General features: G+C 43.8%; 1 protein-coding gene across 2 annotated transcripts; it reads right to left on the bottom strand.

The window, feature by feature from the left end:
- Window positions 1-2,782: 2,782 nt before the first annotated feature.
- On the bottom strand, window positions 2,783-29,071 carry LOC130358050 (uveal autoantigen with coiled-coil domains and ankyrin repeats protein-like). 2 transcript variants are annotated; one of them, XM_056560851.1, is made up of 9 exons: window positions 28,978-29,071; window positions 23,326-23,895; window positions 20,952-21,027; window positions 18,799-18,917; window positions 11,713-11,814; window positions 11,213-11,445; window positions 9,689-9,761; window positions 7,519-7,581; window positions 2,783-3,300 (listed from the first exon to the last, which is right to left on the bottom strand). In XM_056560851.1, exons 2-9 carry the CDS (start codon window positions 23,893-23,895, stop codon window positions 3,118-3,120), a joined length of 1,419 nt encoding a protein of 472 aa, XP_056416826.1. In that variant the 5' UTR covers window positions 28,978-29,071; the 3' UTR covers window positions 2,783-3,117. The 2 variants fall into 2 exon arrangements, with proteins under 2 accessions (XP_056416826.1, XP_056416825.1); XM_056560850.1 differs by having other exon boundaries at window positions 28,967-29,054.
- Between the last annotated feature and the right edge of the window lie 31,877 nt (window positions 29,072-60,948).

Genomic DNA, 60,948 nt, shown 5'->3' with positions numbered 1-60,948 from the left:
TCACCATTTTCCCACATGACCAGCAAAAAAAAACAAAAAAAAAAACATAACTTATTTGGGGATGTTGCAGTAATAAAAAAAATTAATGATTTTGACACATTGGTGTACTGTTTTTTTTTTTTATTTTATTTTCCCCCAAATTCACAGCAAATCCCGAGTGCAGTTCAATGTATTCTTCCAGATACACTTCTGTCGCTAAATAACTGAACTATCAATATTTTCTAAGGCAGAAATAACATCACCTGCAGATACAAGGTGTAACAGAACATCTTGCAGCTATTGCTTTTTGTCACATTTAAAGAAAACCGGTCATCACTTTCATGGTGCCTAAACCACAAGTCCCCAGAGTGGTCCCTATTGGCTTTTTATCTTTTTATAAGAAGATTGGTTGCACTAAAAACCTACACCAGCCCAGACAGGCTGTAGACAGTACAGTAGTCTCGGTCACACGAAAGTTGCATGAGTGAAAAAAAGTCATAAAAGTGGCACAAAAAGAATCCTACAAAGTAGTGTTCTGAAGTGAAGTTTCACAATAACGTATTAGCTCCATATTTATCACAGGCCCTGCACTATTTCATACATTTGGTGCATGTACGCTCCACTACACCATCAGAACCTGTGTATAAGATCAGTGCCCCTACAGTGACTTTAATAGATGTCCCCCAGTGAGTAACAGTGTATTATAGTGACCTCTAGTGGCATAAAGTTAGTACTGGCTGAAATAGTGTAATGTCAGAAGAGTATTAGCAACCAAGATAAAGTGCAATGAAAAGGCCCCAAATGCAGAAATGTATCTAAGTCGTCTTAGTAACACTGGCCATTCACTTTATGGGAATATACTGGCTTCTGTCTACATGCTATTTGGGACACTCTCTGATTATAAATGTGTATTTAAAGGGGTACTCCGCCCCTAGACATCTTATCCCCTATTGAAAGGATAGGGGATAAGATGTCAGATCGTGGGGTTCCTGCTGCTAGGGACCCTCGGGATCTCTGCTGCAGCACCCACCTGTTACGGCTTCCGGCAGCCCTGGAGGTTCTCATCCTAATGCCTCATGGTAACGGGAGATCGTGATGTCACGTCTCTGCCCCATGTGATGTCACCCCACCCCCTCATGCAATTCTATGGGAGGGGGTGGGGTGGGGTGGGGTATGTCCTGCCCCCTCCCATAGACTTGCATTGAGGGGCAGGGCATCACGATCTCAAGTCACCGTGGTAGGGAGCCTAAGCCTCCAGCATTTCTGGAAGCCGCAACAGGTGGGTGCTGCAGCCGAGATCCCGGGGGTCCTCAGCGGCGGGACCCCTAGGATCTGACATCTTATCCCCTATCCTTTTGATAGGGGATAAGATGTCTAGCAGCAGAGTACCCTTTTAATCAATAAAGGAGCTAAAGGAATCCCTTACCACAATAAGACCCAGGGTGGATGCCCCCCAGCGTTCTGTACCAATGGCGGAGGAGGGGTCTTCAACCGCTGACAAGGCTTGCTCTTCATCTTCTGATCAGGAGGAGGATGTCTCCTCTTATGCTCTTCCTGTAGAGAAAGTTCAGTGAGGGACCAGGATGTTGATCCAGGGGAAACTTTGGATTCCTTCTCTATGGGGCCTAGAGCCTTTAACCCCTTAAGGACAGCCCTTTTTCACCTTAAGGATCGTCGCTTTACGAATTAATAACAAACGCTTTTTCCGAATATTCTGATTTTGTTTTTTCGTGACATATTCTTTATTTTGGTGGTAAATTTTCTGCGTTACTTGCATCCTTTTTTGGTGAAAAAATCCCAAAATTTCATGAAAATTTTCAATTTTTCTAACTTTGAAGCTCTCTGCTTGTAAAGGAAAATGGATATTCACAATAAATTTTATTCACAAATACAATATGTCCACTTTATGTTGGCATCATAAAATGGACATATTTTTGCTTTTTGAAAAAATTAGAGGGCTTCAAAGTAGAGCAGCAATTTTCAAAAATTTCATGAAAATTGCTAAATCTGAAGGGACAGACGTTACAGAACTACAACTCCCAGCATGCCTGGGCAGTCTAGGCATGCCTGGGAGTTGTAGTTTGGCAACATCTGGAGGGCTACCATTTGGTAACAGTGTAACTGTAACAGTGGTCCTCGAGATGTTGCAAACCTACAACTCCCAGGCATGCCCAGACAGCATTTGGCTTTCTGGGAGTTGCAGTTTGGCCTTCCTAGTGGTTGCCACAGTAAAGATCACTTTACTTTCATTCTCTCTCTCCTCTCCCCTCTTTAAATAAAAATAAGTAGATAAAAAAAGTCCTTAAATATAAAAAGTAAGAAAGATCTGCTGGAAGCTGTAAATCACTGTCTATGAAGAAGCTCCTGTTCTCTACAGAGTCTTGTATGGTACATGCAGTGTCCTAAAAAAAGTAAAATGGAGCCGCCCTCACCTGGTGTCCAAAGGAGCAGGTAACCCTGGCACAAGTAAAGAGTACAGAACATGTAATGCCTCCCTGTACTGTAGGGGGCGCTACCAGACAGCCAGTCATTGTATACACTTCAGTAATATAGGCGTTTTACCAGTGAAATGTCCATTCTGATTGGTCAGATCTTCCAGCCAGTGACACGTTTCACAGATCTGGACTGTCTGTAGTATTGTATGTTGACTGTGGTTTCAAGTTGCAGTGGTCCAGAAAAGACCATTGTATGTTGAAAATATTGTAAGTTGAAGGATCACTGTATAGCGTCACTTTTTTTTTGTAGACCTGTCTAATGACTACAGAGACGGAGTGTGGACAGCAGCACAGGCTTAGTGTGGAGCTCCGTGGCCAGAGTGAACTGTAAGATTTTAGGATTTTAAACAGAAGCTTCAGATTTATTTAAAACCTAATGACATCAGTAATGTAGAGAGTGGTTAAACATCCGTGCACAGCAGGAAGTTATAGACGTGTGGACAAAATGGAGAATCCAGGAGCCAGACAAGAGGCGGTCACTAAATGTATGAACTGTAGGAGAACATGGTAATGCTGGTTCCTGGGATCTGGCCACACTTCTGATGAATACTGTAATCTTATATACAGTTCTACCGTCCTTTACAGTCCGCACAATATTATTAGGGCACCTCCTTGTATAAGGCTACGCCGCTCTATTCCGGAGTCACTTGAGCTCTTCTTTCAGCCTCTGAAGGATCCTCTCTCGCTCTAGATAGTTGTCTTTCCTACGGAGGATCCTTTGTAATCTGCGCTTCATCTTCTCTCTTTCCTCCTCAGACATCTCATTGTTCTGCTTCAAATGTTTCTGACAGTAACTTATTTGCCGTCTCATTTTTTGTGTTCTTGCCTGGAATTAAACGAATACAGGGTTAACAGACATTTAGTTTAGTGATATTGACAATTTTTTTTATAGGAAATATGACGAGTGGATATATCAACTGAAGATTTACCGTATTTTTCGCCGTATAAGACGCACTTTTTCTTCCCCAAAACTGGGGGAGAAAAGTTGGTGCATCTAATACGGCGACTATCGCGGCGGTCCCTGCGGCCGTCAACGGCCGGACCTGCGGCTAATACAGGACATCACCGATCGCGGTGATGCCCTGTATTAACCCTTCAGACGCGGCAATCAAAGCTGACCGCCGCGTCTGAAGGGAAAGTGACACTAACCCGGCTGCTCAGTCGGGCTGTTTGGGACCGCTGCGGTGAAATCGCGGCATCCCAAACAGCTTACAGGACACTGGGAGGTACCTTACCTGCCTCCTCGGTGTCTGCTCCGTGCCAGGATCCCCTGCATGGTGCTTGGGTGCACGTGGCTGCATACAGGGGTGTGTGTTGCTGCCTGGTATTAATATGGGTCCCTAACACCCCATACAGTGAAAAGTATACAAGTATAAACAAAAATTAATACTGGAGCAACTAAAAGTAAAATATATTAATTTATATATAATAAAAAAAATGAATAAATAAATGGATAGATGAATTGCTCCGCAAGTCATCTATCCATTTATTTATTCATTTTTTTAAAAATTATATATAAATAAATATCTTAATTTTACTTTTAGTTGTGCCAGTATTTATTTATTTGTTTATACTTTATTAAAAAAAAAAAAAAAAAAAGTGTCCCTCTTACTTAAAGGGGTACTCCGCCCCTAGACATCTTATCCCCTATCCAAAGGATAGGGGATAAGATGTCAGATCGCCAGGGTCCCACTGCTGGGGACCCCGCTTTCATTACTGCACAGAGCACGCTCGCTCTGTGCGTAATGACCGGTGATACAACACCGGAGCATTGTGACGTAAGGGCTCCGCCCCTCATGACGTTACGGCCTGCCCCCTTAATGCAAGTCTATGGGAGTCCTTAACGCCCCTCCCATAGACTAGTATTGAGGGGGCAGGCCGTAACGTCATGAGGGGGCGGAGCCGTGACGCAACAACGCTTCGGTCCCTGTATTGCCCATCATTACGCGCAGAGCGAGTTTGCTCTGTGCAGTAATGATAGGGCAGTGCCACAGTGGAGAACCCGGGGTCCCCAGCAGTGAGACCCCACCGATCTGACATCTTATCCCCTATCCTTTGAATAGGGGATAAGATGCTAGGGGCGGAGTACCCATTTAAACTAAAACACGCAACACACTTGGCATGTCCTAGAGACATGTCAAAAGTTTTGATCTGTGTGGGTCTGAGTGTTCAGACCCAGACCGATTGCTAGACTGAGCAGGGATACAAGCTGACCGCTGAGCGCTTCTCTCTGTGTATGGAGACTGAGACAGTTCCATAGACTTGCATTAGGAGACTGTCTTGGTCATGTGGTTTAGATCTCGGAAAGAACGCAGTTAGCACACATTTCTCCTGGCTCTATCTAGCAAGTGGTCTGAGCACTCAGATCAAAACTTTTAAATATCAAAATTAGTTATAAAAAAAAATTCATGGCCCTGTAGATGAAAAATTGAGTTATGGTTCTTAGAATGAAAGGAGGAAAAAAAATTAATAAATTGGCCTTTCCTGAATGGGCTATAATGGGATAACAAAAACAGTTACCATAACCATTGCAGCCTTTAAGGCAAGACCATCCTGTTCTGGGGTCTAAGTAGAGTATTTAAAGCAAGTCTTCATACAGCCTGAAATAAGGGCATAAGAGGGTAAGGATAGAGCGATAGAAAGTTCTCATATATAGGTTTGTGATATTTGGAGAGGGATCTGAGTAAAAGCGGAGTAAATCCTGGCAGGACTCCTGTCACTGTGTGTGGACGGGGTAAGAAAGACTCTCCCTGTCTCTTCTAGGAGTCCTGTCTGGATTTACTCAGAAATCCTGCTCCAAATTATATAAACCTATAAATTACAGAGCTCATTTTTTTTCTCCTTCTACTTTATGTTGTTCTCAAATTTCAAATGACCGTTTTTTTTCTGAATAAAGATCAAGCAAAATTATAGCAATTTTGCAGAATCTGGAACAAGATGGAGCTAAAAGTAATTCATTAACATTATACAGTGTTCCCCTGACATACGATCATTTCAACATACGATGGCCTCAGAGGTAGCATCAACATATGATGCTTCTGTATGTCGGGGCCATCTCAAAAAAGGCTATTCAACAGTGCTGACTGCTTCAGCTGCCGGCGGATAGCCATTTAACCCCTTAATGACGCAGGACGTATATTTACGTCCTGCACCGTCTCCCGCAATATGAAGCGGGATCGCGCCGCGATCCCGCATCATATCGCATCGGTCCCGGCGCTCATCAACGGCCGGAACCCGCGGCTAATACCACACATCGCCGATCGCGGCGATGTGCGGTATTAACCCTTTAGAAGCGGTGGTCAAAGTTGACCGCCGCTTCTAAAGTGAAAGTGACCCAGCTGCTCAGTTGGGCTGTTCGGGACCGCCGCGGTGAAATCGCGGCATCCCGAACAGCTTGCAGGACACCGGGAGGGCCCTTACCTGCCTCCTCGGTGTCCGATCGGCAAATGACTGCTCTGTGCCTGAGATCCAGGCAGGAGCAGTCAAGCGTCGATAACACCGATCACAGGCGTGTTAATACACGCCAGTGATCAGCATAGGAGATCAGTGTGTGCAGTGTTATAGGTCCCTATGGGACCTATAACACTGCAAAAAAAAAAAAAGTAGAAAAAAAGTGTTAATAAAGGTCATTTAACCCCTTCCCTAATAAAAGTTTGAATCACCCCCCTTTTCCCATAAAAAAAAAAAAAAATGTGTAAAAAAAAAAAACATATGTGGTATCGCCGCGTGCGTAAATGTCCGAACTATAAAAATATATCATTAATTAAACTGCACGGTCAATGGCGTACGCGCAAAAAAATTCCAAAGTAAAAAAAAGCGCATTTTTGGTCACTTTTTATACCATTAAAAAATGAATAAAAAGTGATCAAAAAGTCCAATCAAAACAAAAATCATACTGATAAAAACTTCAGATCACGGCGCAAAAAAATGAGTCCTCATACCGCCCTGTACGTGGAAAAATAAAAAAATTATAGGGGTCAGAAGAGGACATTTTTAAACATAAATTTTCATGCATGTAGTTATGATTTTTTCCAGAAGTGCGACAAAATCAAACCTATATAAGTAGGGTATCATTTTAACCGTATGGACCTACAGAATAATGATAAGGTGTAATTTTTACTGAAATATGCACTGCGTAGAAACGGAAGCCCCCAAAAGTTACAAAATTGTGTTTTTTCTTCGATTTTGTCGCACAATGATTTGACTAATGTCACTGCAAAGTAGAATTGGTGACGCAAAAAATAAGCCATAATATGGATTTTTAGGTGGAAAATTGAAAGGGTTATGATTTTTAAAACGTAAGGAGGAAAAAAATGAAAGTGCAAAAACTGAAAACCCCCGAGTCCTTAAGGGGTTAAAGGGGTATTCCAGGCAAAAAAAAAAATGTTATATATCAACTGGCTCCGGAAAGTTAAACAGATTTGTAAATTACTTCTATTAAAAAATCTTAATCCTTCCAATAGTTATTAGCTTCTGAAGTTTTCTGTCTAACTGCTCAATGATGATGTCACGTCTCGGGAGCTGTGCATGATGGGAGAATATCCCCATAGGAGCTGCACAGCTCCTGGGACGTGAGTCATCATTGAGCAGTTAGACAGAAAACTTCAGAAGCTAATAACTATTGGAAGGATTAAGATTTTTTAATAGAAGTAATTTACAAATCTGTTTAACTTTCTGGAGCCAGTTGATATATATAAAAAAGTTTTTGCCTGGAATACCCCTTTAATGTGCCCTGCTGATTTATACTTACATGTCCCTGCCGCTCCTGCGGCGAAGTGATGACGGTGAACGACGGCGCAGGGCAGCGGCAACGCAGTGATGCGGCATCGGAGGAGCAGCGAAGACACGCGAGTATAATGATTGCATCCCGAATCCCTCAACATACAATGGTTTCAACAAATGATGGTTCGTCTGGAATTAATTACGATTGTATATTGAGGGCCCACTGTTATATCTATATTACACGTGCAGGACAACGGATCTCCCGGACATGGTTGCTCCGTGGACCAAAGATGTATCACAGACATACTAATATTGTATTTACCTCTAGCTCAGATTTATTTTCTTCTGTCTGTCTGATCTGGGTTGTCAATGTGACCACTTCTTCCTGTTAAAGCAACAGATAAATTGCTCTGGTAAATTACTGTCATTATCTGCAAGCCATTCAGAAAACCCATAGAAGATAGAGGACTATGAAATGAAAAAAAAAAAAATAATAATAATAATAAAACACACAATAGTTAAAAGTCCCTCCCCACCACCCCTCCTCCTCCCTAGTGTGAACAAGGCCAAACCATTACCCAGGAGAGAAGAGCACAGCCGTCTCTGGCAATATCTATAGATCTGTGGGGTTCTCAGGACTGAGACCCTAACCAATCAAAAAAATAATTTTTTTTTTTTTTTAAATGACTATAATGCTTTAAAAAAAACAAAAAAAAAAAGGGAGCTGTCACCAGTTTCGTGGTGCCTAAACTATACAGGGTATACAGCCCCCAAATTCTGAGTATGGGAGCCATGGAATATGAGCTTTCAGCACCCACTAGTTATCTTATATATCTTACTGATTGCTCTTTCTCTAAGCCAGTGTTTCCTAACCAGGATGCCTCCAGCTGTTTCAAAATCTACAACTCCCAGCATGCCCGGACAGCCAAAGGCTGTCCGGGCATGCTGGGAGTTGCAGACTTTGAAACAGCTGGGGGCACCCTGGTTGGGAAACACAGCTCTAAACAGACGTATTTGCCGATGGATCACACATTTTATGACTGTACGTCGCTACAGGAGGTTCTCTCTACTAGTACATATTAGTTAATGGGAATTTCCTTTTTTTTTTTTTTCAAGGCCCAGCTTCAAATAGGCCAGCAGTATGCCATTGCCAGCATCCCGCAACACACCTGCTCACCATATCCGTGGTGCCTGCATATACAGAACAGATCCCAAAGTAGACAGCGCCATACCCTGTGTAGTGCCCATGGTGAATAACCCAGCACAGCCACTACACAATGTATTGAGCCGTCTGCTTCTGACTCTGTTCACTGTATATGTAGGTGCTGCTGATCATCAGGGGTGTCTTGTCAAGCCCCCACACATCAGATATTGTCATCAACTGAAAAAGTCCTGGAAACCAAACTTTAAACGCAGTTGTCCCATCTCCTCATTTGGCAATTTCTGGCCACATCCAGCTGGAGGTGGCCACAAAAAGCCAAAAGCAGCAGAAGCGGCAAAAATATGCAATTCGCGTAAATCCCATTGATTTTAAATAGAGTTGCGCAAATGGTGTAGCCCTGCAGTCTACTCCATTTACTTAGCCAATGTAGCTGTCTTATTTGCGTAACTCCCATTAAAGTGAATAGGAGTTATGCAAACTGCATATCTTCTGCACTTTGGCTGCTTTTGGCTTTTCAGACCACCTCTGGAGGTACTGACCAGGACCCGTGCAGAGGCTGTGCCCAGGTATGGTGCACCCTGGCCAATACCACTCCTGACACTACCCACTGCCAAACACTCAAAGGGGTACTCCGCCCCTAGACATCTTATCCCCTATCCAAAGGATAGGGGATAAGATGTCAGATCGCCGGGGTCCCGCTGCTGGGGACCCCGGGGATCGTTGCTGCAGCACCCCGCTATCATTACTGCACAGAGCGAGATCGCTCTGCACGTAATGACCGGCAATACAGGGGCCGGAGCATTGTTACGTAACAGCTCCGCCCCTTGTGACGTCACGGCCCGCCCCCGTCAATACAAGTCTATGGGAGGGGGCGTGGCGGTCGTCACGCCCCCTGCCATAGACTTGCATTAAGGGGACGGGCTGTAATGTCATGAGGGGCGGAGCCATGACATCACACTGCTCCGGCCCCTGTATCGCCAGTCATTACGCACAGAGCGAACTCGCTCTGTGCAGTAATGATAGCGGGGTGCCGCAGCGGTGATCCCTGGGGTCCCCAGCAGCGGGACCACGGCGATCTAACATCTTATCCCCTATCCTTTGGATAGGGAATAAGATGCCAGGGGCGGAGTACCCCTTTAATGGTTAATTTCTCTACCCCTGGTGGTGGACAAAAAAAAAAAAAGGGCAAAATGAGGAAGTGGGACAACCCCTTTAAATTTCATATAATCAGTAGACAGACTTCCATATGTAGAACTAGTTTTATGGCTTGTGGTTAAATGTAATGAATAAACATGTAAGAATGTATGGGAAGAACCATAACACATCTTACCTTTAGCTGCTGGATTCTATATTGTGTCTCCTTGACATGCTGCATATTGGACTCCACCTTCAAAGTCAAGGATCTGGCAGAAAGGACACAGAACCAAACAAGGATACTAAATTACCACGTGGGGCATTGTTAAAGGGGTATTCCGGTGGAAAACTTTTTTTTTTTCTTAAATGAACTGGTGCCAGAAAGTTAAACAGATTTATAAATGACTTCTATTAAAAAATCTTTAACCTTCCAGTACGTTTTAGCAGCTGTATGCTAGAGGAAATTCTTCTTTTCTTTTTGAATTTCTTTTTTGTCTTGTCCACGGTGCTCTCTGCTGACACCTGATGCCCGTATCAGGAACTGTCCAGAGGAGGAGAAAAACCTATGCTGCTCTGGACAGTTAAGCCACGGACAGAGGTGTCAGCAGAGAGAACTGTGGACAAGACAAAAAAAGAAATTGAAAAAGAAAAGAATTTCCTCTGTAGCATACAGCTGCTAAAACGTACTGGAAGGGTAAAGATTTTTTTTTTAATTAGAAGTCCTTTACAAATCTGTTTAACTTTATGGCAACAGTTGATTTAAAAAAATATATATATATGTTTTCCACCCGTGCACCCCTTTAACTTACATAATAAATCACAGTGAAGAAAGACAACCTTATCTGGAAAAGGTAGTCAAGATATATATTAGAGCAGAGTTTCCCAACCAGTGTGCCTCCAGCTTTTGCAAAACTACAACTCCCACCATGCCCGGACAGCCAAAGGCTGTCCGGGCATGCTGTGAGTTGTAGTGTTGCAACAGCTGGAGGCACACTGGTTAAGAAACATTGTATTACAGGGTCTGCCCCATGCTATGCTTCTCTCTGAAGATACTGTGGTTCTCCTTGTGGAAAAGTAGTCAAGAGAGATAGAGAGATATATCTCTATCTTGACTACAGCAACAGAAGAATACAGCAGCACACTGCTAGCACAAAGATACAGATAAAACATGAAATGCTATAAAGCTATAGTGCAAAAAATGAAAAAGTGAGCTACTTAGCTCACAATTTGGCAGCCAAATAGCTTGGACCATCCCACCACGGTAAGGTGGCCTTATTGGGACGGACCATACACTGTGAATATGCCTCTGTGTAATCAGTTTAACAGGAATTGCAAGGTCTGAGACATCCAGCACCTTATACACACCTAATAGAGGTGGGTGGGGTGCAGGAGCCAACATGGAGGCAGCCACTCCCCCTGTATGTATAACACAAACAAGGATAAGTTAGCCAGCACTACTGATACTAAACTACTATATGGACCTGGCATACAGGTGCACGCTGCTGGGCTAAATATACAGCAACAGAAGAATACAGCAGCACACTGCTAGCACAGAGATACAGATAAAACATGAAATGCTATACAGCTATAGTGCAAAGAAAAAAATAAATAAATAAGTTTTAATTTTTTGCACTATAGCTGTACAGCATTTCTATTTGCACAGATCCGCTCCACACCACCACACAAGGAATATCACATCGCTAATATGATACTACTTTACCTCTTTTGGTTGTCAGTCAGACTCCTCCTGTCGGCAGCTTCCTGACGTCTTCTGGCCAGTTCTTTCTCAGCTGCCGCAAGCTGTAGCCTAGTCTGCTGATGCACAGTGTGAATGGTCATGGAGTTTAACTGCATGAGTACATGATCCGGTGACAGATCTCCAGCCTTGGATGGATCCTGCGTCCTGCTCAGCAGCGCTCTTCCCAGCTGCACGGTCCTCTCATATGAAAGTTTCTACAAATCCAGAACAGATGTATCAAAACCCCTCCAGAGGAAAAGTTGCTGAGTTGCCCAAAACAACCAATCAGATCGCTTCTTTCATTTTTGAAAAGGCCTCTGAAAAATGAAAGAAGCGATCTGATTGGTTGCTATGGGCAACTCAGCAACTTTTCCTTGATAAATCTCCAATATTGTATTTTGTTGGCACAAACCCCGCCTGTGAGGAACATGAACATCCTAATAGTGACACAAGACATAATGATAGAAAATAAAATACGTTACCATCTTCTCAATGTCATCCTCAATCTTTTCTTTTTTGGCCAAGGTCAATTCTCTTTCTTGGTTTGTGGCAGTGAGATTTTTTCTTATACACAGTAATTTTTTCTAAAGAAAAGTGAAAGGGAATTATTGTAAGGGTGGTACCCATAGGTCTGCGCAATGTGGTGGTGTTAAACTCCGCCACCCCTGAACTCCAACACACACACAACCATACCACCTGGGGTTCCAGAACGGGACCAGGCATCTGCAGCAGCAGATGCCTTATCACTACAGACAGAAGAGTCCACCTCCTGACCAGCACTTGCTTCAGCCCTGAAGCAGATTCAATGTGCCGCGTCTAAGGTTTGTGTTTTTATTTAGTTCACTGTCTGGTAAAATTGGACATGATTAAAGGGGTTATCCACCATAAGGCGATTTTAGTACGTACCTGGCAAACAGTAATGGACATGCTTAGGAAGGCTCTACGCTTGTCTTGGGGCTAAATGGTTATGTTGTGAGATTACCATAACACTGTGGCTAGCTTTTTGTGAACTTGTATTTCCTGTTTGACTTTTCTTGACTACAAATCCCACAATTCCATCTTCCTCCCTCCTACACGTCAGCCACCCCACTCATTGAAACATAAATGAGCTGCATCCATTCAAACCAGTATGGTTTTCAATCAGGGTGCCTACAGCTGTTGTATTTGTTGCAGATTGATCCCTCCACCCATTGAAGCAGACAGGCACCCTGTCATCAGCTGACTAGTGAGTCAGGTCTCGGCCGCATTGCAAGCTGGGAGAAATCTGAGACAGCAGTAATTTTGTATGCTGATAAAAATAAATATTGGGGTGAAAATCACAGAAGAATTGTGAGAAAACCGTCACATACAGGTAGAGACACTATATTGTGAACTACCCTAACTTTACAGCCCCTGCAGCATAGTCAAATAAAAAAAATACCTGGAATACCACTTTAAGGGTGTCTAGGCACCAGAAATGCATAGACATACAATGCTACAGACAGCCCAGATCTGTGAAAAATGTAAATGATCTGACCAATCAGAATGGGCATTTCACATTTCATTTCAGTGCAAGCAGAAGTGCCTGCACTGACTGGTGTCTGGTAGCGCCCCCTACAGTATAGGAAGGTACTGCATGTTCTCTATCACTCTTCCTGTGCCAGGGTTATCTGCTCCTTTAAGCACCAGGTGAGGGCAGCTCCATGTTACTTTACTGTACTGTAGTGGATTCTGAAGAAGCTCCTGTCCTCTACATAGACAGTGATTACAGCTCCCAGCTGATCTTTCTTACTTTTATATATAAGGACTCGATTTATCTATATTAGTTATCTACTACTTCTTTAACCCCTTAAGGACTGAGCCCTTTTTTTGCAATTCTGACCACTGTCACTTTATGCATTAATAACTCTGAGATGCTTTTACTGTTTTTTTTTCTGATTCAGAGAATGTTTTTTCGTGACATATTCTACTATAACAAAGTGGTAAAATTTTCATGAAAATTTTGAAACTGGTGCATTTCTCTAACTTTGAAGCTCTGCTTTTAAGGAAAATGGACATCCCAAATAAATGATATATTGATTCACATATACAATATGTCTACTTTATGTTGGCATCATAAAGTTGACCTGTTTTTACTTTTGGAAGACATCAGAGGGCTTCAAAGTATAGCAGCAATTTTCAAATTCGGAATTTTAGGGACCAGTTCAGTTTGAAGTGGATTTGAAGGGCCTTCATATTAGAAATACCCTATAAATGACCCCATTATAAAAACTGCACCCCCAAAAAGTATTCAAAATGACATTCAGAAATTGTGTAAACCCTCTTTTAGGCATTTTACTGGAATAGCAGCAAAGTGAAGGAGAAAATTCAAAATCTTCATTTTTTACACTCGCATGTTCTTGTAGACCCAGTTTTTGAATTTTTACAAGGGGTAATAGGAGAGAAATCCCCCCAAAACTTGTAACCCCATTTCTCTCAAGTAAGGAAATACCTCATATGTGTATGTGAAGTGTTCGGCGGACGCAGTAGAGGGCTCAGAAGGGAAGGAACGACAATGGGATTTTGGAGAGTGAATTTTGCTGAAATGGTTTTTTGGGGGGCAGGTCACATTTAGGAAGCCCCTATGGTGCCAGAACAGCAAAAAAAAAAAAACGGAAAAAAAAAAAAAACGGGAAAAAAAAAAAAACACACACATGGCATACTCTTTTGGAAACTACACCCCCCCAAGGAATGTAAAAAAGGGGTCCAGTGAGCCTTAACACCCCACACTGGTGTTTGACTTCATTAAAGTTGGATGTGTAAATGAAAAAAAATAAAAATTCTTCACTAAAATGCTGTTTTCCCCCAAAATTTTACAAGGGGTAATAGGAGAAAATGCCCCCCAAAATTTGTAACCCCATTTCTTCTGAGTATGAGAATACCATGAGTGGACATCAAGTGCTCTGCTGCCGCACTACAATGCTCAGAAGAGAAGGAGCGCCACTGGGCTTTTGGAGAGAGAATTTGTTTAGAATGGAAGCCGGGGCCCATGAGCATTTACAAAGCCCCCCGTGGTGCCAGAACAGTGGACCCCCTCGTGACCCCATTTTTAAACTAAACCCCTCTCAGAATTTAATAAAGGAAGCAGTGAGCATTTACACCCCACTGGTGTTTGACAGATCTTTGGAACAGTGGGCTGTGCAAATGAAAAATTACATCTGTCAGACACCTGTGGTGCGTAAATGCTCACTGTACCCCTTATAACATTCCGTGAGCGGTGTAGTTTCCAAAATACATATGGGGGGGGGGGGGTCATTTGCTCTGGCACCATGGGGGCTCCAAAAGCCCAATGGTGATCCTTCTCTTCTGAGCATTGTAGTGCACCCGCAGAGCACTTTACATCCACATATGGGGTATGTTCTTACTTAGAAGAAATGGGGTTACAAATTTTGGGGGCTTTTTTTTCCCTATTTTCCCTTGTAAAAAATAAAAAATTTAGGTTAACACCAGCATTTAAGTAAAAAAAAAAAAAATTAAAAATTCTTCATTTTCCCATCCAAATTTAAACGAAAATTCGTCAAACACCTGTGGGGTGTTAAGGCTCACTTTACCCTTTGTTACGTTTTGTTAAGGGTGAAGTTTCCAAAATGGGGTCACATGTCGGTATTTATTTTATTGCGTTTATGTCAGAACTGCTGTAAAATCAGCCACCCCTGTGCAAATCACCAATTTAGGCCTCAAATGTACATGGTGTGCTCTCACTCCTGAGCCTTGTTGTGCGCCCGCAGAGCATTTTACGTCCACATATGGGGTATTTCCGTATTTGAGTTACAAATTTTGGGGGTCTTTTTTCCCTTTTAACTCTTGTGAAAATAAAAAAAGTATGGGGCAACACCAGCAGCATGTTAGTGTAGTGTAAACATTTTACTTTTACACTAATAGGCTGGTGTAGACCCCAACTTCTCCTTTTCATAAGGGGGTAAAAGGAGAAAAAGCCCCCCCAAAATTTGTAACTCAATTACTCCCGAGTACGGAAATACCCCATATGTGGCACTAAACTGTATCCTTGAAATTCAACAGGGCTTCGAAGGGAGAGAGCGCCATGCGCATTTGAGGACTAGATTAGGGATTGTATAGGGGTATTCTATGCCAGTGATTCCCAAACAGGGTGCCTCCAGCTGTTGCTAAACTCCCAGCATGCCTGGACAGTCAGTGGCGGTCCGGAAAGGCTGAGTGGTGGTGTTTTGCAACATACAATACGTTTTTCATTTTTATTGGGGGGGGGGGGTTGTTTGGCGTACAGTGTATATGTAGTGTTTTACCCTTTATTATTATGTGTTAGTGTAGTGTTTTTAGGGTACATTCGCACTGGCAGGGGTTTGAGGCTAGTTTCCCGTTAGGAGCTAGAGCTGAGGTGGAAAATCTGCCGCAGCTCAAGCTTGAAGTAGGAAAGTCACTGTAAACCCGCCCGTGTACCCTGTACATTCACATGAGGGGGGGGGGGGGGCAAAACTTCAGCTGTTGCAAAACTGCTGGGAGTTGTACTTTTGCAACAGCTGGAGGCACACTGGTTGGAAAAACTTCAGTTAGGTTCTATTACCTAACTAAGTATTTTCCAACCAGTGTGCCTCCAGCTGTTGCAAAACTACAGCTCCCAGCATGTACTGATCGCCGAGTGGCATACTGGGAGATGTAGTTATACAACAGCTGGAGGTACGCAACTACAACTCCCAGCATGCAGAGACAGACGTTTGCTGTTCGTGCATACTGGGAGTAGTAGTTTTTCAAGATTTAGAGGGCCACGGTTTAGAAACCACTGCACAGTGATCTCCAAACTGTGGCCCTCCAGATGCTGCAAAACTACAAATCCCAGCATGCCCAGACAGCAAATTGCTGTCTGGGCAAGCTGGAAGTTGTAGTTTAGCAAAATGTGGAGGGCTACAGTTTAGAGACCACTGTATAGTGGTCTCCAAACTGTAGCCCTCCAGATGTTGCTAGGCAACTCACCGTCTTCCAAAGTCTGCACCAGGGAGCCAGCCGCATGTCATCGCCGACCGCTGCCGCCGATGGTAAGTGACCTCTGGCGCCGGTCACAGGACAGTTCCCCCATTCTGCCCGGACTACTGTGGGTGGGCAGAACGGGGGAACCGAACTTTAACCCCCCCCCCCCCCCAACCTGCTATTGGTCGGTCGCTTCTGACCGACCAATAGCAGGGATAGGAGGGGTGGCACCCCTGCCACCTCACTCCTATCCCTTCAGGGGGATTGTGGGTGTCTTGGACAGCCCACATCCCCCTTATTTTCGGGGTCACCGGAGACCCGTAATCGCCGCAGATCAACAGTCTGATTTGACCGATGATCGCCAACATGGGGGGAGGGTCTTTGCACGGGGTGCCTGCTGAATGATTTCAGTAGGTATCCCAGTCCAGTCCGTGACCGGCGGGGACCGGAATTCCCACAGGCGTACCCATACACCCTCAGTCCGTAAGGGGTTAATCCTCACTTTTTCCTATTTTTGGAGGACATTTTGGTGGCTTCAGAACCAATTATTACCAGGTTTCCATAGAGTTATGGTCTCAACATACAATGGTCGTCTTGGAACCAATTAATATTGTAACTTGAGGGACCACTGTATACCAAGTTTATGCAGTTTTTTTTTGTTTCAAAAATTGATTTATGTTGCCCTATTGTGTGATCTCTATTTTATCTTTTCCCCCTGAAGAGCTTCTTTCTTTTACACAATCATCTGTATTTTTTATTTTTTTTTTAAATACCATTATGGGGTAGATGAGACTTTTCCATCACTCTATATTTAGTGTTTTTTCTGGAATGTGCCCACCAAAAAAAAAAAAAAAAACTCTGGCATAGGTTTTTTTTTGGGTTTGTGGCATTTACCATTTGGAACCAATAAAGTCTTATTTCAATATTTCTGCATGCAGCGAACCAATTATATTCAATTTATATTTTCCAAAAGGATTTCTTATAATTTTCTTTAGTCCTCTTTACTTTGCCATTGCAATACTAAAGGTATTGCAGTGTACGCTCATTTTCCTACTACTATTACACCCTATTGCATAAAGCTAACCTACGACATCTCAAGGAGTCTAATCCCACCCCCATTGGCAACATCAAAAATCAAGCAACCTAATGGTATTAATTCTTCATCTATAGGCTGGGATCACTCAGTTATTTTGTTCAGCATTTTTATCCAAAACCAGGGGTGGCTTCTAAACACAGAAATCTTTCTTTTGTAGTTTTTCTGTGTAATTTTGGCTAAAAATTTTGACCAATATTCTATATGTGAATCTGAGCTAATGTAAATTGAAAACCATTACAATCAGAAGAACCTGCAGCCAAACATCGTATAGGTCAGGATTTCTCAATGTTTTTTAAATACTTCATACACACATTAATGACACTTACCATATATACTCAAGGGGGGGGGGGACTCTTCTCCACGCTTTGGGCCCGGACTAGTGACGTTGCCTTGACCACGACGAACAGGGACGTTGCACATGAACGTCCCTGTACGTTGTCGTCAAGGCAACGTCACTAGTCCGGGGCCGAAACACGGAGAAGAGGCCCCCCCGGTGAAAATGGACAGCCCACAACGACTAACCATCCCCACCGGACGGTCCCTGCAGCACAGATGGCCCGGACCAGCTCACCCTAACTTCCCGCTGAGGGGAGGTGAGTACAAAACAAAAAAAGGGGGGGGGGGGGGCTGGATGATGACGAAGGCTGCAGTGGTCTTCAACCTGCGGACCTCCAGAGGTTTCAAAACTACAACACCCAGCATGGCTGTCCGGGCATGCTGGGAGTTTTAGTTTTGCAACCTCTGGAGGTCCGCAGGTTGAAGACCACTGATGAAGGGATTGACAGGCGGAGAGTTCACTCTAGTATAAGCCAAGGGGGATGTTTTCAGCATGAAAAATCGTGCTGAAAAACTTGGCTTATACTCGAGTATATAAGGTAAGTACCCCCAGCCTTAGGCTGCATTCACACCTTGTTTTTTACATACGGGTGCCGGATCCGGCTGGGGGAGGGGGAAAACTGGGCACTCCCGTACCCCAGCCGGATCAGCCCGTGACTCCATTTACTTTAATGAGCCGACCGGAGTCAAACGGTGACTCCGGTCGGCTCAGTTTTGACCCGTATGCGGTTTCTTGACCGGACCTAAAACCGTAGTATACCACGGTTTTAGGTCCGGTCCAAAACCGGATACGGGTCAAAACTGAGCCGACCGGAGTCACCGTTTGACTCCGGTCGGCTCATTAAAGTAAATGGAGTCACGGGCTGATCCGGCTGGGGTACAGGAGTGCCCAGTTTTCCCCCTCCCCCAGCCGGATCCGGCACCCGTATGTAAAAAACGAGGTGGGAATGCAGCCTAAGGCTGGGTTCGCACTGAGGAATTCAAAATCTTCAGCGTGAGTGGGTTTCATTCACCTGCATGTTAACCTTCTTTCAGCAGAATTTCCGGTCTGAATTCAGGTCAGAAATTCTGTAGTGTGAACACGGCCTAAATCTCCATCCTGCTGGATCATTGCTGTTTTGTAACCCAGAGAGCCTGCCAGTAACAAGAACCTATGGCCCAGCTTCAGCATCGATACCTTTAACACTTTAGCTTTCTCTTGGTTTGCCACATGCTTGAGAAACTCTAGGTCTTCATTTCGACACTCGTATCCAGACAACTTTTTCAGCACACCAGATATACGCATCTGATTTAATCCTATAGTACACAAAAGGATATTGTAAGAATTGAGAGAAAAAAAAAAAAACTCCAAGCATTAAAAAGTGTCTGCAGATTAGATCAACTGGTGCTGGAAAGCTAAACAGATTTGTAAATTACTTCTATTTTAAAATTTTAGTCCTTCCAGTACATATCAGCTGTTGTGTACTACAGAGGAAGTTGTGTAGTTCTTTCCAGTCTGACCACAGTGCTCTCTGCTGACACCTCTGTCCATGTCAGGAACTGTCCAGAGTAGGAGCAAATCCCCATAGCAAACCCCTCCTGCTCTGGACAGTTCCTGACATGGACAGAGGTGTCAGCAGAGAGAACTGTGGTCAGACTGAAAAGAGCTACACAACTTCCTCTGGAGCTGATAAATACTGGAAGGATTAAGATTTTCTAATAGAAGTCTGTTTAACTTTCTGGCACAAATTGATTTAAAAGGAAAACTGTCCATAAAGTCCCCCCCGCACTAACCAGAGGTACTGACTGGTAGTGTGGGGGATGCTGATCAATATGCTGCCTACCGTGCCTGGATTCGCCCGTTAGATTCATTCTTCTGGATATGCAAATGAGCTGCTAACTGGCACAGGCGGGGTTACAAGGCTCCTTCTGGGCACTCTGACGTCATTTGCATATCCAGAAGAATGTAGATAATGGGTGAACGGCAAGGCAGATCCAGGTATGGTAGGCAGCATATTTATCAGCGTCCCCCCCACTACCAGCCAGTACCTCTGGTTAGTGCGGGGGGAGTTTACTGACAGTTTTCCATAAAAAAAAATAAAAAAAAAATGATATATATTTTTCTTTTTTGCCTGGAATATCACAATGCATTCAGAAAGTTTAGACCCTTTCACTTTTTCCACATTTTGTTATGTTGCGACCCTGTGCTAACATAATTATTTAATAAAATTAGCAAACATTATGAGGGAAATATTATATTTTATATATATATATATATATATATATATATATATTAATATTAATTTCCCTCATAATTCCCCTCATAATATATATACTAATATAATTTCCCTCATCATTCAGGACTCAATACCCCAGAATGAGAATGTCAAAACAGAGTTTTACAAATGTTTGCTAATTTATTTAAAAAGTAAAACTAAACTATTCCATTGACATAAGTATTCGGACCCTTTACTCGGTATTTAGCTGAAGCCCCTTGGGCAGTGATTTATACACCTGGATTTGGAGATTTCCTGCCATACTTCTTGGCAGACCCTCTCAAGCTCTGTCAGGTTGGATGGGGACCGTGGGTGGAGGTCCTTTTCAGGTCTCTCTAGAAATGTTCCACTGGGTTCAAAGTTGTCCCTAAGCCGCTCCTGTGTAGTCTTGGCTACTTACAGTCATTGTCTTGTTGTGAGGTGAACCTTTAGCCCTGTCTGAGGTCTAGAGTCATGGACTGCAATGGGATTTGGATCCCGCAGTACCATATATGAAATTTGAAGGAGCGGGCGATCTTTAGCAAGCGGTCCCAGAACATACAGCCTGCAAAATCCCACAAACCTCTAAAATGCCAAACAGAGGTAACAGCTCTAAAAGCTGTGACAATGTTTACAGGAGCAGGCAGTAATGGTCAGAAGTCCAGTAGGTTTAAGAAACCAGAGCAGGTCTGGATCAGGTTTTCTATATCTCTGCTCAGGGTTGAGGGAAAGATGAATGGAACAGTACAGTCTCCCTGTCCCAGACGCTGAAAAACAACCCCACAGCACGATGTTGCCACCACCCACCATGCCTCACTGTAGGGGTGGTATTTGGCAGGTGATGAGCAGGGCCTGGTCACCTCCAGAAATTATGCTTTAAAAAATAAATAAAAAATTAAATAAATAAAAAAATTAAATCCTGGTTTTAATCAGACCAAAGAATCTTGATTCTCATATAGTCTTAGTCCTTTAGATGCTCAGTTTCTCCACATGGTTCAGCATAGTTTAGTATAATCTCATAGCATGCTTCCTGTGGATAGTGTAGGGTGAGTACTGACAGCGGATACAGGGCACATCTCCTGATGCACACACTTACCTGTAACCGGCATTTCACTTATCCTCCTATTTTGCATCAGGGGCTGGCTGCAAGCTTCTGTACCTTCATTTAGCTCCTGCAAAATAAAAATAAAAAAAAAAAAAGTATAATTTATATATATATATATATATATATATATATATATATATATAAAAAATATATAATCTCACATCATCACCACCACAGCTTCTGTATTTTCCTAGATGTCGTGCCTACATTACTTTTTGTGAGAAGAAATGGTCCGTTTAACTTCCTAATATATTATTAGGAATTAAAACTTGGACCCCAAACACCGGGTCTTGTTTACTGGTGTATAAGGTTGTGTAATACAGTGGTCCCTCAAGTTACAATATTAATTGGTTCCAGGACGACCATTGTATGTTGAGACTAGAGAGGAGCGAACTTACAGTAAATTCGATTCGTCACGAACTTCTCGGCTCAGCAGTTGATGACTTTTCCTGCATAAATTAGTTCAGCTTTCCGGTGCTCCGGTGGGCTGGAAAAGGTGGATACAGTCCTAGGAGACTCTTTCCACCGGAGCACCTGAAGGCTGAACTAATTTACGCAGGAAAAGTCATCAACTGCCGAGCCGAGAAGTTCGTGATGAATCGAATTTACTGTAAGTTCGCTCATCTCTAGTTGAGACCATAACTCTATGGAAACCTGGCAATTTGTTCTGAAGCCACCAAAATGTCATCCAAGAATAGGAAAAAGTGAGAATTAAAGAAAAATCAGTAGATAATTAATATAGATAAAGCAAATCCTTACATATAAACGTAAGAAAGATCTGCTGGAAGCTGTAATCACTGTATATGTCAGTGTTTCCCAAGCAGGGTGCCCCCAGCTGTTGCAAAACTACAACTCCCAGCATGCCCGGACAGCCAAAGGCTGTCCGGGCATGCTGGGAGTTGTAGTTTTGCAACAGCTGGGGGCACCCTGCTTGGGAAGCACTGATCTATGTAGAGGACAGGAGCTTCTTCAGGGTCCTGTACAGAACACGCAATGTCCTAAAAAAAAGGAATGGACCCTCACCTGGTGTCAAAAGGAGCAGCTAACCCTGGCCCAAAGAGTAGTACAGAACATGTAGTACCACCCTGTACTGTAGGGGGCGCTACCAGACACCAGTCAGTGCATACGCTTCAGTAATACAGGGGTTTTACAAGTGAATGCCCATTCTGATTGGTCGGTTCATTGACAGGTTTCACAGATCTAGACTGTCCATAACATTGTATGTCGAGTCTGGTTTCAACTTACAATGGTCCAGAAAAGACCATTGTATGTTGAAACTATTGTATGTTGAGGCCATTGTAAGTTGAGGGATCACTATACATATATCTGTGTACATCCCTGACATGGATTAACCTTTTCAGTTACATAAACTATAGAGGATGAATTGTTGGATAAGTCTCTGCCCGGCAGCTCCGGAGAACTTCTACAACCACCACTGTTCCGGCATTTGGTAATAATGCTTCAGACCGTTCTCATTTTGTACTGAACAGGATTTAGAAAATATCCATCACATATTAGCACTTGTATGCTAGTTCTCTATTTCATTTGGGGATTGGTGGGAGTCCAAATAGTCAGACCCCCCCATGATCAGCTTGTTATATTCAATCCTGTGGATAGGGGTTACATTTGCAAGTTGGGAATACCTCATTAAATCCCTAAATAAACCTGTGCACAATATTGTATGGACAAGTCATGTTTTCTTTGAACTTTTTTTTATTTTATTTCCCCTCCATGTAAAGCTTTGTGCCATGTGCTTGCTGATCCTTAGTTCAGCTTTCCGATGCTCCGGTGGGCTGGAAAAGGTGGATACAGTCCTAGGAAAGAGTCTCTTAGGACTGTATCCACCTTTTCCAGCCCACCGGAGCACCGGAAAGCTGAACTAATTTATGCAGGAAAAGTCATCAACTGCCGAGCCGAGAAGTTCGTGACGAATCAAATTTACTGTAAGTTCGCTCATCTGTAATATATATATATATATATATATATATATATATATATATATATATATATATATATATATATATATATATATATATATTTTTTTTTTTTTTTTTTTTTTTTTTTTGTGGTATTCTGACCCCCACCCTGTGATCTCCAGATATCCAGGGTATAAGTATATTTAGGTTGGAGTACCCCTTTAATGAAGTGCAATTATATCGGGAAACCAATGCAATTATAATTATGGCCCTTTGTCGCAATGATGATTGTATATGATAAGACTTTCCCTTTATGGACATTTCAAATCCAACAGCCTGATCTTTTTGCCACTTGGAGAAAGTCAGGAGACCCCCATATGTTTCGACCCCACTAAAACTGGTAGGTTATAATTCATGTTGAATAATAGTACTTTATAGAAGTTACTTACCTTCTGGGCAGTCAAAACCCCATTCTCTAGGTCGGCCATTACTTCAGTAGTCACACAGCTTTCCTCATGGCGCTTACTTCTTGTCATTTCCCCTTCCGATGCTTTGCACATTATTAAGCTCTTCCCATCCTGTTCACTTTTATTTAGGCTTCTGAAAGTTTCCCCTTCTTTAGTATTAACCTGAATTTCTCTCAGAGCGTTCACACGTGTCGGAGTGCGTTCCAGCTGACGGCCACACGGCACCATGTTGTCTGTAGCTTTAATGGCAAATAAACTGAATGACTCCTCAGCTCTTCTTGGCTCAAACTGCTGAGAGGGCAGAAGGGGCAAAATGCCAGGACCGGGTGTACGTAGAAGTTGTTTGCCTGTATGGAGGACATTACCAGGAGACGGGTAAGTCGGGGCTTTTAAACTGTACTTGTTCTTCACACGTTTTACTTCTGGGTCCTTTTCACGTGCTTTGCGTCTCTGCTCAGCAAATTCCTGCAGGAGACTTATTGCTTCCTCCTCATTTAAGGCAGTTTTTGAGCACTTCCATGCCGATAATCTCCTCTCTGGGTCCTGCATCATCTGCAAGGAAAGAGATACAGGCACTGTAAATAGCATGTTTTTAATAAAATATATATAAGTGTGTGCCTCCAGTTGTTTCCCCACTACAACTCCCAGCATGCCCTGACAGCCAGTAGATGTCAGGGCATGCTGGGAGTTGTAGTGGTGAAACAGCTGGAGGCACCCTGTTAGGAGAACTAAGGGCGGAAGTTGGCCCCCAGCAGGCATCAGTGACGTGGTGCCTGCTGGGGAAGTCTGCCTGGTAGTGAGCACACTACCAGGCAGACTAAATGCCATTTTTAAAATAGTAAAAAAATAAAAATAAATAAAGGCAGGGAGAGTGTTAGGGATAGAAGAGCAATAGGCAGGGACAGAAGAAAAAAAACACATGATGGTGGGAGCTACCCTTTAACACTATGAAATGGGATAATGTCCTCAAAAACAAGAATACTGACACTAAATGGGAGACTTAAGAATATTTTAAATTTTCACTGTAAGATGCATATACCTTATGGGAATAAAAGGGTCAGAAATAAAAGAAAACCAATGAAGATGAATAAAAATGTTAAGGGGGCAATAAATAAAATAAAGCATTAAACTATTAAAACAGGACAGCAGTGAAGAAGCATTAAAAAGCTATAGAGAAAAATGTAAAAAATCCGATCTCATAGCGGTTCTCAGTTTCGAGATAGCCGCAAAAATAGAGACAGAAAGACTCCTTGCCCAAGAGAGTAAAACTAACCCCAAAATGTTCTTTAACTACTGTATTTATTGGCGTATAACACGCACTTTTTAGGCTAAAATTTTTAGCCTAAAGTCTATGTGCGTGTTATACGCCGATACACTCCCAGGAAAGGCAGGGGGAGAGAGGCCGTCGCTGCCCGCTTCTCTCCCCCTGCCTTTCCTGGGGTCTAGAGCCCTGCTGCCGGCCCTTCTCTCCCCCCTGGCTATCGGCGCCGCTGCCCGTTCTGTCCCTCTGACTATCGGTGCCGGCGCCCAACTACCGGCACCGATAGCCAGGGGGAGAGAAGCGGCGCCGACAGCCAGGGGGAGAGAAGGGGCAGCGGCACCCATTGCCGGCGCCGCTGCCCCGTTGCCTCCCCCCATCCCCGGTGGCATAATTACCTGGGTCGGGTCCGCGCTGCTGCAGGCCTCCGGCGTGCGTCCCCTGCGTTGTTGCTATGCACGGTGCGGCGCACTGACGTCATGCGCCGTGCCGTGCATAGCAACGACGCCGGGGACGCACGCCGGAGGCCTGCAGCAGCGCGGACCCGACTCAGGTAATTATGCCACCGGGGATGGGGGGAGGCAACGGGGCAGGGGCGCCGGCAATGGGTGCCGCTGCCCCTTCTCTCCCCCTGGCTATCGGTGCCGGCAATGGGGCGCCGACACCGATAGTCAGGGGGACAGAACGGGCAGCGCCGCCGATAGCCAGGGGGAGAGAAGGGCCGGCAGCAGCGCTCTAGACCCCAGGAAAGGCAGGGGGAGAGAAGCGGGCAGCGACGGCCTCTCTCCCCCTGCCTTTCCTGGGGGTATATCGGGGTATACACGCGCACACACAAACTTTTTTTTACCCAAATATCCTTGGTAAAATGAGGGTGCGTGTTATAGGTCGGTGCGTGGTATACCCCGATAAATACGGTATATAAATAGCAAAAAAAATAAAAAATAAATAAAAAGGTTAAAAATGAAAGTGTTGGCCCTTTAAAAAATGATGAGGAAGGAATTTTAAAACTGGGATCAGGAAAAAGAAAATATATTAAACAAATTCTTCTCCACTGTGTTCACTGAGGAAAATGAAATGCCAGGTGAAATACAGCGAGATAAGGTAAACTCCCCAGTACAGGTCACCTGCCTAACCCAGGAAGAAGTACAGTGCCGCCTACAAAAAATCTAAATAGACAAATCACGAGGTCCAGATGGCATTCACCCCCGTGTTCTAAAGGAATTAAGTAATGTAATAGATAGACCCCTATTTTTAATATTCAGGGACTCTATAGTAACAGGGACTGTTCCCCAGGACTGGCGCATGGCAAATGTGGTGCCAATATTTAAAAAGGGGTCAAAAAGTGACCCCAGGAATTGTAGGCCTGTTAGTTTAACCTCCGTTGTATGTAAATTGTTTGAGGGTTTTCTAAGAGATACTATTTTGCATTATCTTGCATAATATGTTGGATTTTTGTGAAAATGTCTGGGGGACACCCCCTTTTCGCAGGCCACAACTAACCCCGCCAGCCACGCCCCTTTTTTGTGTTCCCTCAGTAAAATGGAGCGTTAGTTGTGTTTTTGGCACACAATCCGGTAAAACATGTCGGGTTTACAATAGTAAATCAGGGCCATGGTGTCACACATAGGGGTAGGTTCACATTGCCAATTGCAGCTTTTTTTTTTTTTTTTTTTTTTAAACCTAAAACAGATGAGATGAAAACGGCTACTATCAGGTCCCGACGAACCCCATTCACTTGCATGGGATCCTTCTGTGATCCACTAATTTTACAGGAATTTAGCGGAGAAAAAAAAAATAGTGCTTGCACTATTTTTTCTCCGCTAAACTCCTGTCCTTTTGGCCAGATTGCCGACAGAACTCTGAATAGAGTCTGACTGCAATGTGAACGAGGCCTTAGTACACCCCTTACATTTTTGGAAATATTTTATTCTATCTTTTCAGGTGACAACACTGAAGGAATAACCCTCTGCTACAATGTAAAGTAGTGAGTGCACAGTTTGTCCTGGAAAAAAAAAAAGATTGGGAACTCACTCAAGGGCTGGTCCTGCAGGACTCCTGATAATGGGAATGTGTTCCTGCTGTGAAAAAAGTGCCGGAACTCAGTTCCCATGCGTTCCTGCAGGACGATCAGACACGTATCCCCTATCCTGATAGGGGGATAAGTTGTTTCTCACCACAGTTCCCCAGAAGAAATGAATAAAGCAGAACATTGTTTAAAATCAAATCAATCAACTCGGGTGAGTGCTACCTTTAGGCTAGGTTCAGACTAGCTTTGAAATTGCAGGCAGAAATTCTGCTTGCTAAAATGTATAGTGTAGGGAATGGTTTTCCGTTCACAAACTCACACTTTGGAATTTGTGAAGCGGAATTTGTGAACAGAAAATACGCTTGGAAATTTGCGCCTGAAGAATGGCGTTGCTCTTTCTTCAGGCGGAAATCCGCGCGGAACACATTGCAGTCTATGGGAGAATGCAGTGTCCACACGGTCCTAGCACCGACTGATTCAGTCAGCGCCGACCGCACTCGGAACTCCGGGCGGAAATTTTCTGCCCGGAGATTCCGTAGTCTGAACCTAGCCTTATTCCTTCTTCATACCATTAGTGGTGGGAAAAATGTACACAAATAATAAATTGCCCTATAGCATAGAAGTAGGAAGTGAGAGCCTGGAACACTATGGATTACTGCGATATGCTCAGGCTCTGAATAGCACAAGCGTATGAGTAAATCATAGTGTCCAGACATCATGCTGCCTGCACAAATTTTATGCTGCCCGCAATATGGGCAGCGTCAAACTGGTGACAGGTTCCGTTTAAAATGAGCACCAACACTGTGCCCTACCAGGGGCTTCATGGTAGAGCTGGGCAGTATGACCAAATATGTGTATCACAGTATTTTTGTAACTTATGGCGGTTCCACGGTATATAACGGTATCCCCCCCCCCAAATCATGTGACCCGCGAGCGCTGTTCTGTCCCCCCCCCCCCAATTAATTATCAGCCCAGTGCTGCGCTGTCCCCATCGGGGTACTAGTCACATGTCACCCGCATGCGCTGCCCTCCTCATCCTCCTGTTTGTTGTGGCCGCCGGCGCTGGAAATCTGTACTGTACGCTGTATCCCTATGCCCGGGCTGCAAAAGATAAACAAAATAAACTTTAACTCATCTTCCTACGTCGGCCTCACGCTCTTCCTTGGGACGGGAACGTTGGAGAGCGGTCAGCCTATCAGCAGCCGCAGCGATGTTCCGCCTCAGCCGGTGATAGGTTGAGCGCACTGTCATGTAAGAAGCCGGCTTCTTACATGACAGTGCGCTCAACCTATCACTGGCCGAGGCGGAACATCGCTGCGGCTGCTGATAGGCTGACCGTTGTCCGACGTTCCCATCCCCAGGAAGCAGGTCCGGACCAACGGGGGGGGGGGGGGAAGGTGTGTTAAAGTTTATTTTGTTTATCTTTTGCAGCACGGGCATAGGGATACAGCGTACAGAGTTCCAGCACCAGCGGCCCGCAACAAACAGGAGGACGAGGAGGGCAGCGCTTGCAGGTGATATGTGATTAATACCTCGATGGGGACAGCGCAGCGCAGCGCTGGGCTGATAATTGGGGGGAGGCAGAACAGCACTTCCGGGTCACATATGATTAGTTCCCCAATATGGGGACAGCGTGCTGCGGCTGATAATTCATTCATTCCCGAGGGGGAGGGGCCCAACCGGTATTGCGGTATGGGAAAAATTCATATCGAGCAGGACAAAAATGTCGGTATTCGGTATGACCGGTATACCGCCCAGCACTACTTCATGGCATAGGTGTCTATGGCCGAGCAGCTACATGCCAGTCTCAAATCAGTAGGCACAATGCCAAGCGTTGGAGAGGTGTAGTTCTAGTGAAAACATTGTGGACAACTGTGTGGTATCATTTTGGGCTCCAGCGGCCTGTTCTGTTCCCCAGTGCCCAAAGTCAGGTCAATGAGGGGGACTCTGGTATGGGATCACATGACCACACAGAGCCCGGACCTCATCCCCATCCAGCACCTTTGGGATGACTTACAATAAAGGGCTCTGTCTCTAATTTATTAGGTTTACTTTGGTGCTGCCCAGTCTGGCTGTTGCAAAACTACAACTCCCAGCATGCCCTGACAGCCTTAGGCTGTCAGGGCATGCTGGGAGTTGTAGTTTTGCAACAGATGGAGGCACACTGGTTAGGAAATCCTATGGAAAAACACAGAATACAGGAAGTTCGGTCAGGTTCAGAACCAATTGAGCTCTGCTACATTTGCACTCGTAGACACCCATCAATACACACGATACAGGATCACATAATGGTAAAATAACACAGACACATAACAGGGGGCGCTATAGTCCCGGGTCACCTTATTATTACCGTCCGATCGTCACCGCCGCCGCCTCACCCGGTCACCGTTCTCTAGAGAGAGATTTAAATGTCGCGCTACTTCCGTTTAGAAGAGAACGATCCGATTGGATGGTGAAGTAGAAACGAGCGCAGTGATTGGCTCTTCAGCAAGAGCCAATCAGCAAGCTATTTCAGTGCTTCCTCAAGGCCCTTTGGTGCCATCTGCTGGAGAGAAGTGGCTGTGTAACTGCAAAACTACAACTCCCGTTATGCTCTCCACACTTGTGGCCTAATTATTTGTATTTATTTTATTTTATTTTTTTCGAGTAAACATTTTGAAGTCTGTTTAGGCTATGTTCTCACATTGGGGAATTAAAAGGCTTTATTTTATTTTTTTTGCACTTTTGTTTTTTCCTTCAAATAGTTTTTCTCCACCTACAGATCTATATGAGGGCTTCTTTTTGTGCCACCAATTGTACTTTGTAAAGACATCAAAATGACTCGTTATCTATACTCTGTAAGTCCATAAAATTACAACAATACACAATTTATATAGCTGTTATTGTATTTTACTTCTTTCAAAAAAAATTTGTAAGGAAATTAGTATGCTTAACCCCTTAAGGACCGGGGGGGTTTCCGTTTTTGCATTTTCGTTTTTTGCTCCTTGCCTTTAAAAAATCATAACTCTTTCAATTTTGCACCTAAAAATCCAAATGATGGCTTATTTTTTGCGCCACCAATTCTACTTTGTAATGACGTCAGTCATTTTGCCCAAAAATCTACGGTGAAACGGAAAAAAAAATCATTGTGCGATAAAATTGAAAAAAAAAAACGCCGTTTTATAAATTTTGGGGGCTTCCGTTTCTACGTAGTACATTTTTCGGTAAAAATTACACCTTATCTTTATTCTGTACGTTCATACGATTAAAATGATACCCTACTTATATAGATTTGATTTTGTCGGACTTCCTACATGCAGGAAAATTAATACGTTTAAAATTGTCATCTTCTGACATTATAACTTTTTTATTTTTCCGTGTATGGGGCGGTATGAGCGCTCATTTTTTGCGCCGTGATCTGAAGTTTTTAACGGTACCATTTTTGCATTGATAGAACTTATTGATTGCTTTTTATTCATTTTTAAATGATATACAAAGTGACCAAAAATGCACTATTTTGGACTTTGGAATTTTTTTGCGCGCACGCCATTGACCGAGCGGTTTAATTAATGATATATTTTTATAAATCGGACATTTCCGCACGCGGTGATACCATATATGTTTATTTTTATTTACACTGTGTTTTTTTTATGGGAAAAGGGGGGTGATTCAAACTTTTAATAGGGGAGGGGTTAAATGATATTCACTTTTTTTCCCCACTTTTTTTTGCAGTGTTATAGCTCCCATAGGGACCTATAACACTGCACACACTGATCTTCATCATTGATCACTGGTTTCTCATAGGAAACCAGTGATCGTTGATTCTGCCGCTTGACTGCTCATGCCTGGATCTCAGGCACTGAGCAGTCATTCGGCGATCGGACAGCGAGGAGGCAGGTAGGGCCCTCCCGCTGTCCTGTAAGCTGTTCGGGATGCCGCGATTTCGCCGCGGCTATCCCGAACAGCCCACTGAGCTAGCCAGCAACTATCGCTTTTAGCCGCGCGGCTAAAGGATTAATAGCGCGCGGCGCCGCGATCGGCGCTGCGCGCTATTAGAGACGGGTCCCGGCTTCACTATGACGCCGGGCCCGCCGTGATATGATGCGGGGTTACTGTGTAACCCCGCTTTATATCAGGAGAGCAGGACCAAGGACGTACCGGTACGTCCTTGGTCCTTAAGAGGTTAAAGGAGATTTACAGTATTGGAAAATGTATCCCCTATCATGAGGACAGGGGAGAAGTTTCAGATCCTCGCAATCTCCTGCATGGGGCTCCGGCAGTCTGCGGGAAGGGGGTGTATCGACCACCACACGAAGTGGCCGCCAACACGCCCCCTCAATACAACTCCATGGGAGAGCCGGAGCACTGCCTTTGGTTATCTCCGGCTCTGCCATAGCCTTGTATTGAGAGGGCGTGTCAGACGCCACTTCGTGCTATCTGGCCGGAGAGCCGGGGCCCGGTACGGGAAATCCGGGGTGGGGGTTACTAACGGTCTGACCCCCCACGGTCTAAAACTTATCTCTGTCCATTTTAGGAACTTTCCAGAGCAGCATATGTTTGCTATGGGGATTTTCTCCTACTCTGGACAGTTCTTAAAATGGACAGAGATGTCAGCAGAGAGCACTGTGCTCGTGATGTAAGCAGAGAGCTCTGTGTTTCAAAAAGAAAATAATTTCCTCTGTAGTATTCAGCAGCTAATAAGTACTGGAAGGATTAAGATTTTTTTTATAGAAGTAATTTTACAAATCTGTTTAACTTTCTGGCACCAGTCGATTTAAAAAAAAAAAAAAAAAAGTTTTCCACCGGAGTACCCCTTTAACTCCTTACAATGCAGGACGTATATTTATGTCCTGCGCAAGCTCCCGCGTCATATCATGTCGGTCCCGGCGGCCATCAACGGCTGGGACCCGCAGCTAATACAGGACATCATTGATCGCGGTGATGCCCTGTGATTAACCATTCAGATGCGGCGATCAAAGTTGACCGCCGCGTCTGTAGTGAAACTGAAAGTATCCCAGCAGCTCAGTCCGGCTGTTCGGGACCGCCGTGATGAAATCGCGGTGTCTTGAACAGTTTACAGGACACCAGGAGGATCCCTACTTGGCTCCTCGTTGTCCGATCAGCGAATGACTGCTCCAGGCAGGAGCAGTCAAGCACCAATAACATTAATCAATGGCGTGTTAATACATGCCAGTGAACAGTGTAAAAGATCAGTGCGTGAATTGTTATAGTCCCCTATGGGAGATATAATACTGCAAGAAAAGAAAGTGTGGTGCCTTGGGGGGGGGAGGTGTATGGCAGTTGGGGTGTTGCTGTGAGGTATATCACGGTTATAATTAACTCTTGTCAGTCGTGACGCCAGGGTGAGGGTTAATACTGTGATGCTTGGCCTATCGCCACCCTTCCCAAAATCGATAGGGAGATGTAGCATAAAGTATTGTCCACAACCAGAGCTTTGCTGAAAATTTGCGTAAACTTTACTGAAGATTTTCTGTAACGTGCGAATACAGGAATAGTCTTTATAACAGAGTCCATGCACAGCTTAGCTGAGATTGACGTATGAGTTCTTTAGCTTAGTAGGATTTAGTATGCGCAGATTCGCTGGATTTAGGGTTATGTTTAGGTCCAGAGGTCTCGCTAGCATAGGAAGTTGTAAGAACTCACTGTTTCGTTTCAGGTCAAGGCTGGCAGGCTTGGGCCCAGTATTTGTCTTTGCAAGTTGGGGAGGTCCTACCTCATGAAGTGTTAGCAACCCAAGAGCAAAGAGATGCTGCTTGCTTTGCAGCGCAGGAACAAGAAGAACGATCATTGGCTGCAGCTCCCTTATATGGATAGGGGCTGGCCATTTTAGGATTGGTCCACACCATCTGTCAATCAGCTTTACAAGGCATTGTAGGTATCACACGACGCAGAACCTCCAAAAAGGTCCTTTTACCTACCATAGAGACTAAACCACAGTCACATGACCCGCAGGCCCTGCGACGCCATGCAATGTAAGTATATACTTTCTATACAGTATTTACATTTATTTTAGCCATATTTTAACTATTTGAGGGGTGACTAGGGGATGACTAAAGAAGCGGAACCCCACGGTTACTAGGAACTCTGACTTTGGGGACCCCTAACCAAAGTACGGTATGCAATACGGTACCGGGACACCAAAAAGTGTTAATGTGATTTAACCCTTTCCCTAATAAAAGTTTGAAACACCCCCCTTTTCCCATAAAAAAACAAAACAGTGTAAATAAAAATAAACATGTGGTATCACCGCGTGCGTAAATGTCCGAACTATAAAAATATATAGTTAATTAAACCGCACGGTCAATGGCGTACACGTAAAAAAAAATTCCAAAGTCCAAAATAGCGTATTTTTGGTCACTTTTTATACTATTAAAAAATTTATAAAAAGCGATCAAAAAGTCCGATCCAAACAAAAATTGTACCGATAAAAACTTCTGATCACGACGCAAGAAATGAGCCCTCAAACCACCCCGTACGCAGAAAAATAAAAGTTATAGGGGTCAGAAGATTACATTTTTAAATGTATAAATTTTCCTGCATGTAGTTATGATTTTTTTCCAGATGTATGACAAAATCAAACCTATATAAGTAGGGTACCATTTTAACCGTATGGACCTACAGAATAAAGATAGTGTCATTTTTACCAAAAAATACAGTGCGTAAAAATGGACGCCCCCAAAAGCTACAAAATAGCATTATTTCTTCAATTTTGTTGCACAAAGAATTTTTTTTCCGTTTCGCTGTAGACTTTTGGGTAAAATGACTAATGTCACTGCAAAGTAGAATTGGTGGTACAAAAAATAAGCCATAATATGGATTTTTAGGGAAAAAATTGAAAGTGTTATGATTTTTAAAAGGTAATGGGGAAAAAACAAAAATGCAAAAACTGAAAAACGCTAAGTCCTTAAAGGGGTAGTCCAGTGGTGAAAAACTTATCCCCTTTCCTAAGGATAGGGGATAAGTTTGAGATCGCGGGGGGGTCCAACCGCTGGGGCCCCCTGCGATCTCTCTGTACGGGGGCCAGGCTCTCCGGCCAGATAGCGGGTGTCAACCCCCGCACGCAGCGGCCAACACGCCCCCTCAATACATCTCTATGGCAGAGCCGGAGATTGCAGAAGGCAGCGCTTCGGCTCTGCCATAGAGTTGTATTGAGGGGGCGTGTCGGCCACCGCTTCGTGCGGAGGTCGACACGCCCCCTTCCCGCAGGCTGTCGGGGCTCCGTACAGGAGATCGCAGGGGGCCCCAGCGGTTGGACCCCCCGCGATCTGCAACTTATCCTTAGGATAGGGGATAAGTTGTTCACCACTGGGTCACCACTGGACTACTCCTTCAAGGGGTTAAGGACACAGCTTTGTTTTTTTTTTTTGTTTTTTTCCCCCCCATTTTAGTTTATCCTCTTCACCTTCTAAAAATCATAACCCTTTTATATTTCCATTCACAGAAGCATATGAAGGCTTTTTTTTATTATTATTATTATTATTGGGGAGGGGCTTTTTCACATCTTTTTTTTAACACTTTCTGTCCCTATAGGGGATTATCAATAGCAGCCCTTAGATTGCCAATACTGTTCAATGCAATGCATATGCATAGACCCCGGGATGACGGCTGAAGCAGATGAATGGACCTCTGTCTGCCATCTTGGATGATCAGATCCCCATGGCATGCCGTGGACGATCTGAACATCCATTACAAGTGCCGCATTGCAGATGGCGCACAAAAGAAGGGGTGAGGGGGACTTAACCTATCCAATGTAATAACCGGGGTACTACTGACAGCTAAAAAATACCATATAAATAAAGAAGAAGAAGGATTGCTGCATAAAAAGGTGTACATACACCCAAAGCAAATTGAGTAATCAAATTATCTTTATTATACAAAAAATGCAAGAAAAAATACAAACATACCATCACTATATAGGATGGCAAAGGACATCTAAAACCAATTAAAATCGCTCATGAAAGAGCAAAAGCACAACATGGGGAGGGGCCATGAACCCCCTCCAAGTCCCCAACTCCTGTCCTGCAAAAGTGATAAATATAACAATGCTGCTACTCCAAAGTGCACAGTGCTGACATAAACTTAAAGATCAGTCAGTGCAGTCATACCCAAAATACATGAATAAATAACCAAACATAGGTAATGGAGGGTAGCAAACCACAGATGGAGGAGCAACTGAATTAGGTGTAGCAGGACAGGACAGCAGGCCCCCAATTATATAAAGTGCATATGAAAAATAATAATTTTGTTAAATACTGCATAAGATATGGGGGAGCATATTTAGTATTGGGTCACATATACCAAACAGATGATCATAATGTATTGCATAAAATGAGGGAAAAGAAAAATGATAATGGGACAAGTAAAAAGTTAAAGTACAATACATATATATATACACAGAATATAGTGATGAGGTGCATGAATGCAAAAGTATGTAACATATGTGTATAGTTGTGCTGGTAAAGTTTAATGAATCAATTTAATAAATATTGAGAAGATAAGTGTGAAAAAAAATGTGAAAAATCATATATTAATGATCAATAAATAATGATGATATGTTGAATAGTAATCAGATAAAAAGGAAATGTGGTGTCCCGATACTGGACTGGGTCCCGTACCTTTTTTGTAAGTCCCCACACTCAGAGTTCCTCCATGCTGGTGGAGCTTTCCTGATGGGTTAACCCCTAGTCACCTCATTGTGTTATTTATATATTTAATATATTTTATTATAATGTAATTTATGTACAGGACCGTTGGTCACGTGATTTATGGAGAATTGTGTTATGCTAATGTTCAAGGACCTTTAGGTCATGTGATGTAACCATAATGCCCTGGTTTAGGACTGACAGGTTTGGGGACCAACAAGCTTTGATCCTGCCCCTTCTGTATATAAGGGCGCTTCATCCAATAATCTCTCTCTTAGTTCCAGACTACCAAACTGAGCAGATCTGTGATCACAGCTACAAGACAAGCTAGGCCTGAAGCCTTCCACTTCAGCACATTCTAAACTGTGAGGGTTAATCCGACTCAAATCCCATCAATCCTACGTGACTACGGAACCTAAACATACCCCTAAATTCAGTGGAACAGCATACAGCAAAAATCAAAGCTTATTTTACCTCAAAGCCCCAGCCAACCTGTGAGGAGCCTAAGTCCCGGTCCTCTTGCAAAAGACTGTTTGTTATCATCATCTGCATAAAATCTGCAGTAAAGTTATTTCCAGTTTATTACTACTCCTGCTGTGGACAATCCTTTATTCCTCCCTATCGTTCTTGGGACGGGTGGTGGTAGAACATTTATATAAATAGAGAAAGTCCGCACCATGGCATCACGACAATCAAGGGTTAATGCTACACACTGCAACACTACTCTGCATCACCCCTGTTCACCCTACATTCCCCCAAGCTCACCACAGAAATTAATAATATAGTGTGGGGCATGCAAAAAATGTATTAGTAAAAAGTTGATAATAATAAGGGAATAGCATGAATAATGAAGTTGTCACAAGAGATATGATCGCATATACCCTATGAAAAAATAAATATGTAAGAATGTAAATGTAATTATTAAATATAATTATAAGCCATCAAGGATAATAAAGGTATAGAGAATAATATATCACTTGTAGTTCTAGGGCTTACAAAATTGTGGGCATGTCATATCTATGGGCCCCTGGCCATAATGTAGGTAGATTAATGTATTCAAGATGTATTACAAGTATACCCTATCCGCAGGCCCCTGATCACGAAACAAAAATTATAGATTATATTCACTAAAGAACAGCAAGTTTGTAGCTAGCACTGTCGTTAACACAGGTTCAGCCAGGTACTGGGTAGGTGAAGACACCTGGGTGGCGCTGCACGCTCCAAACAGATAGACTTCAATATATGTTCACATAGAAAAGCAAATAGCGGAGGGCTCACCGTATCAGATAACAGGCAAGTTACTTTGGACACATCCGTCCACGGGAACTAGTTGATCCTAGCAGGGAGGCGGCAGATGACTACAAGGGGAGCTCAGACACCAGGCCACGGTCCGTATCGTGCCATCAGGCCGCTGAGTCTCAGCGGCCTGACAAAGCGCCTAATGGCTCCCCTTGTAGTCATCCGCCGCCTCCCTGCTAGGATCGACTAGGTTCCGTGGACGGATGTGTCCAAAGTAACTTGCCTGTTATTTTATCATAGTGGTCCAAATCAGCTCCCTGAGACAGCTGGCAACGTTACTTTCCCATTTTAAAGGGGTATTCCAGGAATTTTTTTTATTTGGACTATGCTACAGGGGCTGTAAAGTTAGTGTAGTTCATAATATAGTGTCTGTACCTGTGTGTGACGGTTTTCTCACAATTCTTCTGTGATTTTACCCCAAATATTTATTTTTACAAGCATACAAAATGACTGTTGTCTCGGATTTTTCCCAGCTTGCAATGCGGCCGAGACCTCACTCACTAGTCAGCTGATGACAGGGAGCCTGTCTGCTTCAATGGGTGGAGAGATCAATCTTCAACTAATGTAGGCACCCTGATTGAAAACCACAGGTCTGCAGCTCATTTATGTTTCATTGGGTGGGGTGGCTGATGTGTGGGATGGAGGAAAATGGAATTGTGGGATTTGTAGTCAAAAAAACATAAGTAAAACAGGAAATACAAGTTCACAAAAAGCTAGCCACAGTGTTATGGTAATCCCATAACATAGCCATTTACCCCCAAGACAGGTGCAGATCCTTCCTAAGCATGCCCATTACTGTCTGGCAGGTACGTACTAAAATCACCTTATGATGGATAACCCCTTTAAATACCACAATCTAAAAGATTAATGCCCGACATCAGCCTGGTCAGCAATATCTGTCTGTAGCCATGGATCCTAGCTGCTTATAGCAACCAGGACCCACCAGGTATAAAGCGGGCTCAGCTCCTGAGTGGGCTTTATACAACGAGAGTGGGAATTGGGCATACATTTACCCTTGATGTCCTGAAGGGGCTAATAACATAAAAACAACTTTTTACATGTTGTTAAAACATGTCAAAAGTTTTGATCACACCAGGTCTCATCACTCCTGAGATTTGCTGGAAACGCTAGTTAAAATCTGGGGAAGTTTTCAGCAGCGCGTTGCTCACTCCTTGGCTGGCAATCAAATCCAACCCTTTTGCTTTAGAAGTCTATGCAGCTAATCTGCCTGGGAGTGGAGGACAATTCTGCGCACTTCTCTGGCTAATAACTATCAGTCATAGTGGGTCTTAGGAGTGAAACCCGGTGCAAACAAAACTTTGTAAGTTTTTTTTAAATAACGCTTTAAGACCAATGTTTTAATAACCCTTTCCTGACTAGACCCATTTTTAGATTTTCAGTACACACGGATTTTAAAAAGGTATGAAGTATTGGTTTGGTTTCTCTAATAATTATTGTGCTATATATTGTGATATATTGGACATTTGGATAGGGGATCAGATGTTTTTTTTTTTTATTATCTCAGTGTAAAGAAAACCAATTCCACCTGGGCCAGTGAGGCAGTCTGGCTATGGCTTTGACATCTGTAAATATATTGAAAAGACAAAAAGCGCTGTGTAGGACTTATAATATCATTTGATGAGGATAGTGTTTACCTATAGACGATAAGTGCGATTGACAGGCAATGAGTGCAAATGTAACTGGAATTTTTTGGAAGCTGAAACAATAATATATCAATATAATAAAAAAGTTATAATATAAAATTATAGGATATTAAAATATTTCACTAAAAGAAGGTGCATACCTGATGCATAAGGTGCACGATAGAGCGCAAGACAGCGATAAAGTGCTTATAGGAATGTAGTGCATTTCTTTTATACTGAAACACATTTATTTACCGCTATGGGGACCAGGTTTGCGCCCAGTCATTCAAACCTATATGTGGCCCTCTGGGAACAAACAACTATCCACCTCGGGGGCCATCTGGGCGCAAACCTGGTCCTCTGGCGAAGATTTATAGAGGACATTGTTTTTATTTGGCAAGGGGGAACCCAGTATGGTCACGTTTTGAGGAAATTAATGAAAATTAATATTTTTTAACCTTCACGGCCCATTATAGCCAGACATTGGTTAACTTTTTGGATCTTAACATTAGTATTGTTGATCATAAAATCCCCACTAGCACCTACCACAAAAAAACAGACCGCAATAGCTATATACAGACAGACAGCTGTCACCTGCCAATCTGGCTGCAAAATATTCCACAAAGTCATTTCCTCAGACTACAGAGAAACTGCTCGGATTTGGATCAATATGATGAAGCCCGCGCCTTACAGAGAAAATTCATTAATAAAGGATACAAGGAAAAACATCTGACAAAAATACATAATTGAAGTCAGAAAAATAGACAGAAACACTATTCTACATAAAGAAAAGGAACCAAACAGACAAGGAAACAAAAACGAGAACACTACCATATTGAAAATACCAGTTATTACTAAATTTTACAAACACAGTTTCCTTTTCCAACAAATAGTGAAAAAACACTGGGGCATATTAAAAAAGGATAAAATCGTAGGAGAATATATACCATCGGCTCCATCCTTTGTATTCAAGAAGGCCCAAAACATTGAGTTCTTACCCATTAAAATAGTTTTTTGTTCCCTTGTAAACAATGCAGGGCCTGCACAGCAACCCAAAACATGACCCCTACCATGTTTACTAACAACAATAAAAATAATGAAAAAACTAAATATAAAATAATCATTAAATTGCACCACCTGTGGAGTCATTTACGCCATTTGTTGCCCATGTGAAAAATTATATGTTGGTCGCACCAAGAGAGCATGAAAAGTACAACTGGGAGAACACAAATATACAAAATGGGTATGAGGGACACCCACTATCCCTCCACTATAAAGATATTCAAAAAATCCCAGGGGAACCCGCTTCTTTGGAATAGGGAACCCCCCACCCCACTTGCGGGGAGGGAACTTCATAGCCCAAATGTCCAGGGCTGAATCAAAATGGATTTTTAACTTGAATACAATGATTCCTCACGGGCTTAATGGGTAATTTGAGAGGTGTTTTTTTTTAATAGAAACTGGTCTTTTTATATATATATATATATATATATATATATATATATATATACACCCAACAAATTATGCATACAAGAAAATATTGGCATAAATAACTGTCTGCTGTATACATTGGATTTATTCAGATGGACACTGGATCGAATACATCACAAATAGCAGTACTATTTGGCAGGGAGATAAGGAGAATGGCTTGCGAGTGTATATAAGGCAACTATGAGGTCTACTCTCACATCCCCGACAAAGGAGACCAGTGTATTGGCTCCGAAACGCGTTGGAGTGGTTTTTGGCCCTTGCTGAACCCTGTAGTAACGTCACTGAAACTGCCGGAACCACCAGGCATACTCTAAAGCCGTAGATCCCATGGTTGTGATGCCACCGGCCGGGGCATACTCCCGTTATCTTGCGAATCTCCACTGTACCGCAAGCTCAAAAGCATACACCCGGATCACAGGAAGCACAGAACGGACACGCCGCTTCAGATGTCAGGTGCCGAGCACACGTCGGAGTTGCGCGAATACCCTGTGTAATTGTACTATTGTCCACTGGAAGATATTGTTTGTTTCTAGCCTGAACTGTACCTGCAGATATTGCATGTCACTAATCTGAACTGAAGTCTAACTCCTCTCGTCTTTTAGCATCCTTCTGTATAGAGGTGGGATAGATCGTATACTTTGGAAATAGAACATTAATGGAAAGGATAAATATGCTGTAGGAACAGCTGCTTTATACAATACATGTAAGCAAGTGTATACTCATCATACACCCGTGTATTACTTGCTAACCTGGCTGATTATACTAGGTTGCTCAATTCGTTCTTTTGCTTAGTTCCATTAAGATACCTCCAATTACTACATTCCTATACGCACTTTAATCGCTGTCTTGAGCTCTATTGTGCACCTTATGCGTCAGGCATGCACCTTCTTTTAGTGAAATATTTTAATATCCTATAATTTTATATGATTACATTTTATTATATGGTAAACTGCCTTGGGGTGTTGTGTAGATGGGGTGTTGCTGGGTTGGCATATGAGGGGTTAATTTAACCCTTGTCACTCGTGACGCCAGGGTGAGGGTTAATACGCTGAGGTAAATCTTCGGCCTATCGCCACCCTTCCGAAATGATAGTTGCGTGCATAAATGACTGAATGTCCACAGCAAAGATGAACTTGCGTGAAACTTTACTGAGGTATTTGCGGTACATCCAATAACAGCAACAGTCTTATTAACAAAGTTGTCACGATCACACCCTATCGGTCCAGCTAAGACGCTAGAGAGAGTGTGATGGTGCAAGGGTTAAAGCCGCCAGACCTCTGGGTATCCACTACTAGTCCCAGCAAGTCACCAAATTAACCCTTAGATAAACGTGTTTTACCAGAGCCTCCTTCAGAAAGGTGAGCTCATCTATTTAGAGATCAAAGACCAGAGCTGATTAATTAAACATTTAATCTGATAAAAGGTATCACAGTGCTGACTATATAAAAATACAGAAACAAATGACATACAGTTACAAAAATGTATAAAACAGTTTAGCAAGACAAGTTCAGAAAACAAAAGATGAAGTTCTTACAGCATTATGATATAGCAGTTCCAAGAGAGAGTTCCAGCTTTTCTTAGGATGGTCTTGTCAGCTTGTTGCCCAGCCTTGAACACCCTGAGTCTAGCATTGTTAAATATTATATATGCCTTTTTTGGAGGGATACTCCATTCCCCCCTCCCCTCTGATCCCACCAGGGGGGGCATCTCTCTTCCTGGCCCTCTTATCTGGTTGATTATATGATGGGACCAGGGTGCATGACTTCAAAAGGAGATGTAAACACACAGCCAGACTCCCCCAATAAAATGCAATACACAAAAGGACACACCGTCTGAATGACCTCTCACCCATGTCCTGGACAATTCATCACACACAGTTATAATTATAATACACATATAGGATTTTAATAATCAGGCCTTGGGCCTGACAAAATTCTCTATTCAGCAAGGAAGTGATTGACAGATGCTGAGGACCATTGAGTTATCCAGAAATTATTAGAATTAGGGTTTCTTCCAGAGAGCCGCTGGATTTAGGAGAGTATTTAGGTCCAGTGATCTTACAGAGTTAACAGGGATTGAAGTAAGTCACAGTTTTTTTAGAGATGGCCGCGGCCGCAGGGCTTAGGCCTAGCATGTGCCGATGACAGCTGCACAGATCCGTCCTCAGCAGCGCAGGAACAAGAGCGAGATTAATGGCAGCCACTCCCTTATATGGGCAGGGACGTTTTGGATTGGTCCAAAGTCAGCTGTCACTCACTGTTACAATGCATTGTGGGTGATCACCTGACTACCTCCAAAAGTTCTTAAACTAGAAAACCATATAGTTCTGGAACGCATCACGTGACCCGAAGGTCCTGCGACACTACAACAAGGTAAGCATACATTATATACATATACACTTAGAATTTGAATAATTTTAAATACTAAAAGGGGTGACTAGGGGCTAACTATAGATGAGGACCCCACCGGTACCTAGGGACTCTGATTTTGGGGACCTCACCACAAGGTAACGGATGCAATCCGGTACCGGGACACCACAAACCCCCTTACTTAAAACAAGTCGACCCCGACGCCTGTCCCCTAAGGCAGAGGGACTAGGGCAGGTCAGAACAGGATTGCTAACTAGATAGATTCTATATCCTGACAAAACTTTTATACACATTAGGTACTTTTAAACCTATTAGACATTTTTAAACTAGTATTCTAACTAGACATTTATAAAGGCTTCCTGGACAATTATGAAGCTATCTAGACCTTTAGTTTCTAGCTTCTTAGACATTTTAATCAAGCTCACTATATATTCTAAGCTTACTAAACAATTAGGCAGCTATCTGACATTGAGTGGCTAGCTCCTAAGACATTTTGTTTTAGCTCTCTTACACATTTTATGAGGCTAGACATTAGTACAGCTCTCTATACATTTAGCTTCAAGCTGACTAAACATTTTGGAATCTCACACATTTTTTCTTTTTTGCCACAATGAGTCACCTGTTCGTACACGAAAGTTTTACTGGCTAGCCGGAAGCTAGGTCACAGTAAGTTTGGCTGCTAGGGTCTATCGGCTACACGCTACTTACCCCTAGAGCACTTCAACATAACCTACCTAGGTTACCTTTAGAATTACGTGTTTCATTTTTAGCTCGCAAGAGAACCTACTGGCCAGGTAGAGCATCTCACACACGTAATACAGAGAAGAGAAATAGGAGTGTACCCAACAGTGGCAGGAATTGGGTATCAATAGGCTACAATTCCTAAGTGTTTCTTGAAATGTGAGATACATTTTGTTTTTGTGTATGTACTGAAGTAGTACATTTAAGGGAGTAGTCTAGAGTACTGAAAAGTTATAGGTAGGGCATTGAAGTGAGTTATCAAAGGTACTATGTGAGCAGGCACTGAATGTGAATCTTGGTACCTTAGGGGTAGTTTACACTGTGTAGTCCTTTGAGACCGCCGCAACACAACCTCAGGAGTCCCTTCATCAGGAGTCCCTTCACTTGGTGATTCTGCAAGAACTTCATTCCCCGAGGGACCAGCTGGAGGGCTGGAAACCGAAGCAATATCTTCGGTTGGACTGGGAGGTTCTCTGAAGTCAGGGGGAGAAGGCGCATCAAGACTTGGAGCAGCCACAGGAGCAGGACTGATGCTTGGTGTAGCAACCAATGGTGGTTGATAGGGAGTAACAGCTATTGGTAACTGGCTGGGTGGAACAGCTACTGGCACCTGACTGGGCGGAGCAACCAATGGCGGCTGGCTGGATGGAGCTGGAAACGCTATACCTCAATACATGGTAGGCTGCTTAGATGGGAACAAAGGAACGTCCATAGTGGGATGAATTCCTTCTCCCGGTACATATTCTCTCACTGGCCTTGCTGGAGGTGGAGTAGAAGGAGGTGGACCAAGTATGTCTTTCAGGCACACATTTATTCTGTTTCTGTGGACCACCTGCGGCTCGAACCCTTCTTTCTGTATTTCATATACATCCGTTTCAGGGTAAGGGACTGCAGTAATGGTATATGGTTCCGTTTCCCACAATGAGTCCAATTTATGTGTTCTAGGGAACTTTCGGAGCCACACCTTATCTCCAAGCTGTAAGGGCTGAGCCGAAGCATGTCGATTATAATCTTTCTGCTGGCGCCCATGAACTTCACCCATTTTCTTCTCAACAATGTTTTTGGCCTCCTCTATTCTTCGTTGATGCTCCGACACCCAACCTTGGGAAACCTGAGAGGAATTGTTGAAAGGTGCCTCCAGCCCGAAGGTCCGATCCTTTGGCAATTGGCCATGTCGGCCCATCATCAGTAAAAAGGGCGTATACCCTGTAGAACAGTGGACAGTGTTGTTGTAAATTTCTAGGAGTTCAGGCAACAACCGGGGCCACTCTTCGTGCTTGGAGACAGAGACAGCTCTGAGCATTTCCCTTGGGGATGGTAGGCCGTCGTCCGGAGCTTCTTGCAGTCGTGCAACTGGCAAAGTTCTGTGAGGAATGATTAGGGACACCCCAGGAGGTTGGATCCAATGATGATAGAAGAGCTGAGCAGCTGTCTTGGCGGTAAGGTCCTTGACAGGGACCACGACCACCCATTTGGAGTAATGATCCACCATGGTAAGAGCATGACAGTAGCCCGATCGAGTGGGGGCCAACTTCACATGATCCAAGGCAACAATCTGGTTCGGCCTCTCCGTACAGATGGGATGTAAAGGGGCCCTTGCGTCCCTTCAGGGATTTTTGATAACATTGCACACGGAGCATTCAGCGCACCATTTCTCGAAGTCTCCCCGTATCCCTATCCAGTAAAATCTTCTTCTGACGGTGGCTTCAGTCTTATGGACCCCAAAATGTTCGGACTGGTCATGATAGGCATTCAGGACCATGGCTGCATCTCTTCTAGGGACCACAATCTGATGTATGCGATCTCCGGAAACTGGGTCTAGGGAATTTCGGTAGACCAACCCCTTGTGCAGGAACAGGCGATTCCTCTGTCACCACAGCCGCTTCAATTGAAAGTCCCCTTGGGACTTGTGAAGCCGAGTGGGTACTTTGTGGAGGCAATAATCTAAGAGGTCCCCAATAACCCGGCTTTCATCCTGAAGAGTCTTCCATGTGGATAAATCTTCAGGGACTTTGGGAGATTCAGGTCCGTCACCCTCCTGGGCAGTTAGAGCACTCTGGCTCACGAACCGTTGGTAGAAGGGAGGAATCTCCACATCTTCCCACATAACTTCAGCAGGAGGTGCTTCCCCCGGGGCCATGTGAGAAAGTACATCCGCATTAACGTTAGTTTTTCCACTGCGGTACTTGATGTTGAAATCATAGTTGGCCAACCGAGAGGATCAGCGCTATTCAAGAGCTCCCAACTTAGCAGTGTTCAAATGGGCCAAGGGGTTGTTATCAGTGTAGACCGTGAAGGGAGTAGCAGCCAGATAGTCTTTAAACTTCTCAGTAATGGCCCAGACCAGGGCCAGGAGCTCCAGTTTGAAGGAGCTGTAGTTAGCGTCATTCTTCTCGGCGCCTCAGAGATGTCGGCTTGCATAGGCAATTACCCTCTCTTTGCCATCTTGTACCTGAGATAAGACTGCTCCCAGACCTTCGAAGCTAGCTTCTGTATATAAACGGAACGGCAGGCTGTAGTCAGGATACGACAAAATAGGGGGGGGGGGGGGGTTCTGTGAGGAGGTACTTCTGGTTCTTCGGCCCACTGTATGGGTAACCTCCCATTATAATTCTCCCGGGCAGTTCCTCTCAGTAACTCTGTCAAGGGCCCAGCAATTTGAGCAAAGTGGGGGATAACCAGCAAATCCCAGGAAGCTTCGGACGTCTCGCACTGTCCTGAGGTTAGGCCACTCTTTCACAGCACTCTCTTTGTCCGGATTAGGCTGGACGACTCGAGCACTGACGACATGTCCCAGATAGTGTACTTGCGGCTTCAACAAGTGACATTTGGAGGGTTTAACCTTGAGCCCATGTTGGATAAGGACTTGGAAAACTTCTTTCAGGTGGTCCAGGTGTTCCTGATATGTCCGGGAATAGACAATGACGTCATCTAGATACAACAGAACACTCTGGAAGTTAAGATGTCCTAAACATCGCTCCATTAAGCATTGGAAAGTAGCCGGTGCATTGCACAGTCCAAAGGGCATACTTTTGAACTCGAAGAGTCCCCTGGGGGCCACAAATGCGGTCTTCTCTCGATCCTCCTCTGCCATTGGCACCTGCCAGTAACCGCTCGTCAAGTCCAGTGTGGAAAAGTAGGCTGCAGACCCCAGTGCAGTCAAGGATTCTTCAATACGGGGAAGAGGATAGGCATCCTTGTGAGTTATGTCGTTCAATTTCCGGTAATCTACGCAAAAGCAGATAGTCCCATCTTTTTTCTTCACCAGGACCAAAGGTGCGGCCCAAGGACACTGGCTTTCTTGGATGACATCAGCCTCTTTCATCTCCACGAGCATCTTCTTTATGGTCTGATACATTCCAGGAGCCACGGGGCGTTGCCTCTCCTTAATGGGTGGACTGTCCCCAGTGAGAATCTGATCTTTGATCATCGTGGTCCTGCCAAAGTCTGTGGGGAACTTGCTGAAAGCCTCTTGATATTTCTTAGCTACCTGGATGACTCCTTCCACCTGTTCCTTGGGGGGTATCTTCGTCTCCTATTTGTAGTTGGCCCCACCAAGGTTCCGCAGGATTCTGATCAGGTCCTCGTTGGGCCACTTGTGACTTCGAGACCACATCTCTGACGTCTAAATGGTGCAGTTTAGCCACAGGAGTATACTTGGGTAGTCGGACGGCAACTTCGGAGAGATTAATGAGTCTTACCGGAACTTTCCCATTACGTACTGTTACCAGGCTTCTAGCTGCTCACACCAAGGGACAATCTTACAGTATGATGGGTTCCAAGGGTCGGGAACGACATCAAATAACTGTCTCCTTCTGTGGCTGTAGACTAACGGCACGTATATCTTGGATCCTTACTCGACAGATTTCTCTTTGATGATTCACAAACTTCTGTTCTGCTTGGAGGATTTTGAGGTGGTGTTCAGCTCGCCGGCCTGGAAATGACAAGTGAGGGAGAGATGCATGCAGTGCACAGACAATATCATTAAAACAGTGCCTCATGATATTCATTCCTAAGATGAAGTCAGCTGCCCCTTCATCCCTAACATTGGTGACAATCACACCCTGCCTTTCTAACACATGCTCTCCCACCTTCACTGTGGGCTCCCAGTAGCCATGCCTGGGTACTGGTTTCCCATTCCCTACCATTACTCTAAACTCCGCTTCCTTAGGTTCACACAACCTTTCTGGACCCCAATACTTATAAAAAAAAAAAACTGCGGAATAGTGGACACCTGAGACCCCGTATCTATCAGAGCTTGTAACCGGATACCTTCAACCATCACCTGTACATAAAGGACAAGGAGCAACAGACAGTCCTTTCTTGTCGCTGGTTAGTTCTGGACCTTCAGCAGCTACTCCTGGGGTGCGGTCCTCGACCCCAGGGGACGCCCTTTTAAAGCCCAGCATTGGCTCTTCCAGTGTCCATTCTTGTTACAATAACTACAGGTGGTCTCACAGGAGGGGTATTAGGTAGATCAGCAGGATGGGGGTCAGGTTTCTTAGGTGGCAGTGTTGCAGATCTAGAAGGATTGGGCCGCACAGCCATTTCTTTAAAGGGGTTCTCCACTGCTTTAACCTTCTTGGGGCAGTTTGGTAGTATTGTGGCTATATGTTATTACCCCTTTGTTTCCTGCTGGTAACGCTACTGTAGTTGGGTTATTTTTTACCTTATATTCAAACCCGGAAGCTGGTTACTTCATTAGTTTGCTGGGTTTTTTCGACCACTTTTTTTTTCAGCCGCCGCCATCTTTCCATCGTTACGTCACCCTGCAGGGTGTTGTGTTGGAGGCCGGCCTGCCCCACGCTCCGTACCTGCCCGCCTCCCGCGCTGATGAATGTTCCAACATCATAATCGTGGACCTCCTTCCTTTCAGCTTCTTATAAGCTGATTGGGCTGCTCGCGGCGAATCGGCTCCGTTGTTGGGCGCATGCGCAGTTCGTCCTCGGTCGGGAGGGTCATCTGCGCATGTGCCATTGTGTTTTCAGCTTCGGGACTGACGCGCTGGGGTATTGTTAACACTAACCTTGCCAGAGGGGAGTCCCTGTGTGCTGGACAGCTCCCGAAGGTTTGCTAGGTGCTCTCTGGCAGATGACCCTCCCGACCGAGGACGAACTGCGCATGCGCCCAACAACGGAGCCGATTCGCTGCGAGCAGCTGAATCAGCAATCAGCTTATAAGAAGCTGAAAGGAAGGAGGTCCAAGATTATGATGGTGGAATATTCATCAGCGTGGGAGGCGGGCACGTACGGAGCGTGGGGCAGGCCGGCCTCCAACAACACCCTGCAGGGTGACGTAGCGATGGAAAAATGGCGGCGGCTGAAAAAAAAAAAAAAACAGTGGTCGAAAAAAGCCAGCAAACTAAAGAAGTAACCAGCTTCCGGGTTTGAAAATAAGTTAAAACATAACCCAACTACAGTAGCGTTACCAGCAGGAAACAAAGGGGTAATAACATAACATATAGCCACAGTACTACCTAACTGCCCCAAGAAGGTTAAAGCAGTGGAGAACCCCTTTAAAGGCCTTGGCTAACTGCTCAATGTCCTGCTTAATGTCTTGTAGGTCAGCTGTCCAAGGGCTAGAAGAAGGTGTTGGCAGGGCAGGCTAAGAAGGGACAGGTGGCTGGGGCGAGGGCTCCGGAGATTCTGTAGCGGGAACACTAGCCTCCTCTGTCTGGGGTCCTGATTCGATCACTTTAACAGCTAGTCTCTTAAAAGCTGGGAAAGCCATGTCGGGATTTTGCACGGCCAGCATCCTAAGTTGGGCTTTGTCCCATTTGTTCAGTGCCCCTTCTATAAAACTGTCCATCAGTACTCGGTTGCCCTGATCGGGCGTGATGCCGTCCAACTTCTGTACCGCCTCTAATGCGCTCTGTAAAGCTACTGCATATGCCCTGAGAGTCTCACCGGGTTTCTGACGTCGTTCATATAGTCTGAGGCGTACCTCCGAGGGAGAATGATATTCAAACACCTGAGAGAGTCCTTCAAAAATCTGTCCAACTGTGGCTTTGTCAGCCGCTGTCCAGGTGCGAAGTTCCTCCAAGGCAGGTCCCTGGAGCTGTCCCAGAAGCAACTGTATCTGTTGATGAGGCGGTAATGCATAAAATCCAAAGAGGCTGTAGAACTTTTCTTTAAAGTCTCTCAATGTAAAAGGGTCACCATTGTAGGTGGGAAGCACAGGATTCCCCAAGAAGACAGGTGCAGCAACAGGGGCTCCCAATACATAGTGAGAGACTGGAGGTGGACTTGCTGGATCCTCCTCCACCTGTGACGAAGGTCTCGCTGGAATCACAGGGAGAGCACGTCTTTATGGAGGTAGAAAGTGTTGGTGGCAGCACCCTTCTGACTAGGGGTGGAGCCCCCATTGGTGGGGTCACTGGAGAATCACCCCCTTGCTGCTCAGGTGGGGACTGTGGCGCTGCAGATTCCGACCTCTTTGTATTCGGTATGCTGGCCCTTTAAATAAATCTTGAATTCCTAGGTCCTGAGGAGATACGCAGTTCTCTAATCTGCAACTTGAGAACGTAGATTTCAAATGAGAGAGCGGTGACTTGAAACTCAATAGCCTTTAGTTGAAATTTGAGTGTGTTGATCGGCAGCTGAAGTGACCCTATATAGGGCTTCAATTTGGCAATCTGGTGTCTCAGAGTCCCGTACTATTCCGGCTCCTGACAACTTCCAACCCGTTGTCGCACTCTGCGCCTTTTCCCGTGCTGAACTCTCTCTGTTTTTTTGGTCTCCGTCACTAGACTCCAACAAAATGGCCACCGCGGCACAGAGGGCTTCAGTGGGCGGGGTCTCTGGACCACATGTGCAGGAAGGCCCCGCACTAACTTCAGCTCTTTCTCTCACAACTTGTAACTCTGCTGTACTCTTCGTCTCCCCCCTTACTTTACATGCGCGCAACCCCTTACTCTAGTATAAATCACAGTACATGAATAAAGTCCGATACTTTCTGGGGGCAGGGGGGGACGTACACTTTCACTAGTGGCAACAGTAGTCGGCACACACCCGAATCCTGTTCGTGACGCCAAAAGGCTTTGTGGTAAACTGCCTTGGGGTGTTGTGTAGATGGGGTGTTGCTGGGTCGGTATATAAGGGGTTAATTTAACCCTTGTCACTCGTGACTCCAGGGTGAGGGTTAGTACGCTGGAGGTAAATCTTCGGACTATCGCCACCCTTCCCAGAAACGATAGGTGCGTGCATAAATGACTGAATGTCCACAGCAAAGATGAACTTGAACTTGCGTGAAACTTTACTAAGGTAATTGCGGTACATCCAAAAACAGCAACAGTCTTATTAAAGTCTCTATTCAGCACGGCAGTGATTGACAGATGCTGAGGACCATTGAGTTATCCAGAAATTATTAGAATTAGGGTTTCTTGCAGAGATCCGCTGGATTTAGGGGAGTATTTAGGTCCAGTGATCTTGCGGAGTTAACAGGGATTGAAGTAACTCACAGATTTTTAGAGATGGCCGCGGCCGCAGGGCTTAGGCCTAGCAAGTGCTGATGACAGCTGCGCAGATCCGTCCTCATCAGCAGCGCAGGAACAAGAGCGAGATTAATGGCCGCCACTCCCTTATATGGGCAGGGACGTTTTGGATTGGTCCAATGTCAGCGGTCACTCACCGTTACAATGCATGGTGAGTGATCACCTGACTACCTCCAAAAGGTCCTTAACTAGAAAACCAGAGAGAGTTCTGGAACGCATCACGTGACCCGAAGGTCCTGCGACACTACAACAAGGTAAGCATACATTATATACACTTAGAATTTGAATAATTTTAAATACTAAAGGGGTGACTAGGGGCTAACTATAGATAAGGACCCCACCGGTACCTAGGGACTCTTACTTTGAGGACCTCAATCCGGTACCGGGACACCACAATTACATTTATAAAATAATATTGTTTCAGCTTCTGAAAAATTCCAGTCACATTTGCTCTTTATCATTGCCTGTCAATCGCACTTATCGTCTCCAGGTAAACACTATCCTCATCAAATTATAATTATAAGTCCCACACAGCACTTTGTCTTTTCAATATATTTATTATACACTTTCTTGTATGAGATACAGGGACCTATACGTACAATATAGCAGCAGTCTGGGCACACTTCTCACTACTCGCGCTAGGGTTATATGCATCCTTTTATATGATTTGACATTTGTGTCTTTGGGGGTACTGGAAGAAACCGTAAGTTATATTTGCCTGTCCAGCTGACTGACAGACCAATAATGGCTCCGGGATTCCCTGCTCTGATTTGGGAGAAGAATTGGCGAGTCTCTGTTGTTCAGTGTCACCATGATGTCATTTCGGGACACCCCATCTGCTAATTGAGAGAAAATCTTGGGGTTAGGCTGATCATTTATTTTTAACCCATAGAGTTCCCTACATGTGCACCCCAGCCCCATAGGATGCATCAATAATCATCATAGGTAGGAAGCAAATTCATCAGAGACTTGCCTTGCTGGAGATGACCTGGAATTATTCACCACTGAAGGTCCACTTTTAGGACTTTTAGGCGTGAATTTGCAATGTCAGAGTCTGAGAATTTCGTTCTCAAGTAACCTGAAATGGCATTTTGCCCAGTTGACTGCTTCTATAGATGAAGTTAGTCAGAGCCGGCCTTAGGTGTTCAGACGCCCTGTGCGAGCTAACCTTGTGGCGCCCCCCCCCCCCAACCTGCAAATGCAGATTTTAAATTAGTGTGGAAAATTAACAGCATTAACCCCTAGAGGACGCAGGGTATACGGGTATTCCCTGGGTGTCTGTGACTTACATGTACATCTTGGTACACTCTGTCCTAGGTCCCGTTTTGGCTGTCAAGCAAGTGTAGGAGCTGCGCTAGCATCATAGCCTGCAGGTCCAGGTTACTATCACCGCTGATGTCCATCATTAACCCCTCAGATGTCAATGATCACAGCATCTGAGGCAATTCCGGGTGCTGATCACCCATGGGGGGGGGGGGGGGGGGGAGAAATCAGATCAGCCAAGACGGCGAACGGAGGTCTCCTTAGCTACCTCCTGCTGTCCTCATGAGCAAACCAGAGAAGTAGATCGCACATAACCCTGATCAGTGCTGTGCCTATCCATAGCACTGATCAGTATTTGCAACCCAAAGATTGCAATAAATAGTTGTATAATTTACATTTTTTTTTATAAAAAGGCATAAACGCCTCTCCCAATAAAATAAAAAAAAATTCCCCCTTTCCCAATGTACAAGAGTTAAAAATAAAAATGAAATGTCAGTTCTATTCAATTATGTTAATGTTCCCGTACAGTGAAAGGTGTTTAAAAAAAAAATTACTGATTTTCACATCAGAATTTTTTTAAATTTTTTATAAATACATAATTAAAAACTCATACGCTAAAGGGGTTCCAATGAAAACTACAGATGACAACCTCATATAGGGAAAAATTAAAGAGTTATAGGGGTCAGAAGGACAATTTTAAACAATTTTGTTAAGAAACCATGATAGTACAATGATGAGAAAAGCGTGTAAAGATTGGCATCATTTTAGTTGTATTGACCCACAGAATAAAAACAAAATGTCAGTGTTACCATAAAGTGCACTGAGTAAAAAAGAAAACCCCAAAAATCTGCAAAATTGCAGATTTAATCAATTTTCCACCATAAATAACTTTTTGGGTTGCGCTGCAGGATTTTGTGGTAAAATAAAAAAAAGTGTCATTACAAAAGACAAGCCCTCATATGTAGATGAAAAATAAGAGCTTTTTATGGCTCTATGAAGGCGAGGAGGAAAAATTATGTGCAGATTTTTTGCAATGTGTGGACAAAATTTTATATACCACATCATCTCAGAGATCCAGTATCGTTCTTGATGCTAAAGAGAATCTGTCAGCTGTTATTTACATTTCAAACTGCTGACACTGAGGAAAGGAGACATATGTACCTTTCATATATCTGTGTGTTCCCTCCTTGCTTCCACCTCCTGTCCCTGTTTGATTAACAGTCAGCTGAAAGCTGAGCCCTGTTTTGAAATCTTGTTCCTGTGCATACAAGTTGTGTGCAGGTGTGAGATTAAGACAGGGTTTGGCTTCCAGATTACCAGTCAGTCAATGTTACATTCTTATACTGGTCAAATTTCATTTGACACAGTCAACATTGGAATAAATTACTTGCATTAAGTAAACAAAAATGACATTTATTATTAGGCTCATAGACAAATATGGCAGACAGAACAAACTAGTAAATCTTATGTAAATAACAGTCCTTGCTTAAAGTATTACAATAATAACCATAGGAAGTGCAGGCATGTTCTTAGAACAATCTCACCAACTGAGGGTTGTGTGGGCTGGATCCATCATTGAAAGTTCATCTAAGATGGCTTCCTTCTACATCAGACTGGATTGGCTCCTCCTCCTTCCTCTTTGCTTACTTCATCCTTGGTTCTGATGTCCTTCCCTCGTCCTCCATGAATGAGTGAGGTCTCCTTAATGATGCTGCCCCCTGGTGTTGCAGTCTTTAATACCATACTTATGGGTGTGTTCTTTACATATGTGAGCGTGGTTATACTAAGTCTTATATCCATAAATATACTTATCTCTATATATCTCCTCCTAGTGGGTTGGTTTGAGTATATCTTTAACTTAAGGGTGTATACATGATGTCATGCTTAACTTGCATACCGATTGGACATTACTACCCTTCACATATATGGTAGGCCTGTGACTAGCTTAGAATAGTATAGTGTGGTATGCATACCTCAGAAATGCTATCTAAAAGGTTCAGCTGTCTATAGCTTAACTTCCCTAAAGGTCATGGCATCAATTTTAGATTTGACTTTTGTCAGCCATCTTGTATACCCTTGCATAAGTTATAATTGTATATTAAATATTTTAACAGTCAAGCAGAGACAGTGACGGGAGGGGGAGCAAGGGAGCATTCAAGCCTTTTCCCAGTGGCGCCCCCCCCCCCCCCTTTTCGGGTTTTCTTAGCAAAATGGAGAGTTAGTCAGGTTCTCTCAATTCTGGTGCAAACAGAATTTCTGGCGCAATGTGACAGAATCTGGTGCACAACCCTACAAAACATGTTGGGTTTGCAATAGTAAATGAGGGCCAGTATCTATATGTATAGGTAGTACAAGACCTATGGGAGGTCTCAAGGACCTGTAAGTCTGTCACATGTTATGCAGTCACATGATTTGTTGTCACATTCTCCCAGAGAGCACCAGCCTAACCTATGACCCACAGATTGACCAATGGGCTTTAGTCATATATATATGGCAGCCATTACAATTGACTCTTCTCTTACCATCTGCTACTGAGCACAGAAAACACCAGAGAACTCAGTGCAATTAATCAGCATCTGGAAGACCCCAAAAGCTACAGTCATTACAGTAAGTCTCAAGTCTTTGTCTGCTGTCACTAAAACTAGTCAAGTAAAGTCCAATCTCAAGTCAAGTTAATTACAAGTATATTGGTCCAGCAAGCTGCGAGGTCCTTCTGGGTCCTGGCCACCTCTCTGGAAAATCTGGCCTTAGCTGTGAAGATAATTCCATCTGTCTTATACTGAGTAAAGCCTCTGATTGACCATTACTGGTTGTGGACTCATTTCACTACTAGCAACTGTGATAGCGGAGAAACCGGGCGTGTGGTGTTCCGGAACCCTAAAACCTCACTAGCATCACGAACACTAGGAGTTAACAACATCTTGCCCCAGGGGATAATACCATCCAACCCCACCACCTACCCTGCTACACCCGTGGTCCCGCCATTCACCGGTCATCCACCACACATGGTTCCAAAACGGGATGTCCAACAAGCTCAATGGCCTGTTAGTGTATGTATGTACCCTGAAGCTAAAATTATTCAGTGCCCCCCCTTCCCAAACAAATCTATAAGAGAGACAGCAAAGTGATTTTTCTTGTTTATTAAGCCAGTGTAATTTGTTTGTCATCGGGCATGTTGCATCTTCTCTTGATCACACAAAATGCTATTAAAACAGCAGTAAGAAGACCGACTACAAGGACTATCCTGGCCCACTCTTTGTCTAGCAGGCCGGTGAGAAGTGGGTGCCCTATAAGAGAGGAAACATGGTAAGAAGGATTTACTTAAAAAGGGTACTCCGGCCCTAGACATCTTATCCTCTATCCAAAGGATGGGGGATGACATGTCTGATCGCGGGAGTCCCACCGCTTGGGACCCTTGCAATCTCTTCTGCAGCACCCCCTGTCAGCCTCACAGAGCGAAGAGGGACTGATGGCCACCACGCCCTCTCCCATAGATTTGCATCGAGGGGGCGGGGTGTGATGTCACGAGGATCTTCGCTCTGCGAGGCTGGTAACGGGGTGCTGCAGGAGAGATTGCGGGGGTTCCCAGCTCCGGGACCCCTGCGATCAGACATCTTATCTCCTATCCTTCAAATAGGGGATAAGATATCTAAGACCGGAGTACCCCTTTAAAGTGAACCTTTCATCTGGGATTCCCCAGTGGCATCTGCCTGCCCTGCCAGGATTAATCTGGTAGAGAGGCATCTATTAAACAGTACAGATCTATTAATACTGTAATTCAGGCCGGGATGTCAGATAGAAGCCACCAGGGACCGCCATGACGACTCATGGTTCAGGCAGCATGAAAGTGATGATGATGAACGGTTCCCTTTCAATAATGTCATGCTGTACCACATAAATATATATATATACACATATTTATATTTTACAAACCTTTTCTGGAAGCTTCAGTCTCATCTGCAGTTGGAAAGTATATTGGCCTCAGGAAGGAAACTAAGACAGTCTTGTTGCCAGCATGTTCATCTATTGCCCTTTTCCCTGTAGAGAGGGAATGTGTGTCACACGGGTAGTGTTATTTATACAATGTATAGCACTGTTATAATTCAGGCAATGTATGTCAAACAGCGACCTAATAACTGCCTTTATAGTTTATGACACAATGTTAAAAAAGATATGCCAATATTTTAGGCTTCGAAGGGCATTCATGTCTTTTCTTTACTTGCACCCAGCTGAACTCTTCTCTAAAGCATTTCTACAATGTTTGGTTCTGTATGGTGCTAGTTGCAGTTTTACGACGCTTTACTGTAGGTTACTGGTAGGATCTGGTGCAGCCTCTTGTATACTGGGGAGGGGGTGTTAGTTACTAGTACTGTCTACTTCTTCAACAGTGCAAAATCCACCAGATTTATCACTGTGCTCAGGCTCATTAGACAGTCAGATATGTTAAATTCATCAGTCTACATACAGGCCAACTATAGACGACGCAAAAAGTGTGATTTTTGTAAATATTATATATTTTAATCTTTTTATGTAACAACACTGAAGAAATGACATTCTGCTGAAATATAAAGTATTGAGTGGACAACCTGTATAAGGCTGCATTCACATAATGTTTCTTACATACGGGGACCGGATCCGGCTGGGAGATGGGAAAATTGGGCATTCCCACAACCCAGCCAGACCCAGTCCCTATCTCATTCATTAATTCGTGACCGGTTTTAAGTCTGGTCACAAAACCAGATACAGGGCAAAAATTAGCCGACCGGAGTCACTATCTGACTCCAGTCGGCTCATTCATATAAAAAAGATGGGGGCCGGGTCCGGCTGAGATACAGGAGCGCCCGGTTTTCCCATATCCTAGCCGGAGCCGGTCCCGTACGTAAGAAACGTTATGTGAATGCAGCTTAACAGTGTTTAGCCCCTTAACGACACAGGACATATATTTACGTCCTGTGTCAGCTCCCATTATGTGAAGCGCGCTCAGGAGCTAAGTGCGCTATCAGCAACGAGGGCCCGCGGCCAATACCAGACATCGCTGATTTGGCTGATATCCCGTATTAACCCTTTAGACGCCGCAACCAAAGTTGGCCACGTGACCCCGCGTTATATTGCGGGAGCTGGCACAGGACGTAAATACACGTCCTGCATCATTAATGGGTTAAAGGGGTACTCCAGTGGAATTTTTTTATTTTATTTTTACATCAACCAACTGGTGCCAGAAAGTTATACAGATTTGTAAATTACTTCTATTTAAAATCCCAATCCTTCCAGTACTTTTCAGCTGCTGTATACTACAAAAGGAAGTTCTTTTCTTTTAAAATGTTTCTGTCTGACCACAGTGCTCTCTGCTGGCATCTCCCTTATCCTTGTCAGGAACAATTCCCCATAGCAAATCTATCCTGCTCTGGACAGTTCCTGACATGGACAGAGGTGTCAGCAGAGAGCACTGTGGACAGACAAGAGAAGATAAGGACAAAGGGCGTACATGTACACCCAGTGTCCGCCCCCTTTCTATAATGCATGGTCACGCCATGACCCAGTGTCATAGAGAGTCGGGCCCGGCCTCTAACATTGGTTGGGAACCGTGGCTGATTGCGGTGCCGCAAGCTATTAACCCTTTAGACGCGGCGTTCAAAGTTGATTGCTGCATCTAAAGTTGTAAAAAAAATAAAAAATAAAAAAAAAATGCACCCCCGGCAGCTCAGTCAGGCTGATCAGCTAGGACGCATCAGGAGGGTCCCTTACCTGCCTCCTGTGTGTCCAATCGCCAAATGACTGCTCCGTGCCTAAGATCAAGGCAGGAGCAGTCAAGCTGCAGAATCACTGATCAATGTTATCCTACAGGATAACAATGATCAGTGTAAGGATCAGTGTGTGCAGTGTTATAGCTCCTTGAGGGGGCCTAATAAACCATGGTCCCCCCCCCCCCCCCTCTTCTGTTTGAGGATGCTTCACAGATGCTCAATAGGGTTTAGGTCCGGAGACATGCTTGACCAGTCCATCACCTTTACCCTTAGCAAGGCAGGGGTTATCTTGGAGGTGTGTTTGGGGTCATCATCATGTTTGAATACTTCCCTGCAGCCCAGTCTCCGATGCCAAAGGATCATGCTTTGTCAAACCTACTGAAGGATTCTGAGATTCTGCACACTGCAGAATTTGCAGAAATATCTGTTGTGGAAATCCCGACTGCAGAAACATGTAATCTGTTCAATGTCTGTGCATTCTGCTCGAAAATGAATTGCCGTCAATGGAGATGGCACATTTCCGAGAGGTCCTAGTGCCATTGAATTAACCAAATGTCCGCCCTTTTTTTCCAGGGGACATTCCACACATTTTTTGCCTATGTGAACATTGCCCAAGTGTCAAGTTGTAGAGAGTCTGACCACTGGCACCCCCCATTCTCCAGAATGAGGCCCTGGGTCTTGCTATGACTGGAACGGCAAGTTGTACGTGCTCACTACTGCTAAATTTATTCTCTATAGGAGCTTCCAAAGGTAGCCAAGCTTTGTACTCTGCTATCTCCATAGACATTGAATTAAGCAGATGGGGGATAACTATTTTAACTTGAAATAACCCTTTAAGGCTAAGTTTCCACTTTTGCGTGGAAAAAAAACCCTGCAATTTCTTGCTTCTGACTTTTTTCTGGTGTTTTTTGCATTTGAGTGGAAACTGGCATTTTTTCAAAATTTGTTGTGAAAAAAAAAAATACAGTAGTGATTGAAAAAAAAATTAAACAAAACGTATATATACACACTTTTTAAAACAAAATTTTTGTTAATTTTTTAAACAGGGATCAATTTATGTGGACGGGCAGGGGAGGGCACTGAAAATGTAGCTGACAATAAAAATTTAGTGTGTTTTTCCACTTTTTTCTTCTTTATTTTTTATATAGGTAGTACTACTACTCCCAGCATTGGAACACACTTTTCCATGATGGGAGTAGTAGTTCCTGTACTCCTGATGCGATCGTCCATAATATAGCAGAGATGTAAAGCGCATCTATACAGCGCTCGCTTCTCTGCACTATACTCCGGGCCGGCCAGTGATGTGAATAGAAATTCACATTACTCATTCATATTTTCTGCCCAGAGTGGGGATTGGCCGGATGGTGGCAGCCAATCACCGCTCTCAGAGGAAATATGAGTGAGTGAGTGGCCGGCCGGCCTACAGAGCAGAGATGCGAGCGCAGGAGAAAGCCGCTCTACATCTCAGGGATGAAGGACACCCGCTGTGATCTGTCCTTAACTGCAGGTACTACTGCTCCCAATATGGAGCACACTCTGCTCCATGCTGGGAGCTGTAATACCTGCATTAATAGACAAATCACAGCGGGTGTCACTCCTGACACCCGTTGTGATCCTCATGTATAATGTATAGATGTGGGTGGCCAGCCGCTCTTCTATGGTCCCCTGCACTGACGTATATATACACCTATTCATATTTCCCACAGAGAGTTGTGATTGGCTAGATGGTTCCAGCCAATCACAGCTCTCTGTGGGGAATATGAATAGGTATATATTATATATACATACATACACACACACGGTAGTGCAGGGGACCAAAGAAGAGCGGCCGGCCACCCACGGGTGTCAGAAGTGACACGGGCGATCTGTCAATTAGTACAGGTACTACTACTCCCATCATGGATGAGTGTGTGCCATGCTGGGAGTAGTAGTACCAAAAAAATAAATAAAAAAAAAAGCACAATCACACACTACATTTTTTATTATTGTCTGCTACATTTTTAGTGCCCTGCCTGCCCACAATTAAAATTTCGTTATAATGAAGATAAATTGTTAGAGCGCTGGTACAAAAAAAAAAAAAATATATATATATACACAAAATAAAAAAGGGGTTTAAGTCATTTGATAGCTCTTTCAAAGACCTTTCCAACGATACCTCATTTGTCAAATTTGGCCCAGCCATTCTCTTGCCACCTGTAGCAGTAAGCAGCCATGTCATAAAGACTACATTTCCCATGTCCTCCCTCCTCCCCATAAAAACCACCTGCAAAAGATCCAAAGTTAAAACCCACATGTCGTCTTTCTTGGCTTTTTTTTTAGTTATTATTTTCTTTTTTACTCTCAGACTTCTATGAGAAAAAAGCCACGATTTCAGGAGGGAAAAAATAAAAAGCCATAGGCTCAACATGCTGCGACTTTGCAAAACCGCCAAAAAAAATTTTAATTTTTTTTTTTAAAAAGGGAAAAGATTTAAAAAAAAGACACCAAATTGAAAAACTCTAAGTGAAATTTTTTTTCTTCAATATCGCAATGATTTACAGCTAACGTCTGGCCACAGCATTTTTTGGGCAAAACAAAAATGCCATGCTGCAGAATCTAAGTTTTTCACAAACAAAACAAAAAACAAAACACCTTGCCTCTTAGTTTTTGGCATCTCAGGGTTTTCATTTGAGGGAGAGTACAATTTTCAGGATTGCTTTTTATTTCTATGAATATGCTTATCACATCTTCGTTATTCTAAAGCAAAAGGCAGAAAACATTATGAGAAATATAAATATTGCTTGCTTTTTAAAGGTGCGATTACACATCTTGATATTCTGTGAGTTTCCCACTGCAGATTTAAGCTGCACAACACATTCGGGGAGAGTTATCAAAACCTGTCCAGAGGAAACGTTGCCCAGAACAACCAATCCGATTGCTTCTTTCCTTTTGCAGAGGCCTTGTTAAAAATGAAAGAAGCGATCGGATTGCTTGCTATGGGCAACTTATCCTCCGGACAGGTTTTGATAAATCTCCCCTATTGACTGCTGCAGAAAATCCACAATAACTTAAACCTGCAGCAAGAAACAAACATTTTTTTTGGCTGTAAAATGGAAAACAAAAAAAGCTACAAAATGATCTTAGAGAAGTCAATTTCATTTTTCACTTTGCAGTGGTAATGGATCTATCAAGTTGCAAACCCCTTCAAAATACAAAAAAAAAAAAAAAAAAAGTGCTCTCCAAAGGCAGAGGAGAGGAGGAATTATACAAACTGGTGTTCTGAAGGGATTTATTTATTTATTTTTATTTTTTATTTTTTGGGTTATGTGCAACAAATTTATCAATCCCTCCTGCAATAGTATGATAAATGTTGCCCATAAAAGAATTAATATTAGAAGAAAAGTGAACACCACACTGAACATGCATTAGTCTACCTCTGTCCAGAACCTACCTCTTCATAGACGTAACATCCATTATAAAGTGCATACAGAGCCACAAATCCATCTGGATGTCTGTTAATCCAGATCCCACAATGCCTTTGGGTGGATAACACATGAGCTCCTCCTTGCTGGTCTTTAGAATAGGAAAAAAATAAATAGCATAAACATTATATAGAAAACTTGGTTTACTGAAATGTAAGTGTCTGTAGCTTACCAAA

This window comes from Hyla sarda, chromosome 2 (genome assembly GCF_029499605.1).
Source record: "Hyla sarda isolate aHylSar1 chromosome 2, aHylSar1.hap1, whole genome shotgun sequence".
NCBI classification, from domain to species: Eukaryota; Metazoa; Chordata; class Amphibia; order Anura; family Hylidae; genus Hyla; species Hyla sarda.
This window is presented reverse-complemented; position numbering and strand designations above follow the sequence as displayed.

What these genes read in the sequence shown, in the direction of transcription:
- LOC130358050 (XM_056560851.1), bottom strand. Translation starts at nt 23,895, where the DNA reads ATGATGCAGGACCCAGAGAGGAGATTATCGGCATGGAAGTGCTCAAAA. An exon ending in AAGTGAAATGCCGGTTACAG is followed by an intron (nt 18,918 to 20,951) that starts GTAAGTGTGTGC and finishes TGTGTACTATAG; the next exon opens with GATTAAATCAGATGCGTATA. An exon ending in AAAATAAATCTGAGCTAGAG is followed by an intron (nt 3,301 to 7,518) that starts GTAAATACAATA and finishes GTTTAATTCCAG; the next exon opens with GCAAGAACACAAAAAATGAG.